General features: G+C 44.3%; 1 long non-coding RNA gene across 2 annotated transcripts; it reads right to left on the bottom strand.

Annotated features, from left to right (window-relative positions):
• Positions 1–28589: 28589 nt before the first annotated feature.
• On the bottom strand, positions 28590–38953 carry LOC308466303. 2 transcript variants are annotated; one of them, XR_013980695.1, is made up of 4 exons: positions 38732–38953; positions 35155–35773; positions 31938–33042; positions 28590–31104 (listed from the first exon to the last, which is right to left on the bottom strand). It is a non-coding gene; the product is annotated as an uncharacterized lncRNA (long non-coding RNA). The 2 variants fall into 2 exon arrangements; XR_013980696.1 differs by having other exon boundaries at positions 35155–35670; positions 38732–38950.
• Between the last annotated feature and the right edge of the window lie 33136 nt (positions 38954–72089).

Below are 72089 nucleotides of genomic sequence, written 5' to 3'. Positions count from 1 at the left end.
CTCTCTGAAGACTGAGGGAAACAAAGAACAAAAATGCTTTCTGTCCTAAAGACACATTATGCTCGAAAATGTAACCTATTTTCCAGGTGCACTGTGCTAGCTGCTAGCATGCATCAGAGGTCCAAATACAGTTTAGACAGCTGGACACCTTTAGGACTGCAAAGAAAGACAAGTCCGAGCATGTTGTTTTTATGGAACCAGGTTTGTTTTGAAGGCTTATCTGATAAACAAGGGAGAATTTGTTAACCAAAATGTAATCAAAGTGCAATGCCCTCTCCCTCTCTCCCTCTTTCCCCACTGCCATCACAGCTGATTGCTGGGGAATAAATAGAAACAGCATCTTTTTTTCTAATCAGCCTGCAAGTCTTGGCTGATTTTTCACTGATTCTTGGAGAAATCACAATCAATCACTTTTCATTGTGATGTCAGAAATGCTTCACTGTGGTGGCAGGAAGAGGAAGAGGATGCCTGAGGATGCAAACAGTATTAACTTCAGCAGAGAAACTTTTAATAGGTCATCTGGCTGCTCACAGACGGAAGAGGAGCAGGAACGTCAATTTAAGGAAGGCAGGAGGATGAGTTCATTGAACCACCATCGCCATGTTTTAGAGCTCATGTGATTTGTCTTCTTCTTTAAGAGCACCAGAAACTTTAAGCCATTTCAGCGGATTAAAGCACCACAACAAATCCACCTTTTAAATAAATAAATTGACTTTTTGCAGTTAGGAGAGCAAAGGAGGAAATTCACTGAAAAGCATGGGCTGAACAAACGAATAACAAGAAGACATATAAAACACCCCGCAAGTAAATCGGGACAAATTTTCATTGCTGTATAACTGCCCAACAAGCATATCAGAACAAATGTTCGAAGACGACCTGGAGGTCACAAAAATGCCATACATTTAAATCCTGAAAGCTGTGTCTCGCTGCTTACAGTGCTACACTTCCCAACACCCTTAAAAAACTACAGTTCCCACAATGCTTTGGGGGGGAAGAATGTGCTTTATTGTAACTCACTCTACGCAGGGCTGCCCTTGAAGTTGTCCCAGAAACTCCAGTGGATGCAGAATGCCGCGGTGAGACTCCTTACGGGGTCCTTGCCGTGGGATCACATTCATCCAGTGCTATACCAGCTGCACTGGCTCCCAGTGGAGTACAGGGTCAGATTTAATGTGCTGGTTTTGACCTTCAAAGCCCTTCACGGCCCAGGACCCTCGTACCTATGGGACCACCTCTTCTGGTATGCCCCACGGAGGACCTTAAGGTCCATAAATAACAACACTTTGGAGGTCCCAAGCCTCAAGGAGGTTAGATTGGTTTCAACAAGGGCCAGGGCTTTTTCAGGCCTGGTCCCAACATGATGGAACGCTTTGTCACAAGAGGCTAGGGCCCTGCGGGATTTGACATATTTCCGCAGGGCCTGCAAGACGGAGCTGTTCCGCCTGGCCTTCGGCTTAGATTCACTCTGACTCCTGATATGAGTTTGGGTAAATAAATTTTCCCTTGGCTTTTTTGCTGGCCCATGTAGGACCAGCATGGATAGCTGGCTCAGGTGAATATCTGATGTTTCTTCCCTTTATGGTCTTGATTTATGGGCTAATACTAAAATGAGGCTGCATTTTAAGCTGTATTTTAATTACCTAACTGTTGGTTGGTTAGTTGGTTGGTTGGTTGGTGTTGCTGTTTCTATTATGTTTTATTGTAATTCATATTTGGTGTTAGCTGTCCTGAGCCCAGCCCTGGGCAGGGAGGGTGGGGTATAAATATATTATTATTATTATTATTATTATTAAATGTGCTTTCAGATGTTTGGAGTTGAGAGGATCAGAATCTAACCTCCATGTAGACTATCTGCAAGCAAATCAGGATGAATACTCAATAGACCAGGCATAGGCAAACTTGGCCCTCCAGATGTTTTGGGACTACAACTCCCATCATCCCTAGCTAACAGGACCAGTGGTCAGGGATGATGAGAGTTGTAGTCCCAAAACATCTGGAGGGCCGAGTTGAGCCCCTATGAAAAGCACATTATTATGTGATCCTTGGTTGATGCTTTCACCTTTTTCATAGAATCGTAAAATCACAGAATTGTAGAGTTGGAAGGGACCGCAAGGGTCATCTAGTCCAGCTCCCAGCAATGCAGGAATATTTTGCCCAACGTTAATGCCCTAATGCTTAGAATCAAAACATACAAAAGTCAAAACACAATATATAAAAATCACATACTTATATAACATGCATTTATTTTAGGTAGCATTTTAGCCTTTGGACAGGCTTTAGCCATTCAAATTGATCACAGCCAAGTGGCAGGTGGTTATTTAGGCACCCCACTTGTTTATTTCATTTATTTATTACATGTATATGCCACCTTTTTTCTGCTGAGACACTCAAGGTGGTGTACATCGTTTTCCTCCTCCCCATTTCATTCTCACATTAAGCCTGTGAGGTAGGTTAGGCTAAGAGGTGCTGACTGACCCAAGGTCAGGGAGCTTCATGGCTGAGTCGGGGATTCAAACCCTGGTCTCCCAGGTCCTGGTCCAACATGCTAACCATTGCACCACCCTTGCTGGGCTCATTTTGTCCTCTTTCCTTCATTTGAGAAGGTAGGGGTAATACAGTGGTACCTCGGGTTAAGAACTTAATTCGTTCTGGAGGTCCATTCTTAACCTGAAACTGTTCTTAATTTGAGGTACCACTTTAGCTAATGGGGCCTCCTGCTGCTGCCACGCCTCCGCTGTGCAATTTCTGTTCTCCAGTGGCGTAGCGTGGGTTGTCAGCACCCGGGGCAAGGCAAGTAATTTGCACCCCCTAACCCGTGGATTTGCGCCCCCTAACCCGTGGATTTGCGCCCCCTAACCCCCAGATGTTGTGCCCGGTGCGGCCGGCCCCCCTGCACCCCCCACGCTACGCCACTGCTGTTCTCATCCTGAAACAAAGTTCTTTTTCTGGGTTGTGTGGCAAGTCCCCCTCCCCCCTTGGGAAATAAAGACACAGGACACGGTATTTAAGGTTAATGAGTGGAAAAGGCCACAACTTTATTGATTGCAGGAATTGAGCGGTATTGGCTTAGGCATTGGTCCTATCGACTAACCGGCTTCAGCCTGATTGCATGAAAGCCGGTAAGGGTTAACCACCAGTGGGGGGAGTCCTGCTGATGTACATCAACTAGGAGTACCCCCGGGGTCACCGCTCGGGGGCGTGCCTTAGGCCCACACCTCCACAGGCTTCGGACAGGGCAACGCCCCCTGAATCCTTTACTGGACTACCCTTTGCTTTGGGGGAAGGTGATGGCGCTTCCTTCCCCCCTCATTTGCATAACAATACCCCTACCAATGCCTAACCGCCAATGCCGAGAAGTTGTGACAATTTGCTATGAGGTAGACGAAAAACCAAATGGCTGGTGCCAATTTGCCAAGTGGAAAAAATTCCTACCAGGCCCCTTGACGGCCACCAACCGAAGTCCATAGCAAGGTCAGAGCAGTAAACTAAGTGGGGGGGTGGGGTGGGAAGCTGGATCAGCTGGAACGGCAAAGAGAGGGCGGTCCTCGTCCGCGCCGGCCCTAAATATCCCAGGCCATGCCTCCCTGGCCAGCCGATTGGCTGGACAGGGAGATGACGCGCCCGAGGATTCCCTCATTCTTGCGGGGGCTGTGAGTCAGCCCCCGCGTGCGTGGGGAGGGCGTGAGCCCGTAACCCCACCTCCTCTCCAGCTTGGAAGTGGCTTTAGGTCTGTAACCTGAAGCATCTGTAGCCGGAGGTACCACTGTAATGTAAAATGGCAGCCTGTTAGATTTTCACCTACATGTCAGGTGCTAAATGCTGCTAATCACAGCAGGCGTCTTGACAAGGCTGGGGGTGCCCACAGCAATCAGAGTGTGTCTTTCTTTACAGCGTTGAGATGCTCTCAAGTGCTGGCCAAGGCACCCCGGTCCCTATCCCCATCAGCCGAGTGCCACATTATTATCCACTGCACATCCCAGCTCACTGAATAGTCTAATGAAGGACTTCAGAAATATGAAGTGCCCAATCACACAAATGTCCTTTCAGAATCTCATTCACTCAGAATGACCGCTCCCCGCTTAAAACGGGGGGCGCCCTTTGCGTGGACGCGCGCAGCCCTGGATCTGGAGCGGCCCCTTCAGCATAGGCTTGGCTTTGCCTTCCCTCAGGTGGGATACCTGGAGGTCCCTGCCTACCTCAGTCAGTTGTCCAATCCCACCGGGGGGGAAGCGTTGCCAAGGAGACCAGGCCAGGTAGGGGGAAGGATTACCTGCCCACACAATAAAGGGAGGATCTTACCTGGGAATCCTCACTTGGCTCCAGAGCTTCTCCCACCCTACCCACCCTCAGTTAATGTCTTCCTTTGCAGGTTAACTTTTCTTCACAGGTATGCGGGCGCTGCTACGATAAGGTCGCTGTTAAAGGGCCGGAAAGGAATTTCCCTGCATTGGCAGGTTTCGCCTTTCCTGTAGCAAAACGTCACAACTTTGGCGGTATCAGGCCTTGGGCGGAATCCTTTAGTCCATCTTCCTCTTTGCGGTGGCGATACCAGGGTTCCCCATTAAAGGGGTTTCTGAAGGGAGGCTTTGACCGTACGCCGAAAGGTCATCATTGCTCTCCCCTGTGGCGGCGGCGTAATGGGGGCGGCTATCTCTGCTTGAACATATGTTCTCCAGAGCCGGCCCATCCCCCCCACACACACACTGGATAACCCTGATGCTCCCTAGGTCCCCGGCTGGGGACTGGGGAGGGAGAACGCCCAATGCCTGAGCCAAGGTCTACCCACATTTGAAATTTAATAAAGTTGTGGCCAATTTAATCCCATAGCACGTTGTCTTGAGTCGTTATTCCACATGACGGGGGGGGGGACCGCTCGGGATCTGGGGACTCCGCCTGTCCACACAATGCTTCTACCTAGTCAGCTGGTGAATAGAGATGAAATAAATGTGGGAAATATGGGAAAGCACATTTCTGTTGTTGTGGGAAAGTTTTCTGAACATAGCATTAGGTTTCTGAAAAGTTAACTGCACAGATGGAGGAGAAATCCACAGAGCAGACTCACCTGATTTGGTCCAGGTGGAGCATGACCTGGAGCAGATAATGAGCCCGTTTTAGATTTTGCTGTCCTGTGTCTCTCATTAAGAGGTGATCTGAGGGCTGCAGGGCTGCCCATTCTTTTTTCAATAAAAGTTTTCCTTTTATAGTACTCCAGAGGAAGTCACCCAGGTGCTCACAGCCGGGGCAGCTAGGGTACGGTCTCCTTGCTGCCGTGTGCTTTGAATAGAATAGGGCGTGTGCCTCTAAGTGTGATGAGACTTGATGACATTATGTCCTGCTCAAAGGAAACTGCAGGGATGACTGTTGAAGTAAGGGAAGCAAAATCACAGCTAGGAAGCTCAAATCATATCAATGACTGATACCCTTATTGGGAATTAAACCAATGTCCAGACATTAACATTCAAAAACTTTACTTGCAGAAACTTATACAGTGGTACCTCGGGTTATAGACGCTTCAGGTTACAGACTCCGCTAACCCAGAAATAGTACCTCTGGTTAAGAACTTTGCTTCAGGCTGGGAACAGAAATCGTATGGTGGTGGCGCAGTGGCAGCGGGAGGCCCCATTAGCTAAAGTGGTACCTCAAATTAAGAACAGTCAGGTTAAGAACGGACCTCCAGAACAAATTAAGTTCTTAACCTGAGGTACCACTGTAGTTACAGATGAATAATATTAACAGTTACATGATTCTCCAAGCATGGACCTACTGTCTCTTCTTCCAACTTCCAAACAACTATATTTTCCTCCCTTTCTAGAGCTGAGCATTCATCCTTCTGTATCTCAGTTAGGGCATGCCTTGCAGCTCCTATGAGAGATTTCCACTTTTACCTTCTCCTGCAACTTTGCTCTCTTTCTTTCAAGCAGAGAAGAAGCACTCCCAACACTCTATTCAACTTAACAGTGTTCACAGTGGATTCTAAAACACGGTCATCTAGCCTCATGTAAAATGGAGTCTCTTCTTCACTAGATACCTCCCATGTGACCAATGTTAGCCAATCACGATTTCACCCTGGTTTACCTCTTCATTTGCCCCACACATAGTGCCAATGCACACCACTGGTAAATACATCCTTATAGAAAAGACAGCACAACTGGTGATCTTCCCTAAGCCAAATAGTGCTCAGATACCATCTATGGTAACCCACTGGGGACAAATCATTTGAGTACCTGACAGCCTGACATATACATATGCCTGGTGGTCTGCATTTGACTTGGTGGGTCACCACTTTTAGAGGCTTGTTATAGCAGGAAGAGCAGAAATCTAAGGACCATTGTGCGATCTCTGGATTTGTGGATCTGGACAAGTTATCTCATAAATCCATTCATTCTGTCCCTGGAATTCTGTCCCATCATAGTTATTGGTTCTTTCTATGTGATAGCCTGATCTTCAGGGACAGGAGAGCATCATTGGCTACAACGTCATCTTTTTATGCAGTCAGATAAAAAACAAAATTCTTTGTTTTGACTATGAAACATCTCTAAAACTCAGAACAGAACATCAAAAAACAAACATGTGCTCCTCTACTAAAAATAAGAGCAGGAGAGAATTCAAGCATGTAAAATAAAAAAATGAGATTAAGATTTAATAATAAAAACTTTTATTGTGGTGTATTATAAAATGCATGTCAAGCATAACCAGGCTGATTGCTATTTTTGCATTCCAATAATCTTAACTAAATTGGCAGACGTAGCCACTTGGTAAACAATTTTTGGTGTTCATCGCTCAGAAATGGGATTAAAGGGATCGTTTTTAAAAAGAGGATGGAGAGATTTACTAGTGTCAGTATCTGACATATTCAGCTTAAGGATCATAGATGCTGTGGGATTAATTTTGTAGGTTGCTTCCCTTTGAACATTTTTATTCCACCCTTCCTCCATAGAGATCAGAACATCACTGTAGGCTCAAAACAACCCTGAGAGGTAGATTTGACTCAGGGAATTGTGGAAGTCTACCAAACAAACTTGACATCAATATCACAGACAATGCTATAGTGCCACAGTTCAGTGGCAGAGCAGATATTTGCCACAGAGTCTTGAACTTTAAATATTTGGAAGGGATTAAACTAACTAGTCCTGGTAGCAGAAGCCTGTGCAAGGACTTGTGCTTGTGCAATGGGGCCCAGAACAGCAAATGGGAGGTGGAAAAGGGTACCGGTAACTGTTTATTCTGGCAAGCTGAGAAGTGTTTTCTGATAGAATGATTGCCATAGCAATATGTTGAATTCCTCCCTTCATATTCCGTTTAAAAAATATAATCAAAATAGCTCTCAGGGCAGGGGAAGCAAAAAGAGCAATATGTGCAGAAATAGTTCCAGGAGACAAAAGATCTCAGATAGGAGCTCAGGAAAAGACGTTGGCATTAGTCACACACACCCCAGGCAGCCACTTCCAGTCGGGGCACACAATATTACACTAGATTAAGGGAAGTCTGGGACACAGGTGGCACTGTGGGTTAAACCACAGAGCCTAGGACTTGCCGATCAGAAGGTCGGGGGTTCGAATCCCTGCGACGGGGTGAGCTCCCGTTGCTCGGTCCCTGCTCCTGCCAACCTAGCAGTTCGAAAGCACGTCAAAGTGCAAGTAGATAAATAGGTACCACTCCGGAGGGAAGGTAAACGGTGTTTCCATGCGCTGCTCTGGTTCGCCAGAAGTGGCTTATTCATGCTGGCCACATGACCCGGAAGCTGTACGCTGGCTCCCTTGGCCAATAAAGCAAGATGAGCGCCGCAACCCCAGAGTCGGTCACGACTGGACCTAATGGTCAGGGGTCCCTTTACCTTTACCTTTAGGGAAGTCAACATGACACCCTCCAGATGTTGTTGGACTCCAACTCCCAAGAGCCCCAGCCAACAGGGCCAATGGTCAGGGGATGATGAGAGCTGTAGTTTGGCAACATCTGGGGGGTCACACTCCTACACTAGATGATGCATGCCCAAGATGCTGTCTTCCAGATGTTAGGGACTACAACTCCCAGCATCCTTGACCATTGACCATGTTGGCTGAGGCTGATGGGAGTTGTAGTCCAAAATATCCAGAGGGTACCACATTGCTAGGTACTAGATAGGCTAATGGTGTGTTTCAGTATAAGGCAGCTTCATGTGCTCAGTGTACTACCTCGGATTGGGACTTGCCCAGGGCTGCTTCAGTGCAGACCAAGGACTTTGGGACAGCAGTCCAGGGTCCAATTCAGAAGAATGAGCAAGAGGAGTCCACTAAAGCAGCAGGGATCCTGACTTACCACATTTTGAAGTAAGTGAAGTAATGCTCATTGCCATCTAACAAGATCACTACCCCCCAAAGACCATTAAGTCTAGAGTCTAAAAATTATTGAAAGGCACCACCAAAGCCATGGGGCAGTCAAACTTAAAGTTCATTACTGAGTGTGAGCCTTCAACTTCTGAAGCATCAATACCCCCTTGGTGACAATGATACTTATGAGTTCCTGAGCCTCATGCACCAGGTCTCATGAAGACAAAGAAGCCACTGTGTTGTTCATCTTCTCTTGTAATTTCCTCTCATTAATCATTTCTAGATGATCCGACTTTCAGTGCCTGGTGCAATGAATAGAAGTGTGGGCGACTGAGAAAATGTGAGCATGAAGTAGAGAAGATATTTGAGTGGGTTGGAGAACAAGCAGATGGAAAAGCAGGAGGATAAGGCCTCTGGCAGTGGAGGAAGGCTGATAAGTTCACAAAACAACCTTCCAATCAAAGCAAAGCAGCAAATACTGAAATGTGAGGCATTTGGCTACCAAGGGGGACATTGGTCATGAGTAACGCTATGTAATCAAGATCTTGGAAGTAGCATCTAGAAAAGAGAGAGAAAGAAAGAACTAAATCTAGCTGTAGCTTGAGAAAGTGGCAGATCACGTGGTGGTCTACAGACAGCTTACCATCTTCCCCAGCTGACCACCACTGCGTGTGGGAGAAAGACCTGACTTCCTTGCTGAAGGATATTGTGAGGCATTGGAGGAGATAAAAGAGGAATGGGAATCAGTGATGGGCATTGACCTAAAACAGGAATAGATATTGTGGTATCCTCCAAATGATTAACTACAACTCCTGTCAATCAAGTCTTATAACATCAATCATGCTGCTTGGAGCTCGTAGGACTTGTGGTCCAGCAAGTTCTAAAGTGTCAAGTACATTGAAGTGACGATATAAATACCCCTTGATAATCTCAAGGTGGTATGTCTTTGAATGGACATCCAGCATGCCTAGCTGGAGTGGGCAGTCGAGAAGACAGAGTAGGAGAGGATTTGTAAGCTGAGCACATGTCCATGCACACACTGGGGAGGCAGAAACCAAGAGGAAACTGAAGTTTGGGGCTTTGGAGAAGTGCATTCTTTGGTCCATGTCTTTAAATCTGAAATTTCCACTCAAAAATCATGATGACACCAAAGGGGAGCTGAGCCCACCTTCCAGTTCCCAGTGGCTGGGAATTGGAAGTGGGGAAAATGCCGTTGTTCTCAGGTCCTGCTTGCAGGCTTTCCATGGGCCTCTGGTTGGCCACCACTCTTTGAATGCAGAGCCGTTGATAAACTCTGAAACCAACCCACAGGATGCTATATTAGATTAATCCAACAGGGCCCTTCTTCTGCTCCTGCTGAAAGGATTCCAAAAGGAGAGAGAATTGGGTTCCAGGGTCAAGGCAGGCAACACATCTGTGCTGGTCCCATGGGTTACTCGAGAGGCGAGGTCCAAGTCCGGTCCGTGGTCAAAGGTGCAACGTGGAGGCAGTCCGTAGTAGCTGAAGCTGGGTGCAGGGCAGGGAGTCGGGTGAAGTCAGGAACAGGCATGCAAGCAGGGAGCCAGGGCGGGTCAGGAGCTCAGGCAGGAACTAGCAACCAACAATGTTGCTCCCACAATTTGGGACTGGGGCTGGCCGGCATTTATCTGCCCCAAGGCATAGGGCAGCCCCGATCCTCTGGTGACTCGCCTCTCCTGGCCTGGAGGCAAGCACTCCTCCTGCGGGAACTTAGTTCCCTCCGCCTTTCTGCCCTGAGCCTCTGCAGCTCAGGAGAGGCTGGAGGGTTACCGGACCCAGAAGCAACCTAAGCTTCCTCTGACGGGGCTGAGAGTAGAGCACCTGCAGGCAATGGGTCCTCCATCACCTCAGGGGCCAGAGCAGACTCAGCTGGTGCCTACACCTGAGGAACCAGCACAGGTGAGGACCCTTCAGGCTCATGCCCCGGCTCAGCTGGTTCTGGAGGCAGGGAATCCTGTGCAGGCTGGGATCCCTCAGGTTCAGCATCCGAGTCTGAATCCCAGGCCATCACACCATCCTTAAAGCCTCATTCCATCACTCACTAAGGAATAAAGATGCAGAGCTCCTGAACCTTTCAATGCAGCAGTTCCCAGAGTGTGTGGTCCCATGCCCTAAGGGGCAGGGGAATTACAGTGTGGGATGTATCATCAATGAAGCAGTCAAGTACAACATTTTCCTGTTGCCTAGTGTGGACACACAAGGGAATGTGGCTCCAGACAGGGAGGACGTCCTGTCATACCTGTTCTGGAGCCTCCTCCCCTTGTGTGTGACCACGTCAATGGACGTGACCCTAGCAGACCCTGTAAAAGGGCTAGCCATGCAGCCATCTTCCCTTTTTCCATTTTCTCCTTTTGGATTTCTCTCTTGGACCTCCTCTTCTGGCTCCTAGCCAGCACATGGCTCATCCTTACAAAGGATGGAAGCCACAAAATCGAAAGTCTGAGGCCTAGCTCAGACTTCTTTTCTCTACAAATGTAACTGTTAACCACAAGATAAATCCTGCCTTCAGATTACTGCTGTGAACTGAATGAAAGTAAAACTTGACTCTTACTTTTAAAGAATGTGTGATTATTTTAAGAGGGAAATAAAAGGGGAAACTTACCAGGAACAATGTAGACTGGACAAGCCAGACTGGATTGCTTAATTTAAAGGATTCTAATGAATCATCAGCGGTTCGAATCCCCACAAAGGGGTGAGCTTCCGTTGCTCAGTCCCAGCTCCTGCCAACCTAGCAGTTCAAAAGCACGTACAAGTGCAAGTAGATAAATAGGTACCGCTCCGGCAGGAAGGTAAATGGCGCTTCCATGCACTGCTCTGATTTGCCAGAAGTGGCTTAGTCAGGCTGGCCACATGACCAGGAAGCTGTCTGTGGACAAACACTGGCTCCCTCGGCCAGTAAAACCAGATGAGTGCCGCAACCCCAGAGTCGGCCACGACTGGACCTAATGGTCAGGGGTCCCTTTACCTTTTTTAATGGATCCTCAACTTGCTTCCAGCAATCTGCAATGGAATGTGCTCTGCTGCTTGCTCACTAGCGTAAGTGAGGAGGGATTATATTTAATCAATATCCTTCCTTCCTCAACATTCCTACACATAGGGGGACACAAAGAGGCAAGGGGGTGGCAGGGGGATGCTGAAGGTGTACATGACTATATGAAAACCTGATATCACTGGGTCAAATTAATCAATTTTGCTGTATTAAACCAACTAAATAGTTTTAATTGAATTTTTGAATAAATGTTCAATTTATCATTACTGTTTTGAATTTTATTGTGCTATTTTCTTCCTTACTGGGTCATGCAAACTATTCTGAATAATGCTTTTGGGTAGGGTAGAGGGCACTGTGGGTGAGTTTTGTCAGAATATGAGATCATCGCAGCTGCAGACAGCCAGCTTGTTGACACCACATGATGGGGCTGACTGTGGGAAACAATGTTACAGTCAGTTCACAGGGCAGTTCACCGGAATTTGCTCAGAGTGTAATTTGAAACCTTCCTCTTGCGTATGTACAGGAAGTCTTTACTACTTGTTTGCCGAAGTTTGAAGTGTACGGACATGTTTTCTGTAGTGCTGAAAAGTCAGAAATAAAACAATGTAAATAAACGTTTCTGACTATCTCCTTTCCCTGCCAGGGGAGCAGGAGGGAGGGGATGTGCATCTCCCACGCTGGGAGGTGTCGCCTATTGAGACCTAGCCTGGATCCTGCGGGACTTGCAGCCAGGGAGGTCATCGTAGACCAAGCCGGGAGCCTGGGAGAGTTGCCAGCTTCTCCCAAGGGGGCTTGATTTACAACAAGTTTATGGAACCAAGCAAAGATATCCGCCAAAAGTTTGAGAACCACTATTTTAATGACTTAATACTCATAATACTTCAAACATCTCAAGAAATGAAACTCAGGGTGGAGCTATGCAGAGAGGAACAGGGGCCAGCTAAGGGAGAAAATAGATGAAGTCCCAGCCTCAGTAGAATGTAGTCCCAAGTTTTACTCCCCGCCCTGTAAATGAGAGGTGCCTTGTATTCCTATAGGGCAGTGATGGCCAAACTTGGCCCTCCCGCTGTTTTGGGACTACAACTCCCATCATCCTTAGCTAACATGACCAGTGGTCAGGGATGGTGGGAACTGTAGTCCCAAAACAGCTGGAGGTCCAAGTTTGGCTATCACTGCTATAGAGCAATGAAACCCCCTACACTCTTCCCAAAGTAGGTGATCCACTCACCTTGACATGGATTCTGTCCTTCAGGGGAGATCATCCCTATGCGCAGTGGTCTCTAGGGTCTTTGGACTATATTGCCCTTACACACCCATGAGACATTTTGTGAGGATGCTCAATTTGCAAAGGTGACTGTAGCACTGATTGGAAAGGAACAGACAGGAGAGCATTCCATCTCTTTGCCCAATCAAAAGATTGCGAGGAGCCAGCAAAGACCTTGTAGCTCCCCTGAAGGATGCTGACCTCACATTCTGAGAACTGTGGTCTCATTTGCCCTGCGCTTCAAGGTCTGTCATTTCCCATTTCTGTGAATGCTATAAAAAGGAATGCTTTCTTCACGCTTATTAATTGGCTTTATCCTACCACGTGAGAATTAAGGCAGTATTTATAACTGGCCGGTGGCGATTCTGAAGTCATTGGGAACATGAGTCATGTGTGATCCAAAGCGAGTTTTTAGCGTTTCTAATTTCATCTTCATTTAGTCCCTTGAAAATACAATTTGTCTTGCAATATGCTGTTTCAATAAAGCCAATTAGCGCGTCTGTGGTGCATCTGATTATCAAGAACCGTCCCTAACCTTTGGGAAATTGGAAGGACTTTGCGTGCCCCTTATGTGTGCCTTGCGATGCAATTATCTCATTACAAGCATATCCTCTGTCATTAGTGTCATTTATTAGTATTTTGCAGAATGCAGGAGAGGAAAATCCACAGAGGAGGGGGGGCAGGAAAGTAGAATCTACATGCATAAATCAATTTAAGAAGAGGCAGGGAACTAGATTCCATTCCTTCTCTTGGGTCCAGGCTGGGACTATAAGCAGTCATACGTGGTATTGCATGCTCTGTGCTAGATACAGAGTACAAGCTATGAATGCAGAAGGTTCCAGGTTCCATTTTGTCATCTCCAAGCAGGGCTGGGAGAGATTGCTGTCTGCAACCTAAAGCACATGACTTCCTCAAAGATTCTTGGGAACTGCTGTTTACCCCCTCGCAGAGCTACAATTCACATCATCCTAAACAAACTACAGTGGTACCTCAGTTGTCAAATTTAGTCCGTTCCAAAACCAAGGCGCGCTTTCCCATAGAAAGTAATGCAAAATGGCTGAACTGGATTCCACACAGTCACGAAAACGAAACAAACAAGATCTGCAAAAACGCAAAAAAGATAGCAAAAACAGACAGCGTAACACTCAAAACGGAGGGGCGGCTCTCAAAATGGAAGTGTGTCACTCAAATCGGAAGCGTAACTCTCAAAATGGAACACATTTGGCTTCTGAAAAAAGTTCGCAAACTGGAACACTTATGGTACTTCCAGGTTTGCAGTGTTTGGGTTCCAAGTTGTTTGAGTACCAAGGTGTTTGAGAACCAAGGTACCACTGTACATATCCCAGGAGTCTTTGGGAGAAGCCATGTGGTGTGTCTACAATCTCATTTGAATTTCTCTCGCTTTTTCTCTCACCCTAACACCCCCGCCCCTCAAAAAAAAAAATCCCTAAAAACAAATGGAGTAACAATCCATGATACAAAATGTCTCATTTATTTTACTTAGCCGAGGTGTCGGGATCCTCACAGCCTATCTGAGGCTGAGATGAAGCCGTGGATGTTATCTCTCTGTGTGTTCAGGCCCCAGGGAGCCCTCTTCAGGCATGGACAGGAATCTGAATGTGCAACATCAATCTTTGCGATTGACAGAGAGCAGAACATCTCTAGATTAGAGATGACAACCAGCTGGAAAAATCAGCCTTGCTGGTTTGCAGGGTTTTTGCAACCCCAACCGTTCCATTCCTGCTGTCAAGGCGGGGGGAAAGGCAAAATCAACTTCCTCATCTATTTTTCTGATGTTTCTGGACATATGTACAAAACAAATGCATATTGGGTCAGGAGAGGAAGTGGCGTGTGGATGTTTTGCTATTTTAGGGGCGAGAAACCCTTTTCAGCCTCAGGGATACATTCGCTTTGGGCAACTTTACAGAGGCCAGAATGGAAACTGAGCGACACATGTAAATGTTCATCTTTGTACAGTAGCCTAGCTTCTGCACACATCCACACACTTCTCTCTGTCCTCCTTCCAGACAAACAAGAGGTGTGGCCTGGAAAAAAGGGGTGTGGCCTTGTTGAAGATATTCAATCAATCATTTGTTGTGTTTGACTAAAAGCCATTAAGTTTTTAATGCTTGAAGTTTTATTCTGTTTTTAATGTTCTGTTGAAAGCCACCCAGAGTGGCTGGGGGTCCACATTTGGCCCCTGGGTCAGATGTTCCCTACACTTGCTCTATATAAAATGGGGGCTTTATGAGAAAGGGTATTTTCTGTCTTGTTCATTGTAGAGATGCTTGGAGGACTTCATATTGCAGTCTTCTGCTCCTTATGTCAGTGCAAGCAATTCTACTTGCCAGGTAAAATTATTCCTCTCCCATCTCCTTCCTCCACGTGCTTTTCTGGGGACTCTCATGACCCCCTAGAGCAGAAATGTGGGGATGATAGGAGGAGGAGGAGGAGAGGGAGGAAGCCCTACTAGGCTAACTGGAGTGCTTGCTCTGGTTTTTGTTAGTGCACCAGGTTACTTGGATCCAGGCTGTAACTTCTAGACATGCTGGAGGCCGTGCAATTCTTCTAGAAAAGGAGGTGCCGTAACTCACCATAAATGCCTCCCTTGTTCTCCTATAATGACAATGGCACCCAACAGAGAGGTGCCACAACTGAGTTCTGGTGAGTTCCAGCTGGGGGGGAAAACTGGCTGGAGATGGGGTGTTCTGAAGTATTTATGTGCACATTTCCAACATTCCCCTACATCCTAGCTGTCAAGTGCTGGTGTGGTTGCTCAAGAGCAAACAGGCAAGACTCCAACCTGTCTTTTCCAAGATTTATTATCTGTACAAACTATTTACAGTGCAGAGTGTCGCAAGTCTATGTCTGCTCAGCCGCTAGCAGAATCTGGGAGTGGGCGGTCCTTATACCTCCCCCAGCATAACAGTCGTGTGACCCCCATCCTTCTCCTCCCCTCTCTGTGCCCAAACCTACTGCGCAGAGTGGGCGCTGGCAAAGGGGGACTTGCCTCCCCTCCGCTTTGCTCAGGCTGGGTGTTGAGGCTCTCCACTTGTCCCTGCACCCCCTCCTCACTGGAGGTGGGGCTTTCTTCCTCGCCAGGGGAGGAACTGCTTCGCAAGATCTTCGGAGGCTCCCTGTAACACTACTGCCCTTCCACCTCTCGCCTCTGAGCTGATGGCAGTTCCCTGACACTACCCCTTAAAAAAAAATCTCCAGACCCTGGCTAGGAGTACAATGGAAACATTTCATTGCAACCAAATCATTATTTCGATTACAATTGTTTATATGCTCCTAAGCCCCTTTAAAAAAAAGTAAGGGACTGGATAATAACTAGTTTGTAGGCTGACCCAGATTCCACTCGTATAAATTCATTAAGACCCTCGTCACTCCTATTTGTCCTGGGGCTTTGCATCAGCAAGTGCTATCATTTCCTTTCATCTTTCACATTCTCTCTCCGTTTTTGTGTCCCCGGAGATTGCAAATCCTTGGCGCTTTTAGTAGCACCATTAATCCGATTTTTGTTTCTCGCCATTAGAAGTCAGCCAGTTTTGCCCTCCTTGAGATCCTTTCTGTGCTCAAGCTTTCTCCTGACATGCAGTGCCATTTTCTAGGTTGCATGCCAATGATTTATATTTTCCCCTCTTCAGGTATGTTTTTCTAAGGGTGTGGCAATGCCACAAGATGAGAAGAATTATTTCATTAGTTATTTAGTTAGATTTATATATAAGAAAACATAGAATCATAGAATTGGAGCATTGGACGAGACCACAAGGGTCATCTAGTCCAACCCCCTGCAATGCAGGAATATTTTTTCCCCCAACTGGGGTTCAGACCCATGACCTCGGTATTAAGAGTCTCATGCTCTACCAACTGAACTATAAAGTACAATAAGGTAAAGGTAAATGGACCCGTGACCGTTAGGTCCAGTCGTGACCAACTCTGGGGTTGTGGCACTCATCTCACTTTATTGGCCGAGGGAGCCGGCGTACAGCTTCCGGGTCATGTGGCCAGCATGACTAAGCCGCTTCTGGTGAACCAGAGCAGCACATGGAAACACTGTTTACCTTCCCGCCAGAGTGGTACCTATTTATCTACTGGCACTTTGACGTGCTTTCGAACTGCTAGGTGGGCAGGAGCAGGGACCGAGTAATGGGAGCTCACCCCTTTGCGGGGATTCGAACCACCGACCTTCTGATTGGCAAGTCCTAGGCTCTGTGGTTTAACCCACAGCACCACCCATGTCCCTTATAAAGTACAATAACAGGTGCCAAATAAAATACAGCAAAAGTAGAAGGGAATATCTAGAATGGAAATTTGGTATGGAAATTTGTTCCTATATATTTGGTTCAAGAACAGCTACGTATTTAAAAGGGGGCATGAGACCAATGGGTTTCTGCTGCACCAAAATTCTGCAATGGATTGCAGCCATCTGGAATGCATCCAACAATCTGCTCCAGGCAAATCTCGACTAGATCTTTCTACTTGTTCTCTGAAGCTTCCAATAGTCCAAAGGCTTGAGGATTCTTATTTCTTTTTATCAGAGCGCTGTGCTGCATTTATTATGGATGGTTTAGTGCTTTATATTATAGCATTTTAATTGTTATTTCGTTGATCATTAGCAGTCTCATAGCCGGCATTCCTCATGAATTCTAAGAAACCTAGAAAGCATGAGAGAGATGGAAAATTGCTCAGACCTTTTCTTTCTAGGCACAGTACAAGTGGAAGTGTCCATGAGCCAATATAGCTTGCTCTATCAGAATAAATGGCTAACAATATGACAATGGCACCAGTAAAGGTAAAGGTAAAGGACACGGTTAAGTCCAATCAAATTTGACAATGGGGTGCAGTGCTCACCCCTGTTTTCAGGCCAAGGGGGCCAGCGTTTGTCTGCAGACAGTTTTTCCGGGTCATGTGGCCAGCATGACTAAACCACTTCTGTTGCACGGAACACCATGATGAGTGCCAGAGCGCACGGAAACGCCATTTACCTTCCTGCCGCAGTGGTACCTATTTATCTACTTGCACTGGTATGCTGTCAAACTGCTAGGTTGGCAGGAGCTGGGACAAAGTGACAGGAGCTCAACCCATTACGTGGATTCAACTGCTGACCTTACAATCAGCAGACCCAAGAGGCTCAGTGGTTTAGACCACAGCATCACCCAAGTCCAATGGCATCAGTATTATGGCTTTCACTCATAGACTTACTTTTATATTGCTGGATATTTCATGCATGGACTTCCTCAAACAACTCAGAGGTTGCAACAACGGATGATAGACAGACAGCAAGCAGCAGCAGTTATACCTCCCTTGTGGCCACGACACTGTCTTCTTGCTGATTGATCCAGTTTCACTTTCTTAAGATGTCGGAAGTCACAAAGGGTGGCTATATACATGCTCACCACTTGAAGTCTGAAGCATCACAATGGTGATGTGCGTTTGCATAAGATCAAAGACCTAAAACTGCCAGTGAGATTGTTGTACCACTTCATGCAATCCCAAATACAGTAGTTCACTGCAGTGGTACACACATTCAGCTGTCACAGCCACATCAACTGATGTATATGCATATGTGAATTGGCCCATACTTTCAGAAAAATGTAAATGAGTGCCATTCAGGAGCCTTCACAGTGGGGGTGGGGCACCTGCCCCCACAATAAACTATGATCCCCAGATTCCTAACTTTTTATTTTTATTTTTAAGAGTAAGTTTCTGGCATTTGTAGAACCTGAGATGTGGGGCAAAATGTGCAGACACTGTTTGCCTGTCTGCTTGCTTGCTTGCTTGCTTGCTTGCTTGCTTGCTTGCATAAATAATTTTGTCTTCCCCCATAAAAAAATTCATGTGGATGCCCATGGTGCCAACTTGCCTTGAAAGGATTCCTCTAGCAGGCAGATGTTATGCATTATTTTACCAATATTCCTCACAGTCATTTGTTGTTGTTGTTGTTGTTTAGTCGTTTAGTTGTGTCCGACTCTTCGTGACCACATGGACCAGAGCACACCAGGCACTTCTGTCTTCCACTGTCTCCCGCAGTTTGGTCAGACTCATGTTTGTAGCTTCGAGAACACTGTCCAACCATCTCGTCCTCTGTCGTCCCCTTCTCCTTGTGCCCTCCATCTTTCCCAACATCAGGGTCTTTTCCAGGGAGTCTTCTCTTATCATGAGGTGGCCAAAGTATTGGAGCCTCAGCTTCACAATCTGTCCTTTCAGTGAGCACTCAGGGCTAATTTCCTTAAGAATGGATGTGTTTGATCTTCTTGCAGTCCATGGGACTCTCAAGAGTCTCCTCCAGCACCAGAATTCAAAAGCATCAATTCTTCAGCGATCAGCCTTCTTTATGGTCCAGCTCTCACTTCCATACATCACTACTGGGAAAACCATGGCTTTAACTATACGGACCTTTGTTGGCAAGGTGATGTCTCTGCTTTTTAAGATGCTGTCTATGTTTGCCATCGCCTTTCTCCCAAGGAGCAGGCGTCTTTTAATTTTGTGACTGCTGTCACCATCTGCAGTGATCATGGAGCCCAAGAAGGTAAAATCTCTCACTGCCTCCATTTCTTCCCCTTCTATTTGCCAGGAGGTGATGGGACCAGTGGCCATGATCTTCGTTTTTTTGATGTTGAGCTTCAGACCATATTTTGCGCTCTCCTCTTTCACCCTCATTAAAAGGTTCTTTAATTCCTCCTCACTTTCTGCCATCAAGGTTGTGTCATCTGCATATCTGAGGTTGTTGATATTTCTTCCGGCAATCTTAATTCCGGCTTGGGATTCATCCAGCCCAGCCTTTCGCATGATGAATTCTGCATATAAGTTAAATAAGCAGGGAGACAATATACAGCCTTGCCGTACTCTTTCCCAATTTTGAACCAATCAGTTGTTCCATATCCAGTTCTAACTGTAGCTTCTTGCACAGTCATTTAGAAGGTAATTAATACAGATAATCAGGAAGTGTCTACTTTATACTAATACATGCAACTTGCTTTGTACTGAAGTGTCTAAAGCGTCTACTTTATTCTGACTTTATACTAATACATTCATCTTGCTTTTGCTTTGAAGTTTAGCAATGCAATTTTTGACATCCATTGGCCAATCAATACCAGGCAGGGTGTAAGGTCTGACTGAAATATACCACAATTCTAACCAGTTGCCTTTTTTTTTTTTAGTCCATTTTCCCCTGAAAGCCTTTTGTTGACGGAGCATTTGTATAATAGCCTAGCTTTTTAAGACCTTGCTGAGGGAAGCACAATTGCTTTCAAGCTGCTTCCAGTGACCCTGCAGTAAATAGTAGCAGGTTGTAAAAGGCAGAAGGCAAGGAAGCTTTTCATTGCTCCGGGGAGCTGTGGCAAATGAAAGGCTTAGAGCAGTGAAATCTCTTCCACAGGATCTGAAGAGAGCTGGCTTCTCAGTCACATGTTTACGCCATCTATGTGGCAGCATCTGCCTATCTTATGATGCAACCTTTAGAAAGCTCATGGTAACAAGGTCTGCCTTGTATATACTCAGAATAAGGCAGCTCCCTATGGTCCTATGCATGTCTCAGACATCTGTGAAATAAGTCATAACCCTCACATAAATTGTGAAATAACATAAATTGTCTACCAGCTTCATCTGGTACACTGGCTGAGACCCTGAATGGGGTAACTGTGCCCCTGAAGGACCAGGTGCGCAGCCTGGGAGTCATTTTGGATTCACAGCTGTCCATGAAGGTGCAGGTCAATTCTGTGTCCAGGGCAGCTGTCTCCCAGCTCCATCTGGTATGCAGGCTGAGACCCTACCTACCCGTTGACTGTCTTGCCAAAGTGGTGCATGCTCTGGTTATCTCCTGCTTGGACTACTGCAATGCGCTCTACGTGGGGCCACTTTGAAGGTGACCCAGAAACGACAACTAATACAGAATGCAGCAGCTGAGAAACAACTATTTGACTTTTAGAAGACATTTGAAGGCAGCCCTGTTTAGGGAAATTTTTAATGTTTGATATTCTACGGTGTTTAATGTTTTAATTTGTTGGAAGTCGCCCTGAGTGGCTGGGGAACCCAGTTAGATGGGTGGCAAATAAATAATAAATAATTATTATGACTATTCAATAAAACATTTTTAAGATCTGCATTCCTTTCTGGGCATTGTGACTCAACACAGATGTGGGCAACATGGAATTGATTCAGTGGGAAGTGACAAAAGTAGTTTAGGAAGGCAAGTTATCGCTAAGTGCCAGAACCCCCTTGCCTGCGGTAGCATCTTTCTTGACGTGAAAGAAGCATTGTAAGTGCTGCATGAGCTACACTGCTCCAAGCAAGAACATGACTAAAAGCAAAAAAGAAAAGAAAAGTAGTGGGACAAAGTGTTAGGACTGAGGTTTCTCCGAGTTAAAATGTGGCTAAAATTGATGGGAATTTTTCTGACGTTATGGGAGAGCCAAGCCATTTGCTCCCTCATTTTTATACAATCAAATAAACTTCCCTCTTCTCTGTTTTGGGTGTGTCTTCCAACATGTGATGAGAGCCAATGTGATGCATCCTGGCATGTAAAGAAAAGAAAAAGGAGGCTGTTAAGTTGTGGGTGAACATATCAGATGACACAGCGATTCTTCAAACAGCTCTTGTTTATTCACAGGCCAGAACAGAACTGAACTGAAGGGTTCAGCCAGCTTGCTTATATAGAGCTCCACTACAACGCAACTGTAACACTTTCTGTAAGTGTCCAATCACTGAACGTCACTTTCAATCCCTTATTTGCATATGTGGACCTGAGTGAAAACTATCTAAAGTATCGCCCTGCAGGCCCAGGGTGAGAACTTCAGTACATAACAGAGGCATTCTATTAAAGGAGGGTTTTTATTTTTATTATGTTTTATAATTTGAGAAAAGAAAAGGCTTTGCCCTCAAGATGCCATTTGTTCCTTGAAAGTTAAATCACGATGACGTCCCAAGTCAGATCACTGAATAGCTGACGTGTGGCTCAGGCTGCAGACACAGTGTACATTTAAAGGATATTTGAGGTGCATGGCTTTCCCCCCCAAGAATCCTGGATTTGATGCTCCTGCTGCAGCTTCTGCACCGCACAAGCCACCCCGCTGCCTCATCCTTCTCAGTAACCAGCAGGGATCTTCAAGGGTTGGGAAACCAGGTGAGCAATGCAGCCCAACCTGTCCCACCGCTGCTGCTCTGGCTCCGACACCAGTCATATCTTTGACTTTCACTCTACCCCCCACATTGTTTCCCCAAAGTCCTCTAAAACCATGTTGTCGTGTTGGAATCACAAGGAGTTTCCTGCGACAGCAGAACTGATCACCTCATTACTGTTGCTAACTTTCACCACCCATCGGTTTCCATCGTCCCCACAAAGTGATTTCTATTTCTGTCAAATGGTTTTTATTTCTCTAATGAAGCTGAGGAACTAAAAGCAAATAGATTGGCCCGTTTAAAAAAAACAAAGCAACCTAATGAGTAAAATGGCTGTTAATTAGATGCTAAGTTTAGCTTTCTTGCCATAGATTTGAGCAGGAGAGGCAGATTTCTGTATTCTCAGACGCTGCTCTGTTTTTCAGAGAGTGGTACAAGGGGTGCAAGTGAGGGGTCCCATCATAAAGTTCATGCCGTTTAGCAGCAATAACATTCTGTTTTTTATTATTTCATTTATATCTCGACCTTCCAGTAAAGAAACATCACTCAGGCAGCATACAACATATGATATTATTGTCATGGGCTGGTTGGACACAGAGGAATGGTGCGATGAACCAGCTGGAGAACCACCAAGGGAAGAAGGCTCAGAGCCCAGAGATTGCTGGGGGGGGGGTGACAGTGAGTGGTCAGAGGGAGAAGAGGCAGAAAACTGGGAGGAGGAGGTGTTGAAAGCTGAAGAGGTAACTGGGCTTAGTGAGCTGGGAGATTCAGTGTCAGAGTGGAGTCCAGAATCAGAGGCAGAAGCTGAAGTAGGTGCGAGGAAGGAAGGAAGTCAAGAGGCAGAGATGAGTCAGGCTGGTGAAGAGTCACGAGTGTCGATGATACCTTGGGGAAGAGGTTTTCGTTATAATATACAATTGTCAGCATGGGAAAAGTTATGGAAAGAGGATTTGAAGTTTACTGCCTGCTGTTCATTGAGAGAAAATTGTACGAAAATGATGTATTGTTGGTACCTGACTCCGAGTAAAATTGCGAAAATGTAAAAGTAAAGAAGGTACCTTTTATCATAGGTTGTGGTCTTGTGGAGTAGTAAAAGCTTTCTGGGAAAGAATGTATAATGAATTATTATTATTATTATTATTATTATTATTATTATTATTATTATTTTACTATTGATACCCCCCCATCTGACTGGGTTGCCCCAGCTACTCTGGGAGGCTTCCAACATATTCAGATGTCTTATAAAGGTTGTATAGTTACTTATCTCCAACATTTCTCCGATGATTCCAGTTACAGATGGGTAGCCGTGTTGGTCTGCCATAGTCGAAATAGAAAAATTCCTTCCTGTAGCACCTTAAAGACCAACTAAGTTAGTTCTTGGTATAAGCTTTCGTGTGCAAGCACACTGTGTATCTGAAGAAGTGTGCTTGCACACGAAAGCTTATACCAAGAACTAACTTAGTTGGTCTTTAAGGTGCTACAGGAAGGAATTTTTCTATTTCTCCGATGAATATAGGTATGTCCTAAGGGAAAGCCGGACATTCCAGGATCAGATCAGAAACTGGGATGGCTTCTGTGGGTCTGCGACTGTCCCTGGAAAATAGGGACACTTGGAGGGTCTGTGAGGATAATGTGGAAGTCAGAGTGGAAATCTGGGTTGATATAAATCCTGTTTGCAGTACACACCTACATTATGAGGGCATTCCACCCACACCATACATTGAAAGCACACCCAGTGTACATTTAAAGCACGTGACTCCCCACCCCCAGAAAATAATCCTGAGATCTGTCATTTACCCCTCAGAGAGCAGCAATTCCCAGCACGCTGGACAAACTACATTTCCCAGGATTCTTTTTGTGGGGGCGTGTACTTTAAATTCACATTGGATGTGCTTTCAGTGTGTGGTGTGGATCTCCTAGTGTCAGTCGGTTTACCTAAGGACTTGCAAGCAGGATACACAAGCACACCGTTCCGTGCACTCCTGGGGGGGGGGAGCTGTTTTTCCAGCAAGTTGGCCTAAGTAGATCTTTAATTAATACAAATCCTTGGAAGGGAGTTAATTAAAGAAAGTTAATAACGGCTGCCTGACAAATTGATCTATTTAGCTGAAGAGGAAAGTAGCACTAGTTTACTATGTGGCTGGTTGGCTTTGTTTTGTTTTTTCTTCCCCCCAAGCCACAAACAATTTTGTCACTTAACAGCCCTGTGTCATTTGCTACTTGTGATCCCATGGGAAACGAGAGCAAACTACCCTGTTTCTCAGACCAGGAAGCTTTGACATCCTCCTCCCAGCTCTTGGCAGCATGTAAGAACCGGGGGAAAGATCAGAAATTGGTCTGTTCTGCTGCCAGTAACAAATGACAGAGACAGGGAAGGCCAGCTCATATCTTCCTATTAATAAATTGTTCGAAGTGATCTATTTCTAGCTTGTGTGTCCAGCTTAGTTTTAATTTCCCTAGTGACAAAGCCATCAGTTCCCTGGGTGACTATTAGACCTAGTATACACGTTTGTCATGACCATGTTACAGTGAAGCCAATGGCACAGTGGTATCTCGGATTTCGAATGTAATCCGTTCCAGAAGACCGTTCAAGTTCTAAAACCTTCAAAAACAGAGGCGCAGTTTCCCAGCTGACAGGACTCAACAACCAACAGGATCTTGCACTCGGTGGAAGCTGCCTCAGAAGTTCGACTTCCGAGACGCGTTCGAAAACTGAAGCATTTACTTCTGGGTTTGCGGTGTTCAACAACCCAAACGTTCGTCAACGGAGACGCTCAAAAACCAGGGTACCACTGTATTTGTGGTTAGCGCTGAATCAAGCTACACATTTCACAGCCCCAACGTTTAGCTGATTCAGCAAGCCTGCAGGTGGTTCAGAGCCTTCATTTGACTTTGCAAACAATTACAAGACAAAAAAAAAAAAAAATTATTCATGGTGTGGCCAGGCAAAATGATCCCACTAAATGATTAAAAAGAGCATGGCATCAAATCTGTGAAACAAGAAGGGCCTGAAGCTGTGGTTGAAACCATTATGTAACTGTGGTGTTTCAAAAGCAAAATAGCATACCTGGAGGCCAAGAGCTCAATCAATTTTTTTAAGGAGGGGTAAATCCCATGCAGTATATTATTATTATTATTATTATTATTATTATTATTATTATTATGCATAAAAGGAACCTGCAAAAAATGTTGCAGCACAGTGTGCTGCTGTTACCCCAGTCCCTCCACCAGTCTATCCCACTTCCCAGTTTTTTTTGTTACTCTCCCTTTCCAAGTCAGGCTATGTAGACATTAAAAGGGACAAGGGAGGCGCTGTGGTCCAAACCACTGAGCCTCTTGGGCTTTGAGATTGGAAGGTTGGAGGTTCAAATCCCCACAACAGGGTGAGCTCCTGTTGCTCTGTCCCAGCTCCTGCCAACCTAGCAGTTCAAAAGCACACCAGTGCAAGTAGATAAACAGGTACCGCTGCGGCAGGAAGGTAAATGGTGTTTCCATGTGCTGTAGTTTCAGTCACAGTGTCCTGTTGTGCCAGAAGCTGTTTAGTCATGCTGGTCACGACCCAGAAAGCTGTCTGTGAACAAATGCCGGCTCCCTCGGCCTAAAGCGAGATAAGCGCCACGACCCCATAGTCGCCTTAAACTGGATCCTTAACCTCTTTTACCTTTTTATGTAGACATTAGCAGCTTGAGATACAGCAAGGTTGTTTTGCCCCGCTTATTTTTCAAGTTGCATTCTTATGCTGCAGTAATTCCCATAGAGGGGACGGACTGCCTTCTCCCAATGAACATTACCCAATTTGTTTCCCTGTGCCCAGAGGCACCAAGTTCCACCTGACATGGGGAGGGGGACTCATCGCTTGTGCATGACATCACATGTGCGACACACACGTGTGACATCATGTGCATTGGGAGGAGGCTATAAGCCCTGATGAGGCCCGATGCCAAGGGAAGGCTCGGCTGCACCTGGCCCCTCAAGACTGAGGTGGGGGCCCAGCCCCACTACTTTGTGGGGGCGCTGAGTAGAGTTGGCGCCTGCACCAGACCCCAATTAACTGAAACTGTCATCTGCACATGCATTGGCTTCTACACACATGCAATGTCTACCAGAACTGTATACACCTCAACTTAATCAAAGCTTCCATTTTTTAATATGATGGAAACTGGTTTGAAGGAAAGCACATCAAATTGGGGTACTTCTCAAGAAGCTGAGCTTCAAACACCAGGGGTGAGAGTGTGCTGGAGCCAGGGTAGACAGTAATATATACACAGCCTCGGTCAGTCACTGAACATAGAACACATTGGGCTACTCTGACGGTTTGCCCCTTAGGGCTTTCCCCACAGATTTCTGTACTTCTGCAAAGCTCCACAATCTCCAGAACCTGCTGCTACCTCCATCTTACTCATGCCTGGTGCCGTTTTGCGTACATGAACAGAGGGAATGATAAAACCAGGCTGTTCTGTCACATTGCAGTACAGTGCGAGATGCATCATCATGAAACATGCACAAGCAAATGGAGCAGAGACAAATGCAGCCTATTGGATAGCTGGAAAAGAAATCTGGTTTTTCTTAGTCCCAGGAGGAATACGTCTCTACTTTTTGTTAAACATTGAGGAGCTGTAATCAGTGGTATTTGACATCCTGGAAAATCAGTAAAATCTATAAAAGAGGAGGTGGTAAGTGACAATTTTGGCACTCTGATAGAGGAGGTTTCCATCGTATGTGGTGAGAAATAGTAGTGTCAGGGGTTCAGGGACAGAGGCACAGGGTAGGCAGGAGATGGAGAGCGATGGGGATGAATTGGTGGGACTATCAACCAGAAGTGGGGTGGCGAAGGGGGCCTTGGCAAGCAGCATCGCCTGAAGTAACAGGGGGAGGGAAGGGTTTGGATGTGTTGGGGGAGGACCCCGGTTTCGAGCACGCATACACTGAACTGGAAGCAGAGGAGATCGACGTCGATGAACTGTATCCAGCGTCTACCCCCGCTACAACGGAGCTCCCGGAACCTGCGCCCGAGCAGCGGGAGGGGGGAAGGGGGGGCTTCGAGGGGGGGATGGATGTCAGGGGTTCAGGGACAGAGGCACAGGGTAGGCAGGAGATGGAGAGCGATGGGGATGAATCCCAGGACAGCGAGGAAGAGGATGACAATGACTCTAGAGATTCCATGAGTCTTTCCAGCGAATCAGAGGATTCCCAGAAGGGGGCGCCGGTGGTCAAGGCCAGGGGAGCCCCAGGGGGGACTTGTCAGGAGCAGGGGGCCAGCGGGGGATCCCAAAGTGGCAGCTGGGCGTCAGGACCAGCCTCCCTGCCAGAGTGCAGCGAAGGGGGTGGAGGTTCCAGTGTATCAGGGGAGGCGGCTCCGGCAGTAGAGAAAGGAGGGAGGTCGGAGCAAGCCACCCTCCCGGAAGGGGAGGGGAGTAGTGAAGGGAGTAGCGTAGCTGTCAAAAGGAAAGTTAGAGGTTGGGGGCGCGCGCCAAGTTCAAATGTAGAGGCGCGCGGAAGTACAGGGAGCCCGGAGGAGGGGCCAGGTCCCAAAGCCCGCAGGAGGGGGCAAGAGCAGTCTGATTCCGCGTCGGAGGAATCCAGGAGGGGCGAAACCCCAGCGGGCAGAAAGACCCTGCGGAAAAGGAAAGAGAGAAAGAGGTGGAGCAGCGCAAGCCTCTTAAACTGGTGCAGGGGAGGGACAGATTCAGAAGGGACTTCAGCGGTCTAAGCCTAGCAGACGTAGGGCTGCGCGCCTCGGATCTGAAGCAAAGAATGAACTGCAATAAACACTTTTGTATATAAGAAAAGAAAGGCGTTGGTCTTTTGTGAGCTGAGACTTGAGGCAGCCCTGACAAGTAGTAAACACTCTTGGCAAAATATTTTGTTCGGAGTCACTCCTCTATATTTTGGATGTTGCTAAAAGCAGCTAGAGTAACATTACCCAAGGCACTGGAAGGTTGAAAAGAAAAGAAAACTGACTTGCTTAACAAAGTTTGGCAAAGGTAAGGAGAAAGTCTGTTAAAACTGAGTTAACAATTATCAAATAACCTGTAAATGTAGAGGTCCCTTTTGCAATATATTTTATGAGACTTTCAGAATGGTTTCCAATGCAGACAATGGACATATGAATTTGGTGTGATTATGTTCCAATATGATATGGTTTATTATAATTTATGTTACTGACTGTTCTTCATTTGTAAAGTTTGCATTCTGATAACACCAATGTGATCTGCAACACAATTGTTGCAGTATATCTTCCCATCCCAAGAGACTGCCTGTTTGCCTCCTGTCATCAGCAAACATCCAGAACAACAGTGGCTAGATCTAAACACATCAAAAAAACATTTCAGGAAAACGTGTTCTAAACCTCATAATGGAAAATCTCGTGCCGAAAGATGGAACTCTACAGCGCCATCTGGTGTCACAGTTTTATAACACATTTAAAACCCTTTTTTTCTGATGTAGCCGAGTCCAAAGTGAGGCTCAAGCAATTATGAGGGCGCTGAGGGTAGGCCAGCCTTTGTATGTTCTCCTTGAGTAAGATCCACTCATCACCTGGGATTCCATAACTCACCTAATAATAATAAATTGGAAGCCCTATGAGATAAAGTTCCAAAACCATAAAAAGTAGTTTAGGTTTTGGATAAAAAGATAAATGAAAGGCTTCATAATTCACTGTGCACATGGATATGGAACAACAGCCCACCTATTGTATCAATACCAAATTACCATTCCAATTCCAGTAGCAATCAATTAAAAAGCCAATTACACATTTTAGATGGCCCCCTGTGTGCTAGATTTCAAGGTAAGATAATTTCATTTAATTCTGCTTCCAGAGTCTTATTTAATCCAATTACATTTCAATCTCTATCATAATCCCTTATACAACAGCTACAATGTTTTTAACTTTCATTCGTATTAACACATTTAATAATTTGTATTCCTGCAAGTGGAGTTCTATGTCCTTTATTGTTCCTGTGTGTGATATTTTATATTTGTGTTTATTTATTTTGCCCATATTGTTTCTTTTTGTCCTTATAAAACATTGTGTGTTCATTCTTCCTGGTTTCCATCATGCCCTGCGCAACATCGCTGTTTCCACTATCTCTGTTTCTGGAGAGTGAGGCTCTAATTACAACTGAGTCATTGTTCCACGCTTTTTCAAGTCTATGAAATGGGTAATCTGGCACCCTGCCAAAGCCTTGGAGAGTCTCCAGCTTCTCCAACTCTCAAAATAATGATCTGGCATCCCACCAAAGCCTTGGCACATCTTCAAAGTCTTCTTCGCTAAAGCAGCAATACAGTGAAAATTAACTCTGTCCAATTGTTTAAAATCCATTTCAATTTTCACACACAATTCTATTCTGCATTGCAATTCATAACTATATCCCCGTTCTCTTTTATTTTCTCTTTATTAAAACTTTTTAGCATTCCGGGGGGGGGGGGTGTCGAGTCATTTATGTAACAAACAAGATATATATAAAAAGGAAGCTGGAGTCTCCCCCCGCCCCACGTACCATCTTTTGCATTAAAGGAAGTCTTCTTTCCAGTTCAAATCTTTACACCTTTGTAGCTGTTTCAATTTGGCAGTTTTTGTTCTTGTCCCATAATTACCAGCATGCGTCTGTATATTAATCCTAATTAAACTCTTAATGAACAGAAGAACAGCTGCTTCTTAATGGCAGCATAGGTGGGTTACCGACGGGCAAAGTGCTTTTGCACTCAGTGCCTATTTCATGTCAGAGCAAAAGCCAGGTACTGAGATGATCTGTGAGTGAAGCTCTCCCCCCCCCCCACCCTCAATCATCTTTGTTTGTTCCTTCACCAACGATCTCCCGTTGTCTTGGGAGCTGCGCCATTAAGGCAACCGAAACCGGAAGCCCTATGAGATATAATCTCAGTGTGAATATCATTGCAGCCATGCGGCCCAGTGCTTACTCCAAAGTCAGTCCTGTTTTCTTCCAACAGGATTCAGTAGAATTTACTTCCAGCAAGCATGCTTCATATTGCAGCCATATAATATATATTAGTTTTCCAAATTATAACAAATCGGTCCTAATTATTAAGATTTAATACAATTTAAGAAATAATCATTAGGTTTCCCACTCCTGTTACAAACATATGTCCGTTGCTTCCTGATGATGCCACTTCATTCTTCTTCTTTAATCACCTTCTCATCCTTCTATTAATTTTAATCCATCTGCAAAGCTGATCTTTCTTGTTCCTTTGCAATCAGCACCTTTGTTGTTTCACAAATATATAAATATCCATTTCATGCATGTAGTCCTTCCAGCACTCTGTTCCCAGACCTGGAGTGTAGAGATAATTTATTGCCACCGTCCTTTGTCCATTCACATTCCACTACTTTGAAAACATTACTTCCATTGTTCAAGGACTTGCTGGGCTATAAATAACTCCCCAACAAGATGCCTGCTCCGCCATTTATCTCCGCCATTAAAATTCTGGGGGTTATTTTCCTCAGCCCGCAGATAAAAAACAAAGTCACATATATAAACTCCTGCCAGATGTAATTAGCAGTCCTTCACCATGCCAAATTCCTCTCTCCTCCACTCCTGGCCCAGTCCAAATATGATTTGAATTGCGTCCATTCAACCTCGGTCAAAAGGGGAGGGTATGGAAAATCCTTGCAGCAGCCAGAACAGAAGGGGGAGGCAAGGTAATGTTTGCTATTTCGTGATTTCCAAATGGTCTTTTTTTCCCCTTGACCTCCCCTGCAAAATGAAAGAATTGTGTGCAGTCATGATGTTATTCTGTCTGATACTGAGGAAAAGAAAGGGGAGCCACTGATTTATGCTCTACAAAGGGTTTTACAATGTTTTTTTCCAGATTGCAGCCGTAAACATCTAAAATGGGGTTTCCCAAACTTGGGTCTGCAGCTGTTTTTGGGACTACAAGCCCCATCATCCATGACCACAGGTCCTGCTAGCCAAACCATTGGAGAGCTACAGTACCTGTTGAGGTATGTTTTATTTCAGTTGGGGCAGATGAAAGTGTCTTCAGGTGCACCTTAGCATTTATTCTCCCTGCGCTCTTCCCAGTTAGCATTCCTACTCATGACCTGTCTGTCTGTCTCCAGGCACTGTGGCTGCCTACAAAGGATTCCAACGTGGCAGGGTTAATGTTGCCAGTCTTCATGTCACATTTGCAGACATCTTTATGACGCATAGTTGGTCTGCCAACAGGCCTGGTGCCTGAATACAACTCCCCGTGGAGCACGTCCTTAGGGGTTCTGCCATCTTCTATTCTGTGTACATGATCAAGCCAGAGTAGACATCACTGAGACAGGAGTGTGGACATGCTGGGAACGTGGACTTGAGAGAGCACATCTTTGTTTGAGACTCTGTCCTGCAAAGTCTTCCTTACATCCACCAGACGCAACATCTCAATGCCTTCCATATGCACTGTGTCAGAAAAGAAGAACAAAAGACCCCGAATTAAAGAGGAGTGTACCATTGTAACATAAGACAGAATAGCCACAGACCTAAATGCAATTACTAGTATTGACATTTACATATATATCAGATGGCTAAGGCTTTCCTTATGATTCTTCTAAAAAAAAATTCTTCTAAAATTCTTCTGACAGAAGGTACCATATTTTTCCGTCTATAAGATGCCCCCTTGTATAAGATGCCCTCTATTTTGGGGGATTCAAATTTAAGAAAATGGGGGGGGGGTGGAGATGCCTCAGAGTTGCTGAGCTTTTTTGAGGGGGATTGACCAGAGTTTTACAGCTTTTGGGGGGCAAATTGCCAAAAATTGCCCACTTGCCACAGCAATAGCGAATCGCAAACAGTCCCTTCCCAAGCAAAAAAATCTCTTACACAACTGAGAAAAGCTGTCTGCTGGCAATCGCGCACATCCCAGAACAGCAGCCACCAGTCATGGTAGTGACAGCCAATCCGGAGCAACCAATCACCAACCCAATTAGAGAAGCAGCAGCCAATCCAAAGCAGCCCTTCTAGCAGCCAACAATCGTTGATGACATGCTCTTGCAAAACACCCGTCCATCCCACTCACTATCCATGTATAAGATGAGGCACATTTTTGAACATAAAAACCTCATCTTACACACGGAAAAGTACGGTATATATTTTATGCTTTGGATCCAGGACATTTCCAGTAGAATTATTGCTTTCTTCATTTTCACATGCATTCTGTGCTGTAATTATTAGAAAGCAAAATTTAGTGACTGCAGCAAGGACTGCTTTGATTCATTGGAGTATTAATTTCTTACCTCTCGGCTGTTCTTGATTACTTTCAATCTAGATGAAAACACTTGGGCTGTTAAAATTCCTGTAGACAAATCTACCTCTTGGCTTCATAAGACAGTTGAATTGATTTCATGGATTGTCTTCAATATTTTAAAATATAATCTTTCCCTCTCAAGTATTCATTAGATGCAGTGGCAGCTGGTGTTGACTGGAGCTGGCAGGAAGGAGGACAGTGCAGAGATCAGTTAGTTGAAGGCAGGTGGGACCTGGACAATGGAGGAACCAGAAGTGTCACAAAGGGGGGAAACAGTGGGGCAAGAGGAAGTATGGATAAGCTCTGTAGAAAGAGAGCAAAGCTGGGGGATGATTAGTGTGGTTAATGGAGAAAAGAAAACAAGGTTCAGATAGAGGACAAATACTGGGGGCTAAGAGAAGGCTGATGATGGGTCTCAGCTGTCTAGAACATACACCAGAAGAACAAAGAAAGAGATGATTTTAGCATGGCTGATGCCATGGTAGAGATTGGGCTGTTATGAGGGATTGGCTTGCTGGGTGGTCTGTTTCATCCTTGGGCATCCCCACCAGGCTCCCCTGATAAGATGAATAGTAGCCACTGGATGAGACTGTATCTTTAAAGAATGGGCATATTACAGCTCCTTTAAAATTGGGAAATTCCTTTTCACCCTGCAAGAAGACATCGTAATGAACAAGTAACTTTAAACACTGATATTTTCAGTTATTGGTTTCAGAAGAAAACTATAGATACAAAGAAAAGGAAACAAAGTACCTGTGTTTTGGGGGGCAGGGAGACATCTTCAAGACCTACCAGAGATGCTCTTCTTTGATGCTTCATACATGACTCTTCCTGCAAGAGTGCAACTTATATTTCTTACATTATGCTAGACCTCTGGTTACAAAATTGTTTCTTGATGTTACAGATCTCTTTGTAGTTGTTTGAGTTCTCTTTTTGAAGAATGGGAAGATTACAGTTCTGTTTAATGCAGAAAATCCCCTTTCCAATCTGCAGAGAAGTTACTAAATGGTCAAACAAGTATGTACATGTCAAAGATTTCACCAGTAAGCCAGTAAGGAAAAACGACCAGTACAAGTTACCTCTCTTAGACCTACCTGCATGCTGGCAATGCCCATCTGTGGTGTTTTCTGCTTCTCTTCTTAAATCAGGGCGGGACCTTTCATTTCTTCTGTCATATATTATTAGTTTCTTTCTTCCTTGATCCTACTGAAAACAAGGCTTTTCCTTAAGCTTTTCAACTCGTTTTTTGAGAATAGACAAATTATAGATCTTTTTCAATTGGAAGATCCCTTTCAAATCAGCATAGAAATTAACAATTCCTATGAAAGTTCTCAAAGCACTTTCACAGCATAATAAAAACGCAGAGAAAAATAGTTAAAACAATCTCAAGTCCAATACAGATACCGACTAGGATTTATTTATTTTTAAGTATTATTTCCCCCTTTGTAAGCAAGCCTTGACAAAGTAATATTTAGGAAGCCAAGCAAATAAATAAACTGATACGGTGTGGCGTTTGGAGACTCAATTGCTCACCTCGAACTCTGGAGTGCTTCATCTCAGTCCCTTTCTGAATATGCCATTTCTTGCGCTAGAACTGAAAGATGTTTCTTACCTCTCCGATGGAAGTCCTGCTCTTGTTGTTCTTGAATTTAAAAAGAAGCACAATTTAATTTATTATCCCATATATTATTGAAATCATTACACCTCCACCCATTCATTGGTGGGGCATATGAGCAGTAGCGATGTTCATAGCTTGACCAGGATTCTCTCTGAGTGTCCCTAATATCAGACAAATAAACAAAAAATTGGTAGTCTTAAGCAGGTGAGCTGCAGTTTTAAGCTGTTGTATTTTACAGATTTTTGCTCCCTGGGATAATTTTCTTTTGTTTTCTTCCACTTTCTTTCTCCAAATTTTCCCTCCATTGAACTTACATGTCTTACATTATTCCACACCTCTGGTTACAAAATTGTTTCTTGATCCTCCAGATATCTTTGTGGTGGTGTCTTTGAAGAATGGGCAGATTACAGTTCTGTTTAATGCAGAAAATCCCCTTTCCAATCTGCAGAGAATTTACTAAATGGTCACATAAGTATGTACATGTCACATTGTCAGTTTCTCCGGTGATTGAACAGGTCAGCCAGCAAATAAAAGGATACGTATTTGCAATAGCTCCTTTGGACTTACCTGTGTGGCGGTAACACTTACCTGAGAAGTTTTATGCTTCTCAAGACAGGGTAACACGTTCAGTTTCTTACATCACATCAAATTATTTAAACGTAGTTTCTTTCCCGTGGTGTTGTTTTTTTTTAAGGATGACTTTTTGCTTTCCAACGCTCTTTCAAGGATAGATTACAGTTCCTTTTGTTTGGTAAGATCCCTTTCAAATCGGCATAGAAATTACCAAATGATCAAATAAATGTTCGTCAGTTTGTAGCTGTCTCCAGTGATTAGGTTGTATAGACAGAGAAAGAAAAATCAGCCAAGAAGTTGCTTTCTTTTCCATTTAGGATGTACCCCTTAAAGACTTACCATGCCAATGATGTTCACTTCTCTGTTCTTGATGCATGTTATTATATTCCTTACCTCATATCATATAATTTTGTTCATTTCTTATGGATCTGTTGCTTTCTTAAGCTTGCCATAAACTAGATTCCATAGCTTTCCAAGACAAATCCTCAAAGGTCTTTATTGCTGCCAGTTTTGCTGTAGTTTTCTACCTTATATGTATACGTATACGTTTGTAGGCCATGGTATTATCTTCCCTGGTGAATTATCAGCATCAGCATCTCTGAATCAATTCCTATGAAGGTTCTCAAAGCAATTTCACAGCATAAGAAAAGCATAGAGAAAAATAGTTTAAAAAATTGTATATAAAAACAATTTCAAATCATTACAGATACCGACTAGGATTTATTTATTTTTAAGTATTACTTCCCCCTTTGTAAGCAAACCTTGACAAAGTAATATTTAGGAAGCCAAGCAAATAAATGAACTGATACGGTGTGGCGTGCAGAGACTCATTTGATCACCTTGAACTCTGGAGTGCTTCATCTCAGTCCCTTCAGAATATGCCATTTCTTGTGCTAGAACTGAAAGATGTTTCTTACCTCTTGGATGGAAGTCCTGCTCTTGTTGTTCTTGAATTTGAAAAGAAGCCCACCTTAATTTATTATCCCATATATTACTGAAATCATTTAACCTCCACCCATTCATTGGCAATGCCCATCTGTGATGTTTTCTGCTTCTCTTCTTAAAGCAGTGCAGCACCTTTCATTTCTTCTGTCACATATTAGTTCTTATTAATTTCTTTCTTCCTTGATCCTACTGAAAACAAGGCTTTTCCTTAAGCTTTTCACCTCTTTTTTCAAGAATAGACGGATTATAGATCTTTTTCAATTGGAAGGTCCATTTCCAATCTGCAAAAAAGCCACTGGGTGATCAAATAAACATTTTCACATTGTCAGTTTCTCCGGTGATTGAACAGGTCAGCCAGCAAATAAAAGGATACGTATTTGCAATAGCTCCTTTGGACTTACCTACCTGCATGGCGGTAACACTTACCTGAGAACTTTTATGCTTCTCAAGACAGAGCAACACGTTCAGTTTCTTACATCACATCAGATTATTTAAACGTAGTTTCTTTCCTGTGGTTGTTTTTTTTAAGGATGACTTGTTGCTTTCCAACGCTCGTTCAAGGATAAATTACAGTTCCTTTTGAAATCTGCATACAAATTACCAAATCCTCAAAGGTCTGTATTGCTGCCAGTTTTCTTGTAGTTTTCTACCCTTTATGTATATGTTTGTAGGCCATGGTATTATCTTCCCTGGGGAATTATCAACATCATCATCTCTGAATCAATTCCAATGAAAGTTCTCAAAGCAATTTCACAGCATAACAAAAACATATAGAAAAACAGTTAAAACAATTGTATATAGAAAAACAATTTCAAATCCAACACAGATACCGACTAGGATTTATTTATTTTTAAGTATTATTTTTCCCTTTGTAAACCCTTGGCCGTGGCATGCGGGATGGAGGGGGGCCTTCCTGCCAGTAGACGGGACCCTTTCCTTGATCTTATTTGCTGCCTGCACAGCACTGCTAGGGGTGCCCCTCACTATACATCTACATTTGTGGGGAGGGGAGGTATCACCATGCTCAGTTGCAGGTGACCTGATGGCATAAGCAGCGTGAGGACAAGCAATTACCAGCTACTCGACAATGTAACACTGTGGCAGCAAGCTGAATTCTAAAGTTGGGTAACTACACTAAAGTCTAACAGACAAAACCAGCAACCTACTGCGCATGCGCTGCTAAAGGAGATACTGAAAAGCAAGCTATGTACGTGACACCACAGATTTTCTGAGGAAAATACAATCTTTAAATAATCTTCCCAACAATACTATACTAGCTACTATGGATGTGGAATCTCTGTATACCAACATCCCACACAACGATGGTTTACAAGCTATAAGGAACACCATTTCAGATAAAACCACAGTGGACCTTGCCACCAAACTCTGCCAATTTGTCCTTACCCACAACAACTTCAAATTCGGTGATGACCTGTTCCTTCAGATCAGCGGCACAGCAATGGGCACCCGCATGGCCCCACAGTATGCCAACATCTTCATGGCAGATTTAGAACAACGTTTCCTAAACTCCTACCCACTCAAACCTCTCTTGTATCTGTGATACATTGACGATATTTTTATCATCTGGACACATGGTCAACAGACCCTGAACACCTTTCACCAGAAATTTAATGATTTTCACCCCACAATCAACCTTACAATGAATCAATCTATGCAAGAAATACATTTTTTGGACACTACTATAAAAATACAGGATGGGTGCATGGACACCACCTTATACCGTAAACCAACTGACCGACAAACATATCTACATGCCTCTAGCTACCATCCCAAACATACCAAACAGTCCATTGTATATAGCCAGGCACTACGTTACAGCCGCATCTGTTCCAATTCTACAGACAGAGACTCTCACCTAAGAGATCTACAGCAAACCTTTTCAGAACTAAAATACCCAGCAGATGAAGTTAGACAACAGATCAACAGAGCCAGACTTATACCCAGAGAGAACTTGCTGCAAGACAGACCCAAAAAAGAAAATAACAGAACACCTCTAGTCATCACATACAGCTCCCAAGTTAAAACAGTACAACGCATCATCAGAGATCTACAACCTCTCCTGGACAATGACAGTTCTCTTTCTCAAGCTCTGGGAGGAAGACCTTTCATTGCCTACAGACAGCCACCCAATCTTAAACAACTCCTAACCCACAATAATACTACAACCAGACTTAACACGGACACTGGCACCAGAGCCTGCAATAAACCCAGATGCCAACCTTGCTGCCACATACACCCGGACAACACCATTACTGGCCCCAACAACATCACACATACCATCTCGGGACTATTCAATTGCTCATCATCTAACATTGTGTATGGCATCAAATGCCAACAGTGTCCTTCAGCTCTCTATATTGGACAAACAGGCCAAACCTTACGCCAAAGAATAAATGGACATAAATCTGACATCAAGAATCACAAAACAGAGAAACCAGTAGGAGAACACTTTAATCTCCCAGGACATTCTATACAAGATCTCAAAGTAGCTGTTTTACTACAAAGGAATTTCAGAAATAGACTGGAAAGAGAAGCTGCTGAATTGCAACTCATTACCAAACTTAAAACCATGGAGAAACCTGGTTTGAACAAAGACATTGGATTCTTATCCCATTATACATGACTAAGCCATTTCTCACCTTCTCACCCCTTGCCTTTTCCTGTAAGACCCATTACAGTCGTTAAGAGTCGTCAGCAGGCTCATCCCAGCTATCTGCCTATCTCCCATTCCCACCACCCTTCTGAGTAATACCCCTCCCCACCTTCTCACTATATAGAAGGATCTGGCAACTTCTGTTTCAGTGTATCTGAAGAAGTGTGCTTGCACACGAAAGCTCATACCAAGAACTAACTTAGTTGGTCTTAAAGGTGCTACTGGAAGGATTTTTTTTATTTTGACTATGGCAGACCAACACGGCTACCTATCTGTAACAGTCGTCAACAGGTTTACCATACCCATTGAGTCAATCACCCATCTCCTACTACCCTCCTGAGAAAAACCCCACCCCACCCTCCCACTATATATAAGGGTCTGGTGACTTCTGTTTCAGTGTATCTGAAGAAGTGTGCATGCACATGAAAGCTTATACCCAAACAAACTTAGTTGGTCTCTAAGGTGCTAATGGACATTTTTTAAAAAAAATTAATATATCCTAATAATTAAGAGACAGCAACCAGTGACCTGCTAAGTGCGTGCAAAATCAGCAGCAAGAATGCACCCCCAAGGCCAAATGGCAACAGTAGAAACCATAGGCCAAAGGCGGGAGGGAAAGGACTGTACTGGTGCTGGGAGGAGACCCCAGCAGACCCTCCAGATCCCAGAAAACCAGTCCCACAAGCAGCGCCAGTCGAGGAAGGCCTGAGTAGGCCCAGAAGTAGGCTGTAGGGCCCCAATTCCCACCTGATGCTGGGGGGGGGTGGCTGCAGGTGCAGGAGGCCTAAGAAGGCCTGAAGCCAGGGGGGGCGGAAGAAAAAGGCCACCGCATCCTCGCCACCCCAAGTGAGCCTGGGCTGAGTCACATTGGCTTCTTATGCTGACCCTCGCCCCACCCCCAGCCGGCTGCCCATAGGCCTGCTGAGATGGGGGCAGGGCGATGGCCTCCCTGGAACAAAGGTGGGGGGCTCACCTGTCGCAGGAGCCCGCACAGTGTCGCAAGGGAAGGGGTGAGCGGAAATTGTTTCCTCCCATTTGGTTTCCCCAAACTTTCCCTCCATTGGAGCAGCATCCATCTGCTCCCATGAGATCCTTCCTCATCCTCTACGTCACTGAAACTGCCCACTGAGCTTGAGCCATCACCAAGAGAACAATGAGTGCATCATAGTAGAAGTTACATCACAATCACCCACAAATGGGATTAGTGGGAGGCCAGCTGTCATCCCCTTTGACAGATGGAGCTGGCTGGCATCTCTTACAACCTTTCCATACCAGTTCAGTCTTGGGAAATGTAATTTTGTGAGGGTGGTGAAGACTAGGGCTTTTTCCCCCAGCTGGAACTCACTGGAACTGAGTTCCAGCTCCTCTTAAGTGTTGCTATAGGAACGGTGCTTGTAGCTGTGCTACAAAAAGTTCAACAACTTTGGCACTCCTAGGGTTGTCCGTCCCAAAAAGGTGAAAGTTCCTGCAACTATTTTTCTAGGGAAAAAGCACTGGTGAAGACTTGTCTCTTAAGACCATTAGGTCACACACACATCAGAACCACAGTTCCCAAGATTCCATACAGAGAGAGAACCATGTGAAGCCTATAGGATAAGGTGAGAACCTTGAGCCCACAGCCTGTGTGATGTAATCCACTGAGAGCAGTCAAGGACAACATTCCTTGTTTTCCTAGAGTGGACATGCAAGGGAATGTTTGGTCCAGCCAGTGGAAACTTCCTGTTACACCTGGCTGAAGCATCCTTCCTTGCATGTGTCTAGTGGGTGGGCATGACCTTTCCAGACCTGGTAGAAGGACAAGGCATGCTGCCATTCTCTCTCTATCTCTTTTTGACCTCCTTCGTTTGACCAGCTTTTAGCTAGGACTGCTCAGAGGCAGTGGAATTATTCCCCCATATGGGGTAGATCCACACGTACATATTTGGAACTAAGTCTGCCTTCAGGGATCCAACTGTGAACTGATGTAAGTAAACTTCTTTTATTGACTTTGAATAAGATTGTGGCGCCTTTATTCTTTTAAGAGGGATTCAAGGGAACTTACCAGGAACACACAATTCAATCTGAGACAGACTGAATTATATAATAGTGAGACACTCACGCGAGCTTGCAACCAGCTATCTGCTGTGCATGTAAAAGGGGAATGTAAACTCTGCTAAGTAAAGAAACTTGCTAACGCAAGTTAGGAAGGATATTAATAAACAATATATCCTCTCCTGCCACCCTGAACATTCCCACACAGCCTGCCAGACCTCCCCATTTGGACCAAGCCACACTCCCCTGCCAATCACCTAACATCATATACGTTGGGTGCCTGTATTTTCATGTGCCTGGTAATCAATATTATTCCACCACTATCAAATCACTGGCTGTATCCCCCTTGCCTAGCCTCTTTAACCAACACAGCATGCCTCCAGGCTTGCAGCATTTTATGGGAGGGATTCACGCACACATACTGGGAAATTTAGGTTTGTGCAATCCAAGTGCTCTTCCTGCACAACAAATCCATTTAAAGAAAAGAAAGCACGGTTAGAAAAATGGGTGTGATGGCCTGGGATTCGGATTCAGAGGCTGAACCTGAGGAATCCCAGCCTGCACAGGAGTCCCCGCCTCCAGGGCCGGCTGAGCCAGGGCAGGGGCTTGAACCTGAAGGGCCCTCACCTGTGCCAGATCCTCAGGAGCAGACACCAGCTGAATCCGCTCTGGCTCCGGAGGTGATCGAGGACCCATTGCCTGCAGGTGCACCTCTCCCAGCCCTGTCAGGGGAAGGTGAGGTTGCCTCTGGGTCCAGTAACCCTCCAGCCTCTCCTGAGCTGCAGAGGCTCAGAGCAGAGAGGCGGAGGGAACTAAGTTCCCTCAGGAGGAGTGCTTGCCTCCAGGCCAGGAGAGGCGAGTCACCTGTGGATCAGGGCCACCCTATGCCTCAGAGGAGATAAAGGCCAGCCCACCCAGTCCCAGGTTGCGAAGCAACATCGTTGGTTACCTGTTCCTGGTGGCACCCTGTTCTGCTTTCTGCCAGAGTTCCTGACAACGCCCGACTCCCTGCCTTGGACCCCGCTTCAGCCTCGGACCGGACACGGACCATGCCGCACGGTAACCCCCCCCCCCCAGGACCAGCACAATGGGTGGGAAATGTACTGAAAAGTGTAGGGTGAAGAAGAAAAAAAGATTAATGAAAAGATGTTCAAACACCACACGGGCAAATCAGGATGAATTCAGGATGAATGTTCATTGTCCTGTAACTTCTCTGCAAGCACATCAGGGTGAATGCTCAACAAACAGGTCGCCTGGAGGAGCCTACTGTTACTTCCTGCCTCCATTTCTGGTGGTCTTTATCTTGGTCATTTTTGCTGTTGCCTGACCTCTCCTTCCAATTTGTGTGCCATTCAAGAAATTCCACTTTCTGCCTCGTAACTCCAATTTCAACATTACCAAAGCACAAGTCTTTTTTTCCCCAGCGGATTTTTATCAGCCTGAAATATTTTCTGGTCAGCAGTAGTGGAATCTAGCTGCTTTTGAAGTCTATGTCTAGTCCCCAAACCCAGTTCTGCAACACCACTTGCATCATTTTCCTCCAGCCATTATAGATTTCCACTTTTCTGCCTTACACAGCAATCTGGTTGCACCTATTATCTTTCTCTTCGTAGAAACTCTGTCATGCCAAAGATCTAATTGAGCCATAAACTGTTTCCAGTTGACAGAAGCATGGCAGGTTTCTTGTGTTGCTCTTCCTCCGCTGAATTTAATTAGGAGCTGCGTGTATATTGCACTCAAAAAATTTGAACACATTTAACAATGGAACAAAATGCTCTGGTGTTCTCTCTTTGGGCATGTCTATTGTGCTCTTCAGCAGTGCTTTACAGTGGTACCTCGGGTTACATACGCTTCAGGTTACACACTCCGCTAACCCAGAAATAGTGCTTCAGGTTAAGAACTTTGCTTCAGGATAAGAACAGATACCATGCTCCAGCGGCGTGGCAGCAGCAGGAGGCTGCAGTCAAGTACAACATTCCTACAGTGGACATGTTAGGGTTGTTTTTTTTAATTCATTTTTATTAAATTTTCCACTTTAACAATCCAATCCAATCACATTAAATATTCCAAATTATACATATACATATCAAATAATCTGAATATTCTGCCAAATTATAAATGTTTAATAGGACTTCCCATGCTTCAAATTCGGAGGGTTCTGATCATCTCATACTTCAACTGCTTTTCACAGTCACTTCCGATGGTTCCTCTAATTCTTTCTGTTGTTAACCTTCCTTCTTTCACAACCTCTGAGTTGTTCCCACAAGCAAGTTAAAACAAGCAATGATGTGTTTCTGTGTGGATTTTATGGCTATGATTCCCCTCTATAAGTTCGCAGCATCTCCTCACACGCTGGTGTTTGTGCCGAATCAATCCAAAGGTCTATTCGCTGCTTGCAGCCGCCATCTTCACTCAGTTCCAATGAATTCAAGTCAAAGCGTCTGCTCAGTGATTTTCCCAGACCGGTTGCATCAAACATCAGCCTTTCCAGAAGAGATTTACCAAATCAAACTGGAAATACAAATATACAGTGGTACCTCGGGTTACAGACGCTTCAGGTTACAGACTCCGCTAACCCAGAAATAGTACCTCGGGTTAAGAACTTTGCTTCAGGATGAGAACAGAAATCGTGCAGCAGCAGCAGCAGGAGGCTCCATTAGCTAAAGTGGTGCTTCAGGTTAAGAACAGTTTCAGGTTAAGTACGGACCCCCGGAACGAATTAAGTACTTAACCGGAGGTACCACTGTAATAACATATTAAAGGCTTACCTAGGGGATGTTTTGTACAAACTCAGGAGAAGACTTCCTGTTTCCTCCTGAGCTGGGACAGACTTGAAGAGGGTCTGGTCTGTTGTACTAGCATGGAGGAGCACACGGCCTCCATGTTCTGATCAGTGTGTCTTCTCCATTTTGTATGTTGCTGTGTGTTTGGAGAAGTGACTGCTTAGTCGCAGTCACTTGGGACTAACTTCTTTATCGAATAGTTCTAGCTGTTATGTAACCTAAGCCTGCCTTCAGGGATATGTCTGTGAACCTGAATGAATCGGTGACTAAACTACTTTTATATTAACGTTAATCAGATTCTTGTGTTTATTCTTTTTCAGAGGGATTAGAAGGGATGACACCAGGAAGGAACCTTTAATAAAAAGACTCAGATGAGTCAGCAACAAGCTGATCGCTGCATAATTTAAAAGGGTGTGTGTGTTTAGAACTCTGCTAGAATATGGAACTTGCCAATGCAAGTTAGGAAGGATGTCATTAAATAATATATCCTCTCCTGCCTCCCTAATCATCCCCACAAGTATTTCCAGTTTCCTATCGAGAAAATGCTTTTAATTGTCAATAAGGAAGAGCCAGTGGGTCAAACACCTTCAATGCTGTACAATAAAATTCCTATTTACCTCAGTCAGAGATTATCAAACTATGGCCCATGGACTACCTATAGTCCATGAGCTTCATTCAGATGGTCTGTGGAAAGCTTGCAGAATAGTCAAGAAAATATGTACATGGCCCTGAAGTTGATTTCCCACCCTAATGACTGAGACTGAGGCTGTTTCGACCAGGGCAAGATTAACAAACAGACAAACAGAGTTTTGACTTGGGCCTGTGATTTTCATAATACAGTGCTAATGCAAGTCTAAAAATGTATTTGTCAAACAAATCTTTCTAAGCAGCCTGGGCCTAGGACCCTTGATATTCATGGTACAGCAATCGTTTTTATGAGGACTGATGCTTATTATTTCTCTCCATCCATTGCATTAGAAAGGAAAGCCTACTGTGATTAAAATACAAATCAAGTATCTGCTTTGGTTTGTAAAACAGCAACAAAATTAAGTGGTGCTTCAACATCTCCAGCCATTTTCAAGTGGTCTGCTGGGGAGAAAGCCTGAGAACCACAAATTTAGATGATGTCTTCAAAATATGTAAAAGAAAAGTACAATTCAGATGTTTGAGCTGTGGGTGCAAGAACTCTGTCGTTTATTTATCGACTTATAGTCTAATCTCAATTCGATTATTTTGCCAGGATGCCGTCAACCACATACAAGGAGGATAACCCCAAGGTTTGTAAAATAAAATGAAAACTTTCATAGAGAAAAGCCGAAGAGGAGAAACACCCCAAAAACAGCCAAATGAAGCCTGAGCATGCTTAATGGCCACAGAATGCAGACACTGTTACTTAAGAGAACACATCTTTGTTTGAGACTGTCTGTTATGTACTGAAGTTCTCACCCTGGGCCATCAGGGGGATACTGTAGATAGTTATGCAAATGAAGGATCAAAAGTGACGTTCAGTGATTGGATAGTTTTAGAAAGTTGCTACAGTAACGTTGTACTGGAGCTCTATATAAGCAGGCTGGCTGTGTTGGCTATTTGCAGTATGGTAGCGCTGCAGAGAGCTTGCTGGGGAGACCATGCATGAAAAAGGGACTCAAAAATAGCTTAAACAAGGTTTTAATTACAAAAACAAAAACTCCTTATACACTAAATACATCAACAACAAACCAGACCCAACCACCAACCCATCCCCCAGGGTAATGGGAGAGCTAGGAGCTGCTCCTTATATACTACACCCAATTGCTGACGCAGCTTAATCAGTACAACTCAGCAGCACCTGCTATGTTTCACAGCTCTAAAGCTGGGTCTCATTATTTTGCTCTGGCCCTTGCTCTGGCCCCTTAAAGATATACACATCAGGTGGAACAGTGATGAACCTTTACATTTAAAGAAACCATTCAACAGGCTGAACCCTCCAGTGAATAAACAAGAGCTGTTTGAAGAATCAACACTGTTTGAAGAATCTTAACACTGTCCTGCCATGTGATGCCCAAAATCTTCCTGACAAAGCACATTTGGAAGTTGCATTGCTTTTGGCAGTTGTATGTTGCCCACGACTCATTTCAATAAATCAGCATGCTCATTGTGCAACCCTGGGACACAGTCAGGAGAGTAGGGTAGGAGCCTATTATATATTAATCAGGGTAAAGAGGCGAGTTTTCACCAAACTCAGGGTTTGTCTACTTGAGAGTAAGCTACGCTGAACTCAGTAGAACTTACTTTCAAGTGAACACAACTAGGAGTGTCATGATGTGCGCAAGTGTGTGATCCAGAACCATTGTGAAGGTTAAATGGAATTAATAGAACATCTGCGGAGGGAATCTAATTAAAGACCTCATGTTCCTGTGATTTCTGTTGTGAGTCTCCTTCAACACCTTTATGGTACAATAATGGCTGGCAACATCTACCCAGAGAGCTCCTTCTCAGTTCAATAAGAGTGTTTTCAAAGCCACAGTGGCTCTTGTGAGCAAGGGAAGTAATGGGACAAAATAGAAAGAGATAAAAAGAAACCCTTTTTTGTCGCTTTCCTCCTGCTTTTCTTTAGCAGGGATAATTAGAAAAGTGAATTTCATCGAATACAGGGCTCATGCATGCAGGAGGGGGGCTGGAAAGAAGAAAAAGAAACAATCCAATTCTCGGTAGGCCATTATAAAAAGAAATGGCACAGCACTCTAGTCTGAAGAACGATCTCTTGACTGAACATTTTCTTCCTTCTAATTTCCCCTTAAGTGGCAAAGAAGGAATTCTGAATCCACCACTGGCTTCACAGGCAGACAGATGAGTTAGTAAAATGCTGCAGTCTTCAAAGTTTTTGTTTCCCTCAAGGAAGGAAGTGAAATTAGTGGGATGGAAGACGTAGGTAGGCCGTTCCACAGTACATGCTAGATTCTATATGAAATCCTACTAGGACAATTTGCTGCTTTTACCACTGAATACTCCACTTTTGATTCTGTGTCAACTATGTGTTTCAATGGGATGGAAATATGCCCCCTTCCCCACACAAAAAACCAATAGTTGGACTGTGCAAATATTCACATTTTAAAATTTCATTTTGAGTGTTATATATTTGTCCTAGCAGCTGCCCATTAGAAAGCACACTGGTGAGAAACCAGAGGCATGTAGTTGTTGTACCTTCTCGAAAAGAGAATACTGGGCTAGATTAGCCTTTAGCCAGATAAAGCACAACAATTCATTTCATATCGACATATATGAGACAGAGAGTTACTTATAGATCTGGGATGGGGAACCTTTTTCAGCTCAAGGGACACACTGGGGAGTGTTCAATGTCACACTACTAAGGTAATAATAATGATAATGATAATTTATTATTTATACCCCCGCCCAGCCACTCTGGGCAGCTTCCAACAAAATATTAAAATACAGTAATGCATCAAACATGAAAAGCTTCCCTAAACAGGGTTGCCTTCAGATGTCTTCTAAAAGTCTGGTAGTTGTTCTCTTTGACATCTGGTGGGAGGGCGTTTCACAGGGTGGGTGCCACCACCGAGAAGGCCCTCTGCCTGGTTCCCTGAAACTTGGCTTCTCGCAGTGAGGGAACCGCTAGAAAGCCCTTGGTGCTGTACCACAGTGTCTGGGTAGAACGATGGGGGTGGAGACGCTCCTTCAGATATTCTTCTGTTAGGGCAAGTGTTTTGGCTTGCCAGAAGAGACAATCCCCCCCTCTCCTCAGCTCTCCCATCACCCTACCCCATATGTAGTGAAGTGTAGGTGCTAGCGGGTAGTATATTTATTAGATATTATCCTTTGTTCTTCATGTTTGTGAGTTCAGCAGAGTGCATCCCTTTGCAGGCTAAAAGGGAAGCATGGATAGGCTAGTTTTAGCCTTTGAGTTTAAGCAATCCATGGTGCTTTAAGGCAGATTGGATTCTCCTTGCATCCCCCCCCCCCCATTTCGCCCCCTTAAAACAATAATTGCACAGTCTTGTAAAAGGGGGAAATTGCATTTGCTCACTCAGAATACTTGTTGAAGAGTAACGGATACGGCAGCCTTGTTCAGGCAGGCTTAAAATGGCAATCCAGTTACAAATACATACTTTAGTCCAGTTTAAAATGAATTCTGAGCAGTGGCTCAGACTTAGCTTATGTTCTTACATTGTTGGAATGAAGTGAAAGAGCAAAGAGGGAATGCCCAGCCAGGTGAGGAGATTATATGTGGCTATGCCATACCGCTGTCAAGACACAGAGGGAATGTCTCTCAGAGTTCTCTCTAGCAAATTTACAAGAAAACTGAGCTTCAGCTCCTATCATGAGCCTATCCAGCAAACATGCATTGTTGGTTTGACTGCATTGTAAAAAGACACAACACAACACAACCCCCTATCTCAATTTCTTATGAGGCGATTGCCATCTAACCAAGCTGCTTCTCATGCCTCTCACCTCCACACACAACCAACTCTCTTTCTTTGGTCAGAGGAATCTGGGGTGATTTTTGTGACCCATCCTGGGTCTGTTCCCCCAGCGGAGGGCAGTTTTGCCACCTCCTAGGTTGTTGTTTAGTCGTTTAGTCGTGTACCGCTCTTCGTGACCCCATGGACCAGAGCACACCAGGTACTCCTGTCTTCCACTGCCTCCCGCAGTTCGGTCAAACTCATGTTGTAGCTTCAAGAACACTGTCCAACCATCTCGTCCTCTGTCGTCCCCTTCTCCTTGTGCCCTCCATCTTTCCCAATATCAGGGTCTTTTCCAGGGAGTCTTCTCTTCTCATGAGGTGGCCAAAGTCTTGGAGCCTCAGCTTCAGGATCTGTCCTTCCAGTGAGCACTCAGGGCTGATTTCCTTAAGAATAGATAGGTTTGATCTTCTTGCAGTCCATGGGACTCTCAAGAGTCTCCTCCAGCACCATAATTCAAAAGCATCAATTCTTCGGCGATCAGCCTTCTTTATGGTCCAGCTGTCACTTCCATACATCCATACCTTCATACATACCTCCTAGGTACGCCCCTGCAAATAGGCAGAAACACCTGAGGTGCATAGCAGGGCCAGCAAGAAGAAACAACCCCAGAGTGAGGTCCAGGGGCTAGACAGAGAGACCTAGAAAGACACATTTTGTCCCCTGAGCCTACCCACCCCTCGCTGGCATTCCTGCAGAGTTCATCCCAAATCCAACTCTTGCGACTCCATCTTATCCTGGTTTGGAGATCAGAGCAAGTGGGTCCGCCAGTAACTGGCAGCGGCAGAGCTGGAAGAGATGAGTGGGAGCACCGAAGCACAGAGGCAGTGAAATGGAAACATGCTCATTTCAATTGCATAGGAGGCTTGAAGAAAATCTCCCTAGAAAACCAATAGCCTGTAATTATTTTAATGAATGTCTCTGCAATTCCCATTACTTCAATTTACTCTCTACCTGGCAAAAAAAGATTTGGCCTAGCTCTGGGATTTGGTTTACCAGGGAGTGAAAATATCCTTTGGTACAAGGCATTTTCTAATGATACTGCTTTGAGAGGGAGGGAGGGAGACTGAAAATGTGCTTCCTTAACCTCAAATTTCCCTCCCACAGCAGCCTCCTAATGGAATTATTCAAAGCAAGGCTAATCACACATACTATGTGCTCACTGTATGCAACTGGTTCCATCTAGCTGTCTGAAAGCCCCTCCTGTGGATGCTACAGCTCTTGTTAGCTGCTGGAAGGTTTCTCAGCCCACCTGCAAAAGTCAGTTTCCTTCCTCCCATAGCTTGTGGGGGGAAATTAGGGAACTGGCTTCTGCCATTCATTGCCAGGTAGCATCTCACTGGATTACAGCAGCACCATCTACATGCAGCTGCCCTTAGAGATGGTTTGAAATCTTGGAACTAGTACAAAAGGCAGAAACCTGGTAGCTCTCTGGTACCAGTTTTCCCTTTTTGTAATATCTTCACCGTACTGTTTCTGGGCTCAAATCAAAGCGCTGGCATGGACTTTCTTTTTGTTGGATGGTTTTAGATGAGTGGCAGATATTTTGTTAATTAATTATCCTTCTTCTTCTTACTTGTGTAAGAATGTGAATACCTATTTCAGCAGAGTTAAAAATCCGCCGTCTGTGCACAGCTTATCCTTAGAAGCTTTGGAGGCAAGGTTGTGTAACCTTCTACTCGAACATTTTATGATATCCAGCAATGCTTAGGCAGACTTGGGTTATCTTCCTTCTTGGATCATCTTCCTTCTGCGTTTACCTCTTAACAAAGAAATCACGCTCAGACTGTTTAAGTCCAAAAGAAAATATAAGGTTTACTCACATAAAAGACTTGGCAGGATTCAGACAGATACAGTGATGAAAATCAGATAGGCTATCATCCTTAAAAGTTACAAAAGTCCATATCCCAGCTCAAAATGGTGTGCTGCTCCCTTGAAGAGAGCTCACAGCCACCTTTCACATTGTAGGTAAGAAAAAGAGTGTGCAGCGACAGGAAAAAGAAAATAAAGTTTTCTACTGTTCCCCCTTCCGCCACAAAAGTTTAGAGGATGTGACAACATACGGTCCCCTGTTTGTGACTCTCTAGCAATGATGCATTTGGGATTTGGCTGCAGATTCTTCCACACTTTCTGTGTGTGTGTTGGTCCCAGGGGGTTACCGTGCGGCGTGGTCCGAGTCCAGTCTGAGGTCGAGGGTGTGGTATGGGGGCTGTCCATCAAGGCTGAAGCAGGGTCCAAGGCAGGGAGTTGGGTGAGGTCAAGAATTCTGGCAGAAGAGCAGGTCAGGGTGCAGGCAGGAACAGGTTACCAACAATGTTGCTCCTACAACCTGGGACTGGGGCTGGCTGGCTTTTATCTGCCCCGAGGCATAGGGCGGCCCCGGTCCACAGGTGACTCGCTTCTCCTGGCCTGGAGGCGAGCACTCCTCCTGCGGGAACTTAGTTCCCTCCACCTCTCTGCCCTGAGCCTCTGCAGCTCAGGAGAGGCTGGAGGGTTACCGGACCCAGAGGCAACCTCCTCTTCCCCTGACGGTGCTGAGAGTGGAGCACCTGCAGACAATGGGTCCTCCATCTCTTCAGGAGCCAGAGCAGATTCAGCTGGTGTCTGCTCCTGAGGATCCAGCACAGGTGAGGACCCTTCAGGTTCAAGCCCCAGCCCTGGCTCAGCCGGTCCTGGAGGCGGGGACTCCTGTGCAGGCTGGGATTCCTCAGGTTCAGCCTCTGAATCCGATTCCCAGGCCATCACAGTGTGGATGGAAGAAAGCTGACATCAAAAATGGGGAGCCTCAGTTCTGGGAGCCAAATGTGGCCTCTACCTGGCCCTCAGGGCTCTTCCAGGCTCTTCTTCCCTCCCTAGTCACATCCCCTTTCTCTCCAGGCCACAGCTTTACTTCGTACTCTCACCGGGTGTTTTGTTTTTTGCCCAGCTGGAATATGTCTCTGAACTCTGAGGATGCCTTTTGCTTGTCAAGATGGAAGACAGATAGGTGTATGCAAGACTGTGTGTGGAAACTAGTCCCCTATGCAAAGGGAAAGCTTGCATTTGTGCCTCTGCCTGGGGCCCTTGGACAGCTGCATAGAGACTGCTCCCTCCAGAGCCAAAACATGTCAAGTATAATTGATTTTATTCAAACAGAAATGAAAGGTGAATGTGTATTAATGGAGGTTTAAAATGGAAAATGGCAAAATGTGTATTTGCTAACATTTGGGTTTTTCCACAGTTGTTTTCTAAAGGGCTCCTTAATGAATAATTGCTGATTGTTTCTGTTACTCTAACTGTTGTAACCTTAGATCAAGTGACAAAGGTATTGAGTTCCAAATTTGCCATTTTGAATGGGTGGTGGCTGGTAGTCTTTCTCTGAGCATGTCAGAGAACAGAAGGATGTAAATGAAGCTCTCCTGAAGGGACAGCAAACAATTTACCGTATTTTTCGCTCTATAGGACGCACTTTTTCCCCTTCAAAAATGAAGGGGAAATGTGTGTGCGTCCTATGGAGCGAAGACGCCATAGCCCCGTGACCCTCTCCCGGCTGGAGAGGTGACACGCGGCTATGGCAGGAGCCTCTACAGCCGCGCGTCACCTCTCCAGCCAGGAGAGAGAGCGCGGGGCTAAAGAAGCACCCCGCGACCCTCTCCCGGCTGGAGAGGTGACGCGCGGCTATGGCAGGAGCCTCTCCACTGCGCCTTTCCGCTGCTCCCTGACCTGCTCTTTGGGGCTGGTGGTGGGCTTCCCCCCACCAGCCCCAAAGAGCAGGTCGAAAGGAACCTGAAGCCTGGAGAGCGAGAGGGGTCAGTGCACACCGACCCCTCTCGCTCTCCAGGCTTCCAAGGTAGCCGCCTGAACGCACCTTAAACGGCACCTTGTTTTAGAGTGGGAAAACAAGAGGGGGAATGTTCTCCCCCTCTCTGCGCAGCGCCTCCTGCCGCTTCGCTGAAGGGGCACTGGGCAGAGAGGGGGAGAATTTTTTTTTCTTGTTCTCCCCCCTCTAAAACAAAGTGCGTCCTATTGTCCGGTGCGTCCTATGGTGCGAAAAATACGGTATATAAGAATGTATGGAAATATATAACATTGCATTTTTGTATACTGTTTTGTTTCTTATGCATCTTTGTTCCTTTCCCCCTTCACTTCCCACCTTTCTTTCTCTGTATCACTTTATTTCTTTATAATTGATTTTTTTTCAACAAAATATTAATACAGTGGTGCCCCGCAAGACGAATGCCTCGCAAGACGGAAAACCCGCTAGACGAAAGGGTTTTCCGTTTTCAATGCGCTTCGCAGGACGAATTTCCCTATGGGCTTGCTTCGCAAGACGAAAATGTCTTGCGAGTCTTGAGATTATTTTTTTTCGCTCCCCCCCCCCTTTTTCTAAGCCGCTAAGCCTTTAATAGCCTTTTAGCAGCTAATCCGCTAAGCCTTTAATAGCCGCTAAACCGCTAATAGCGCTAATCCGCTAAGCCACTAATAGGGTTGCTTCGCAAGACGAAATAACCGCTAGACGAAGATACTCGCGGAACGGATTAATTTCGTCTTTCGAGGCACCACTGTACTTTTAAAAAAAATTGTATACCGCCCTTCATCCACAGACCTCAGTACTGTGTAGACAGTACTGCGCTGGATTCAGTACAGCGGTACCTCAGGTTAAGAAATTAATTCGTTCTGGAGGCCCGTTCTTAACCTGAAACTGTTCTTAACCTGAGGTACCACTTTAGCTAACGGGGCCTCCCGCTGCCGCCATGCCACCGGAGCACAATTTCTGTTCTCATCCTGAAGCAAAGTTCTTAACCCAAGGTACTATTTCTGTGATAGTGAAGTCTGTAACCTGAAGCGTCTGTAACCTGAAGTGTCTGTAACCCGAGGTACCACTGTATAAGACAGCTTCCTATGTTTCCATGTCTATTTTTACCAGTTCTGTTTAAAATAAGGGTCAACAACTGCAGGGAGGCTAGCTCTCCTCCCCACCCCCCTTTAATCAATTACACAGGAATGGGGGATCAGATAGGGGAGGGGTTTTTTTCCCTTTCATCCCTAGCAATTCCACTCCACCCACAAGCAAATATGATGCTCAGGACAAAAGTTCCCACTGGCAGTCCTGATCAGAATCAGGACCCCCGGTGTCTGAAATTAATTATAAGATGGGGGCAGCAGTGATGTAGCAGAACACAGAACATTTAGCCAGCTCTGTAGTTGGGCTGCAAGCCATAAACGCTCCCATGGCTTTGTGTAGCATTTTAGTTCTTATGCGGCCCAGCATTATGTATATTTGTTCAGAAGGATGTCCCTCTGAGTTCAGTGATACTTGCTATCAAGCAACTTGGCACTGGATAGAACTCGTGGTGATCACAGAGCACAAAAGAAACGCACACGCACACACTTTGCTTCAGGGTTTTGGCATCGTTTCCAAGACCAGTGCTTTTTTATCAACCTTTGCTGCCTCCAAATGTTAGTTTCTTGGAAGTTTTCCATGGAACATGGTGAGCTTTAAATACACTTATTTTAATTTTCTCTCTCTTTTTAAAACTGTGCTTTTTCACAGCAGCCTCCTGTTGTTTGCTTAGCAACCATTACAGTCACGTTGTCGGAGAAGGAAGGGGGCACACAGAATAATTAGTCAGGTTTTATCTGCTCTGCAGCAGAATTTTAAAAATACAAAAGGTGACGACTGTCACTCTGAACTGCTCCCTCCTGATTCTGAGCAAGAGTTTCTTCAAACTTTGAAGTTAAAGGTAACGTGAGCGGAATCAAAGTGAACTGGAGGCACCTCCTTAGCACCAAGCCATCTGGCACAAGAGCTGATTTATCTCAAAGGACATCTGCTGAAAACTTGTCGCAGAACCCTCAACTGCTCTATGTCCTACAAGTTCAGTGCAAATGTGGAGGCCTATCTGTGTCTACTCAGAAGTAAGCCCAAATGAGTCCTGTGGTACTTACACACACACACCCGTGTGTGTTTGCATGCAACTTCAGTCTTCTCTGAATTCATTATTCTTGGTTTAATGACGGGGTTCCAACCTGAACATCTGTTGACTCTGCAGTCTGGACCTCAGGACCAAAAGCTGGAAGCCATGAAAATGAGCTGTTCTCAACCTCCTGGTGTGGCTATGGGGGGAACTACCACCTGTGGGGCGGGCAGCGTGCTCTTCATTCATATTGGATGGGTTCATCTAAGGGAGACTCAGATACTGGTGACAAGAGAGAGGGCCTTTTCAGTTTGTGGCTCCCCATCCGTGAAATGCTCTCTCCATTGAGGTCTGCTGGGCTCCTTCACTTACATCTTTTCAGCACCAGATAAAGACTTACTCTTTTCTCTTTTTCTGTTGGACTGAGATAGTTTTGTTTCCAGACCCTTGATCATGTTGGTTGCCCTCCTCAGCACACGTTCTAGCTTGTCAACATCCTTCTTAAATTGTGGTGCCCAGAACTGGGCACAGTATTCCAGTCTGACATTCTTGTTAAACCATTGGAATTAAAAAAATAAATGGAATTGTTCCTTTTCACTCCGATGGGAATATGGTACTATAAAATCCAAACAGAGGTGCTTCAGTGGTTTGTGGATTAAGCCTTTGTTTCAATCCCATTAGAGGCAAGGGAAATTGACTAGCACCCACAAATTCAATGCCCACCATTCTCCTAAAGAGGAGAAGCCTAGCATGGGAGACTTGTGTATGGTACGCAGATCTGAAAGGGCCACAAACCACCCAAAAGGTATGCTGAAGAGTTTGCTAAAACAGTCATAGCAGATACAGCTGTTGTTAGTAACTCAGAGAAGGTTTGGAACCTTCAAGCTTCCAAGAGGTCCAGAGTTTATCCTCAGAGGATGCTGAGCCATAGTTAAACACCATGAAGGTTGAAATTGATTCCTTAGAGAGGAACAAGACATGGGAACTAGTTCCAGGCCTACCCAGGCCACAAAAGGTTTAAAAAGTTCAGTTATTGCAAAAGTTTTCCAGTGTTCATTTTATGCATTTTTTTAAATCACCATGGTATTTAACAATAATATCTTATGTCCTTTAGAGGAGAAATTGTGAATGGTAGAATTTTAAATACCCATCATCATCTTTAGCTTCACTCAGTTTTGTTCATAACACTCTTCCATTTCCTTCTAGTTGTGAGGGTGGGGGATGGGGAGGGGCCTCACAAGTGGAGTAGCCTAGGGCCTCTCTTCATCTAAATCCAGCCCTGATGAAATCTATATTACTGTGTTATTGTCCATTTGTATGGGCAAATACATTTGGATGGACAAATCACCCAGCTCAAAATGAGAAAGAAATTTCCGCATCAAATCACCCTAAACTGTTTTGGAGAATAGAAGCCTCCCAATGATCTGGCTTAATCAAGTGAGTTCTTCAATGCTTTGATAATTACCTTTTGCATCAGCTTTGCGGGTATCAAGATTTGTGTGTTTGTGGCAACCCATACTATGCCCCTGCGCCTGCCACTGGCTCTGACCAAAGACCTTCCCAAGTGTGTCATGAGGCACAATAAATAGTGCCACAAATGAACTCACTACAGCTGAAGGATAACCAAGTACCACTTGAGCTGGAGAAGAAAAATGGCACACTTATACACTTGGTTTGTTATGTATATATGTCTATGATTTATATCCCTCCCTTCGTGTTATTATGTTACCTGAAAGAAATTTCACCATTGAGAAACAGCCCTTAGTGCAAACAGACATGCAATCTTTTAGTAATTGAGGTAAGGTTAATATAAGTAAGATAAATATTTTGCCTCAGATAATATACATGCTATGAGGTATTTTGTTATGTATTCATCAACTGTATTTTCAAAAGATCAGTGTTATGCATCTGAAGTTTATTTGGAGCAAATCTCCACCTCACCTATCACTTAAGAGAATGCAGCTACCAGTATCGGAAGAAAGTTTTGATTTAGTTTATACATGATGCATAGATTAGGATTAGCTTGTTTCTTCTTCTGTGAATACCCCAACATGGGTAATTTTAGGGTCAAAACATAACAAAGACTAATACCACCTACTATCTTAGCAACTAGAGTGAAGTGCCATATATTGTCTAATCAGTTACAAATTGACCCATAGGCTCCTGCCAAATTAACATTTTTAGGGTAATCTAGATTTGAAGACAGTTATGGACCACAGGTATGAAATTTACGGCATGTAATGCCTTAAGAGAGAATATTATGAAAATGATATACAGGTGGTACATAACCCTAGTCAAGCTTGCGAAAATCTATCACTTGCCCGATAATAAATGTTGGAAATGTAAAGAAACTGAAGGTACATTTTTTCACCTTTGGTGGACGTGCCCAAAGATTAAGGCTTTCTGGGAAATGATATATAATGAATTAAAAAAGGTATTTAAGTATACCTTCCCTAAGAAACCAGAGACCTTTCTCCTGGGCATAGTCGGCCAAATGGTGTTAAAAAAGGATAGAACTTTCTTTATGTATGCAACAACAGCAGCAAGAATACTCATCGCAAAGTATTGGAAGACACAAGAACTTCCCATGCTGGAGGAATGGCAGATGAAACTTATGGACTATATGGAATTGGCGGAAATGACTGGTAGAATCCGTGACCAGGGAGAAGAGTCGATGGAGGAAGACTGGAAGAAATTCAAAGACTATCTTCAGAAACACTGCAAAATTAAGGAATGTTAGAGTGATGTTGGACTGAAAACAAGTGGTTTCCAGCTGTACAGGTTAAAGTTAAGGATAGATTAAGATTAAAGATCAAGATTAAAGATGTTTAAAGAAATGGAAATTTGATAATAAAAGGGAAAAATTTAAAGTTGTATGACATTAAGATTAAGGATTAGGTTTAAAAAAGTTGAAGTTATATATCTTAACGTGTTATTAAATTAAAGATTGGGATTAAAAAAGTGGAAAAGAAACTGCTGGACAAACAATGTAGATTGGAATACAAAAGAGGGAGGTATGAGGAAGTCCAGAAAATAAGTAATTTAAAATTGGAAATGGAAAAGAGAGTTTGTTTTTAATTGTTATGTTTTGTGTTTTTATTGTTAAGTTTTGTATTGTTTTTTGTGTGTGTTGTTTTTCTTTTTTTGTTTGTTTAAAATTTTAATAAAAAATTATTTTTAAAAAAATAGATTTGAAGATAAAGAGGCCGTCTTTTGTGAAAGAAATGGGTTGATTGTGGGATTTATACACTGAATCATCTGATAGGTTCAGATGGAGAATTTTTGGTATTTTCTATATTGCGGTATAAAAATGATTTCCTCAAGAGTAGCAGTAACTTCAGTTACACCTGTTGGCATCTAAGAACTACTTGCTTTGAGTTCTTTGGCATCTTCTAAATTGTTGGAAAGAGTAATTGGATCTTCTCAGAAAACCAAAACCACAATTACCATTTATAAATGCTTTTCTGAGCTTTGTAAAGTAGATGTTCAGCAATGTAGAGAGTTGTTGAATAGGGGATTATAATGTGTTATACAACCAAAGCAAGGGGAAATTGTTTTAGAGTCTGTAGTTTTTAGTTTCTGTAGATTTGAAATTGAGAGTTATCAAGCAGGAATTGCTGTTTCAGGTATACTAGACTCCACAACCTTTGTAGAGGAAAGAACTGTATAATAAAGATAGATGCTGAAGATGTTATGTGACATCACAACATTGGGCCCCCAAATTGTTCTCATAAGCTGGTACCTCTGCCAGTCAGCCTAAAGGGGAAGAGATCTTACAAGATGAGCTAGTCAGACTGGGGTTGACAAACTTTATTCAATCTGCTAAGAAACATGAATCCCTCAAAAGCAATCAACAAATTACAAAAACAAAAAAGTGTGAGTAAGAGATATCACTTTTGAAGGATTTGTGCTTGTTAGAAGATTGAATAAAGGCTGCGACCAATTGAAATGAGAGAATGTTCAGACATTCCCCATCTGCCCACCTTTGGTTCCTAAAACACTATGGAGTGCTGTTGAACCACTGGCAGGGAATGCAATGTTGTTGCTACTGTCCCCTGAAATCCAAAATGATATAAACAGGGAAACAATTTTCCAGATCACTTGCATCAAATAGTTGGTGCTAGAATGTGAAGATAAGATGGAGCCATGATGCAGCTCAGCAGAATAGATCTGCTCAGGCAGAGCAAACATGCCTGCCTTCTTCCATAAGCACAGCCTAATATCCCAAGGACAAAAGAGAAAAATACAGCAGTATTCCTGGTGAAGCTGTGCACCACGTCATTCAAAGTCTCATCTAGTTTTCATCCCCCCCCCCCATTTTCTTGCTTTTTTTTTTTTTTTTGCTTTTGAGAATACATTGCTTCTGCAATTTAATTGCTACTGTTATCCATGTTATCACACTAAAGAGAAGTTCTCTTTCTGCACATAACTGCGGCATTATGGGAAGTCTTGCTATGAGAACTATTGCTTCTTTTCTCTGGCATTCTGGGAAGTCTCGCTTATAATCTTTTCTCTGCTTCTGCACACACTGTACAAACCTGTTCCAAATACCAAGACATTCCTTCATTCCTCAGTCCATCTTAAGTTCATGAACAAACAATATGACCTGCTCTTAATGCACAGCTGACCACATCTACGGAACTCGATTATTATATTCTTTCATGTTATGATCAATCATTAGTAATTGTTTTAGTCATGCTATATCAATCTTTAGTTATAATTTAATTAGGAGGTTTTATGCCTGTCTAGTTCCAGCTCCGTTTCCCAGCCTTTAATCTATCGGTGATTAATGTTCATATGTAATTCCCGCCTTGTACCTATGTTAACCAATCAGCAACAAGTTGCTTTGTGTTTGTATCAACCAATCAGCCACAAGCACACCTGTGGCAATGTTTGTAATATTCAATAAAAGAGAGTTCCCGGGGCTTGCCCCGGCAGACGCCTCTCATATGACACCTGCCACTCGTCTGTCGTGGATTCATTCCAACATCACACCATCATTGTTAAAGACAATCAAAAGAGAGAGAAAATTTTCACATATATCTTATATAAACAGATGTAAAAATTCTAACACCACTATCTAAAGCAGGGTTTCCAAAACTTGGGTCTCCAGTTGTTTTTGGACTACAACTCCCATCATCCCTGACCATTGGTCCTGCTACCCAAGTTTTTGAGTAAGTTTTTCCAGTTGGGCTACTTGCCACAGTTTAGGATACCACTGATCTAAGTTTGCTCCTCCTAAGTCCTCCAAGAGTGAACCAATATTATTCTCACAGTCACCAAGTCTATCAAGGTTTTAAATAACAGATCCTCATTTTCTTCCACAAAAAGATTTAACAATGTCAGTTGTTGTATTTTAACAATATTTGTTTCCTATTATTTTGCTAAATATGTTGTTGTTGTTTAGTCGTTTAGTTGTGACCCCATGGACCAGAGCACGCCAGGCAGTCCTGCCTTCCACTGCCTCCCGCAGTTTGGTCAAACTCATGCTGGTAGCTTCGAGAACACTATCCAACCACCTTGTCCTCTGTCGTCCCCTTCTCCTTGTGCCCTCCATCTTTCCCAACATCAGGTTCTTTTCCAGGGAGTCTTCTCTTCTCATGAAGTGGCCAAAGTATTGGAGTCTCAGCTTCAGGATCTGTCCTTCCTGTGAGCACTGAGGGCTGATTTCCTTAAGAAGGGATAGGTTGGATCTTCTTGCAGTCCATGGGACTCTCAAGAGTCTCCTCCAGCACCAGAATTCAAAAGCATCAATTCTTCGGCAATCAGCCTTCTTTATGGTCCAGCTCTCACTTCCATACATCACTACTGGGAAAACCATAGCTTTAACTATACGGACCTTTGTTGGTAAATATAGCACCCCACAATTTGGTACGCTGCCACCACATATACATGTATGATCCTGTAGTGTCATAGCCTCTCTGCAGGATCCCTGAATAGGTGTTATTGATGTGTGCCAATTTCGAGTAAGTCATGTACCACCTGCCATCGATTTTCCTGTTTTAGTTTCTTATACTGTTTTAACGTTAGTATTATCTCTCAAATCCATTTGGGTCACTTTGTGAATGAAGCTACTAGAAATGCATATGATAGTATCATCGTGCAACCATGATTCATATCTGTATTGAATCATCTGAACACCAGCTTTTGCAAGCAAATAGTGCCGGCATGAAAGAAAGCAGGAAAATATATTGCTGAAACAAAGGGGGGGTGCACTTCCTGACAAATAGCCCCCGTCTTCAGAAAGGCTCTTCCTTGCTTACACGGGAACATTTCGGCCATTTCTGGAAACATGTTGTTTTTCTACTTGTGCTGGGCACCCAAATGATTCTAAACAAAATTTAGACATACCTTTGAATGAAAAGGTAAAGGGACCACTGACCATTAGGTCCAGTCGTGGACGACTCTGGGGTTGCGGCGCTCATCTTGCTTTATTGGCCGAGGGAGCCGGCGTACAGCTTCTGGGTCATGTGGCCAGCATGACTAAGCCGCTTCTGGCGAACCAGAGCAGCACACGGAAACACCATTTACCTTCCCGCCGGAGCGGTACCTATTTATCTACTTGCACTTTGACATGCTTTCGAACTGCTAGGTTGGCAGGAGCAGGGACCGAGCAACGGGAGCTCACTCCATTGCAGGAATTTGAACCGCCGACCTTCTGATCAGCAAGTCCTAGGCCTTGTGGTTTAACCCACAGTGCCACCCACGTCCCCTATACCTTAGAATAGTTTTGCAAAATTAACAAGATATGCAAAGGTTTTGCTCTACACACTGGCAGCCCGAGTCTTTGCAAAGTACGTTGCAAAATCCATTTAATAACCTGTTGACTTTTATCTGAGTCAAATTATACCTCTTCATATTTCCCTCAGGTGAACGTTCATTCTGACTGATGTTACATAGTGTCCCAATCCCTCCCCCCACCCCTAATATTTGTTGGGCCTGCGGCTCTTTGATTACTTTGAATGGGCCTGTTGCTACAGTTTTGCATAACTTGTTACCTGGTGGTATAGCAGGGATTTGACAAAAGAACCTTAATGTTCCTTTAATGGATGCAGATGTTTCCTGATCGGGTAATTCACCTGCAGGGGTGGAATTGCAGACTAGTGTTCTGCTGGGTAGAAGGGACAGAGGGAGAAAGGAAGAGGCAGCTTGCACTTTAAAAGAGTGAGAGATGAGCTGAGAGCAGCTAGCTGAAACCTGGGATGTAGTTTTCCCCAGGGCTAATGATCTGCTTCCTGCTGTAAGAGTGTCTGTTTGCCTCCATATTTGCTCTGCTTGTGCACTTATCAATAAAGCAAGTGTGTGGTGTTAGCTGCCACATGTTTGCTTCATTGACAAATGCACAAGCAGAGCATATACGAAGGCAAACAGTTCAGAAATGGGCAGGAGAGGTTGCAAGTGTCTCGATATATTTTGTTGCTGTACATGGCCTTGATAGTGCAGTATATAAATGGCAGTGTGTTAATTTTTTATAAATAGAATAAATAAAATTACCAGGATGGAGCTTGTAGCCCAAATGAAGGTGATGCAATGGTTCTTAAGATTTGGGGAAAATGACAGGGAAGGCTGCTAAGACAATAGACAGGCCCAAGGAAACATTGTAGACGTGCAGGGGAGGTAGTTCAGTGTGTTCTCTCAGCAACAAGATGGAGAGTGCAGCAGACTTTGGACTTAGATCTATCAGGCAGTAGCATTGGATTGGCCCTTCAGAATCACTTGACCGGCCGTGTGGAATGCCTTCCCATCAGATGTCAAAGAGATAAACAATTATACGCTTTCCAAAGACGTCTGAAGGCAGCCCTGTATCAGGAAGTTTTTTTGTGTTTGGTGTTTTTCTGTGTTTTTTATATTATCTTGGAAGCTGACCAGAGTGGCTGGGGCAACCCAGTCAGATGGGTGCTGTGTAAGTATTAGTATTAGTATTAGTATTAGTATTAGTATTAGTATTAGTATTAATTCCAGGATGGAGACTGTTCTGGTCCAAAGTATTTGTATCCTGCATTTGTGCTTGCATAGCCAGTGAAGCAGGAAGCCAGGAATCGGTGCCTAATCTGAGGAGAGGCAGGAAAGATAGGGTAGAAATAAAAAAGGAGTTGTGGTGAGGCCAAGCTGTTGCACCAGCTCTAAGAACTCATGAACAGATGGCCCTGAATCGTCCTGGAACTGCCCAGCATCAGGATCCAGAGCATGCATGAAAATTGCCTCCTCCCCGCACCCAATGGATGAGAGTCCTTGGGCTGCTAAGCAGGTCCAAACTGTCAGGCCATCCCATCAACCTGAGCTCACTCCCACTGCTACTGCTGAGGTCTTGGGAGTGCTGAAGATGGTTGCAGCATCTTTTACAGCTGGGCATCAGGGCCCATTGGGAGCTGTCCAGGGTCCTACTTAGCCTAGCTGTGATTGGAAAAGGTGCTCTTAGTTGCTTCCACTTCCTCCATGAGTTCCAAAACCCAACAGAAGACTGGAGTGGTCTCTATCATTGGCGATCCCTCAGACAGGGTGTCATCTGGGGAAGAGGTCACTGGCTGTGCTTTGGAATGTGCAGAGAGTCTCCAGGTTTGCTATCTGGGCTGGCAGCTCCCAGAGGGTTGTGCTTCCCCTAGTCTTTGGTGAAAGTCTTGTTGGGTCTGAAGTTTGAGTACTGGCACGTCCTGAAAGCATAGGCTTAGAGGACCCCTTTTATTATATATAAAAAATCAATTGATTTCAACATGACAGCTTAGAGTTTATGTGTTGGAAGACAGAATGTGAACAGGATGGCAGCCAACGAATGTGCAAAGAGAGGAGAATGTTGCTGGATGTTGACAGAGGCCAGCGTTTCATCCCCTTCTCCCAACACTTGGAAATCATACCCGCTTTGTCTAATGCCTACTAATTGTGTCCTAGGAGAAAAATAATGTATTCCTTGCATGCTGGAGCAGATGACTTAATTGAAATAAATTGAAATTGGCTGCTCCTCTTAATAAAGTGGCTTCAAGGGATGGTGCAAGGATCTTAGCTCACATTTATCTTGTTCCAGTGGTTCTTTGAGGAAGAGCCTCAGGAGAGCCCTGATCAAAGCAGAGAAAAAGCATGACATGCAAACCTGAATTCACAGGGCTGGATTAATCTGTATTGATCTCACTGACGGCATTGTGTTGAACATTAGGTGGCTGCTACTCAGCAGTTCTTATGTGCCTGTGTTTTTTGTGTTTTTTATTCTGATGTTTTTATAATGAGAAATGGCCATAGCTTAGAGGTAGAGATCTACTATGCATGCAAAAGGTCTCAAGTTTGATCTCCAGCATTTCCAAGTAGAACTGGGAATGTTCCTTGCCTGAAACCCTGAAGAGCTGCTGCCAATCTGGGTAGATCAGAGTTTCCTTAATTTGGGTCTCCAGCTGTTTTTGGACTACAGTTCCCATCATCCCTGAACACTGGTCCTGCTAGCTAGGGATGATAGGAGTTATAGTCCAGCAACAGCTGAAGACCCACATTTGGGAAACTCTAGTGTCAATCATACTGAGCTGGTCTGACCAATAATAATTCACAGTGAAATTCATCATGCGAAAGGCGGGGCTGGATAAATCCCTAGCCGGAATTAAGATTGCCGGAAGAAATATCAACAACCTCAGATATGCAGATGACACAACATTGATGGCAGAAAGTGAGGAGGAATTAAAGGACCCTTTAATGAGGGTGAAAGAGGAGAGCGCAAAATATGGTCTGAAACTCAACATCAAAAAAACGAAGATCATGGCCACTGGTCCCATCACCTCCTGGAAAATAGAAGGGGAAGAAATGGAGACAGTGAGAGATTTTACTTTCTTGGGCTCCATGATCACTGCAGATGGTGACAGAAGCCACGAAATTAAAAGACGCCTGCTTCTTGGGAGAAAAGCAATGACAAACCTAGACAACATCATAAAAAGCAGAGACATCACCTTGCCAACAAAGGTCCGTATAGTTAAAGCCATGGTTTTCCCGGTAGTGATGTATGGAAGTGAGAGCTGGACCATAAAGAAGGCTGATCACCGAATAATTGATGCTTTTGAATTGTGGTGCTGGAGGAGACTCTTGAGAGTCCCATGGACTGCAAGAAGATCAAACCTATCCATTCTGAAGGAAATCAGCCCTGAGTGCTCACTGGAAGGACAGATCGTGAAGCTGAGGCTCCAATACTTTGGCCACCTCATGACAAGAGAAGACTCCCTGGAAAAGAACCTGATGTTGGGAAAGATGGAGGGCACAAGGAGAAGGGGATGACAGAGGGCGAGATGGTTGGATAGTGTTCTCGAAGCTACCAGCATGAGTTTGACCAAACTGCGGGAGGCAGTGGAAGATAGGAGTGCCTGGCGTGCTTTGGTCCATGGGGTCACGAAGAGTCAGATACAACTAAACGACTAAACAACAGTTCACAGTGATGTCAGTACCAAGAGGTCAGGTACGTCCTGTGGTGGTCTTGTAGTAAGGTGAAGGCTTACTGGGAAATGATATACAATGAAATGAAAAGGATGTTTAAAATAACATTTGTTAAAAAAACAACCAGAAGCCTTTCTCTTGGGAATTATAGGGATAGGACCACCTAAATTGTATAGAAATTTATTCATGTATGCAACCTCAGCAGCAAGAATGTTACTTGCCCAAAAATGGAAAGAAGAAGAAGCCCCAGCAAAGGATACAAAAACTTAAGGAATATGCAGAAATGGCGAAACTTACCAGAAGAATAAGAAATCAAGGTAACAAACTTTTTATAAAAGAATGGAAATGTTTTATTGAATTTTTACAGATAAATTGTAAACAGATAAAAACCTGGTAGGATTATTGTAATAACCTGCAGCTACATAAGAGTATATATATAAAGAAGATAAATGAGTAAGTTAAGGTAATTTGGATATGCAGAAGATATTAAAAATAAATTTAAGGAACCGCAGGAAGAGGGCAAAGGAAGTCAAGTTTTAAAATGTCAAAATGATTGTAAAATCAGTGAAATGAATATATTTGAAAAGTATAAATAATTTTTTTAAAAAAAGAGGTCAGGTGGTTAGGAAAGTCCTGCTGACCTACCCCACCAGCTGCCACTGGATATGATCACTTCACACGTTATATACCTGGAAATGTAAAACATTACTGCAGTGAGCATGCTTTTGAAAAGATGTGCATCATGTGACTGATATACTGCTCTGATTGCCTTCAATGCTCCAAACAGTCCATATATATGGTAAACCCAGATTTGCCTCGGTAATGTGTGAAATGACCTAGAGACATCACAAGTTAATTGCCTCCCGTTTAAATACTGTAAATACTATGCATACTGCAATTAAATTACAATGGCAGTTTTTCACACCCTCCATTGTTTTGCATCCTTATCCTAGTATATGTTAATGCCAATGAAACTTGTCTCCATACAGTTATATTTCAGATTCTGGCCTAAAGAAGGATTTTGATTAAGGCCAGTTAGCTCTATGCTTTCAAAATTCCATGTTCTATTGTTTCCTTAAAGAAAACCTTCACAAATCTTTATGGGCTTGAAAAAAGTTTTGCAAAGTTTTGCCGTTTACCCCATGTAAAATCAATTATTAAAGTAAGTAATATTGTAGGCATAGATCAGATCCTGTGGCTCACTGCAACATTGCTGGGGGTGCGTGTGTGTTTTCCCATTCAATATTCCAAAGGGTTGCATATACATATTTAATCAGAGGCATTAACATTAATTATTACCTCACAATGGTTCTCTACCCAGGGTGACTCGTCTTTTTTGTATATACTGGAATGTGTAATGACTTCGTTGCAGGATTTTGCTGTCCCAGCTGCTGCTTGCTTTGCTACAGTTGCTTCTACTGTATATTCTCAGGCAGAAAGAGGCATCTGTGCAAATATGTTGTGCTGCAGGGCGAACTACTGAAGATCTGGAGTTGGCTTGCACTGTGCTCTGACCATTAATTATTTGGAGGCAATCTTCGCTTGGCCAAGTCTTTTCTGCACACAGAGGGTTTGCTGTTAGTATCATTCAAAGTCTAAGAATGGCCTCCACCAACAGCATTGCACTGTGGCTGAACTGTGTCTGTGGTGCAATACTTCACAATGGAGGTGGGAGGTGTTCTTGAATGCTCCCCGCAGAGTGAAGAAACATCCTTCAGTGCTGCCATCCCATTGGTAAAACAACATCAAACCTAGCATTACGTAAAATACATCCAACAAACACAAAATGTGACCAGCTGTGCATTGGCATAAACAATGGTTAAGAACAGTGGACTCGTAATGTGGTGAACCGGGTTCACTTCCCCGCTCCTCCACCTGCAGCTGCTGGGTGACCTTGGGCTAGTCACTCTTCTCTGAAGTCTCTCAGCCTCACTCACCTCACATAGTGTTTGTTGTGGGGGAGGAAGGGAAAGGAGAATGTTAGCCGCTTTGAGACTCCTTCGGGTAGTGATAAAGTGGGATATCAAATCCAAACTCCTCCTACTCTTCTTCTTCTTCTTCTTCTTCTTCTTCTTCTTCTTCTTCTTCTGTATTTTTATCACAGTATCAAATACTTCTCTAGCACATAATCAACACATAAAGTACAACAATGTAAACAGGAGTCCCAATAGATCAGTTCATTCATTCATTCATAGAGTTCAAATGTCTGCTAGTTTCTGTTCCACGTATCTCTTTGTTCATAAAATCCAAATGGGAGCTTACTACAGTTCCACAGAATCTTGACAAGGATTTCCAGAATAATGCCTTGTTTCGCCCTCATGGGCCTCATCAGTTGTACATGTTCTAAATAATATAAATGAATATAGTATCATATTGCAACATAAGAAGACAGTGGTACCTCGGGTTAAGTACTTAATTCGTTCCGGAGGTCCGTTCTTAACTTGAAACTGTTCTCAACCTGAAGCACCACTTTAGCTAATGGGGCCTCCTGCTGCCGCCACACCGCCGGAGCACGATTTCTGTTCTCATCCTGAAGCAAAGTTCTTTTTTTTAATTTTATTTTTTATTCAAAATTATAACAAGACATATTATCCAAAAACATATCATCCTTGTTCCCCCCCCCATTTTTCCTCCCTCCCCCCTCCCACAAAACCCACCCACCCCCCGACTTCCCTCAGTTCCAGTCTTTGGTTTCTCTAAGAATGCTGTTTTCTGCATGTTACAAAGTTGTATATACAGCAGCAAGAATCTTAATTGCAAAGTACTGGAAGACACAAGATCTACCCACACTGGAAGAGTGGCAGACGCAATTGATGGACTATATGGAATTGGCAGAAATGACTGGCAGAATCCATGATCTGGGAGAAGAAACAATGGAAGAGGACTGGAAAAAATTTAAGGATTATTTGCAAAAACATTATAAGCTGTATGAATGTTAAGAACGTGCATGATTTGGAAATTATAGCTTCAGCAACTAGATTTGATGAATTGGAAATTAAGTTATAAGAAAGACAAGGTAGAAACGTGAAGTAACTTTATTATGTTTATTTTAAGGTATAGGTAATTGGGAAATAGCATTTTGAACTTAGAAACATAATATCTGAAAGATACAGTAAGGTATGAAACAAGGTAACAAATTGCTGATGTTTTTATTGTAAAGAACGCAGGGTCTGGAAGATGTGGGGAAGTCCGATTAGATTGGCAAAAATGGTTTGGAAAGTTGGTTCTTTTTATATTTCTTTTTTTTTTTTCCTCTTTCTTTATTCTCTCTTTTTTGTATTACACTATTGACTTTGTATAAGAAAATCTAATAAAATATTTATAAAAAACAAAACAAAACAAAGTTGTATAGATCCTCAAACTATTTAGCTGATTATTATCAATAAAAAGTTTGTGAATGTTTATTCAAAACTGAAGCAAAGTTCTTAACCTGAAGCACTATTTCTGGGTTAGTGGAGTCTGTAACCTGAAGCGTATGTAACCTGAAGCATATGTAACCCAAGGTACCACTGTAATATAAACAATTGTACCGTAGGTGTACATACCATGTATAGTATATCAAGATAATGGAACTTATGACATGGTGGTTTCTGCAGTGAAAAACAACTGTTACAATGTAAGGTTATATAGACAGGTGCAACCATCCCATTGGTTGAAATGTAGATCTCTTAGCACTGTTGTGAAATGCATCAGTAAGGGGCACCACTCACCACCCATGTTGCAGCAAACTGCAACCTCCAGCCATAAGGGAGGTCCCACATAGAGAGCATTATAATAGTCTAAACTTGAGGTTTCCAATGCATTTATCACAGTGGCCAATAATTCCTTGTCCCGGAAAAGGATGCCGTTGATGCACTAAAGTGATGCTGGTGATAGGCTCTCCTCACCATGGAGGCTACCTTGGACCTCCACAGAAAGAGAGGGCTGAGAAAGTCAAGTAAGTCTGCATTTAATGATGTGATGGCCTGGGAGTCTGATTCAGAGGCTGAACCAGAGGAATCCCAGCCTGCACAGGAGTCCCCGCCTCCAGGGCCGGCTGAGCCAGGGCAGGGCCTTGAATCTGAAGCGCCTGCACCTGTGCCGAATCCTCAGGAGCAGACACCCGATGAATCCACTCTGGCTCCGGAGGTGATTGAGGACCCATTGCCTACAGGTGCGCCTCTCCCAGCCCTGTCAGGGGAAGGTGAAGCTGCTCCTGGGTCCAGTAACCCTCCAGCCTCTCCTGAGCTGCTGAGGCTCAGGGCAGAGAGGCGGAGGGAACTGGGTTCTATCAGGAGGAGTGCTCGCCTTAAGGCCAGGAGAGGCGGGTCACCTGTGGGCCGGGATCGCCCCTGGCCTCAGAGAAGATAAAGGCCAGTCAGCCCGGTCCCAGGTTGCGGAAGCAACGTCATTGGAAACCTGTTTCTGCCAGCACCCAGACCTGTTCTTCCGGAGTTCCTGACCACGCCCGTCTTCCTGCTTTGGACCCCGCTTCGCCCTTGATGAACAGTCTCCAGACCCTCGACCCAGGACCGGACTCTGACCACGCCTCTCGGTAACCCCCCCCCCCGGGTCCAGCACAAATGGTGAACAAATTCCGAAAACAATTTGAGAGCCAAAACACAGCCCAAACTTCTCTGGATTTTGCAACGTAGTTCTGCATCCAAGTAATGCGTACAAAAGTGTACATGCTAGGGTAACGTCTGCCTAGAAATGCATATATTAGTGAAGATAACATGCAAATGCATTACTTTGAATAAATAAATACATACTTTATTCCTTATACCCTGCTCATCTGACTGGGTTGCCGCAGGCACTCTGGGCAACTTGCAACATAATAAAAACACAAAACATAAAACATTAAAAACCTCTTGATACGGGGCTGCCTCAGATGTCTTCAGAAAGTTGTGCAGTTGTTTGTACTATATACATTAAATGAAATTTCATTAAAATGCTATTATAAGATGAAATTCACACTGAAATGCTGACGGATTTTCCGGAAGACATCTTAAAAATAAAAATCCAGTGGCTTCAAAAATGTGAAGAACTGGATTTAAGATTCAAAAAATGAGAAACAGAGAGAACCAAAATTAGCAGATCCTGACAGATTCATTCATCCCTATCTATGGACAGAGATGGTCCCAAGCGCATCCCTGAACCATGTAATAAGGTTTATGTGCACCCAACTTCCTCTACCTTGGTCCCCCTAAGCTGATAGTTTGCCCTTTTTCCAAAGCAGGATCAATGGATCACCAGAGAAACCTTCATTTTTCATTGGGGCCTCGTGGTCTCACAACCCAATGTCTGTGCAGCTGCACTTGTTCATTTCTGGGTCACTCTCAAACTGCCATTTTTCATAGCTAGCAGGCTCTCTTATCAAAATTAATTAAATACCTGACATTAATCCTCTAAATGGTTTTGCTTCTGCTTAAGGTATTAATTAAATGTTCTTGGTTATGTAATATGAACCAACAAAACTTAATTAAGTTTCCTAGAAATACTTACTTTATTATGGAAGGCAGTGGTCATATAATAAATGAGTCCTTAGCTACTCTCTTGAGAAGCATGATTAGGGCGCAATCTTTTCTGTAATTGCAAGCAAACATAGTACATTGGTTTGGGTGGAACCCCAGTGGAGTATTTGAATAGGTTCTATGCCAAAATTTTCACTTGCCTTTTTTCTCTCCCTCTCTCTGTCTCCCTGTCTTTCTCTTTCTCCTATTTGCCATCCATTTATGATAAAAGAAATGGCATTTGAAAAATTACGGAAACCTTGATGGACAGACTCCAGACCCTCGACCCAGGACCGGACTCTGACCGCGCCTCACGGTAACCCCCCCCCCCCCAGGACCAGCACAAGGGACCCCTGACCATTAGGTCCAGTCGTGGCCGACTCTGGGGTTGCGGCGCTCATCTCGCTTTATTGGCTGAGGGAGCCGGCGTACAGCTTCCGGGTCATGTGCCCAGCATGACTAAGCCGCTTCTGGTGAACCAGAGCAGCGCACAGAAATGCCGTTTACCTTCCCGCTGGAGCGGTACCTATTTATCTACTTGCACCTTGACGTGCTTTCGAACTGCTAGGTTGGCAGAAGCAGGGACTGAGCAATGGGAGCTCACCCCATCACAGGGATTCGAACAGCCAACCTTCTGATCGGCAAGTCCTAGGCTCTGTGGTTTAACCCACAGCACCACCCGAGTACCAGGCTGCTTTTTAGCAGAGTATCACCCAGCCTCCAAGCCTGTAGGAGTTCCAATTCTAGCACGTAATGCAGAAATAAATCACAGGAAACAATCGAGCACAGTCAGGAATCTTTGCTGTCGGTCTGAAGTGTAAGGGTTGCAAATTATACAAGATACAGTCATCTTTTGGATCCCTGATAGAGGTTCAGCTCAAACACTCTGGGCCTAGCCCTAAAAGCTGCCAGACCCTCTCTCACATCTTAACAGTACGAGAGCAGATTTTAGACTAAATATCATTCTTTTGTCCAGGCCAGAAGCTGCGCGTGCTTGGAACATTCTTCAGAGTGAGTGACCTTGCATCTGTTTTAAACAACCAGTTTTGTGCAGCTTCTGGAAACTCACACAGTGTTGTTTCTGGGAATGAATGATTCTCACCCCAACAATTTTTCCCCAATCCAGAAAGGGAGTTCAGTGGTCAGAAGCATGCTTCCACATCCGCTGCCAATGCAGTTGCAGACATCTTCCTATCCTCACTGCAGTAAACTTCTAAGCTCTTTGAACTGGCTAAAGGCGCCTTCTGATGTGCATGGTGGATCTACCAGCTGCATTGTGCAAGGAATTGCTTGAATTTGAATTTTGCTTTCAAACCTAGCTGTGAGAAGATACCGAAACAGTCACTGTTTGGGTAGGAATCATAGTAAAGAAACAACAAAAAAAAGTAATAATGAAATAATCTAAATGTTGCATTGTTGCCCAGCATGCATCCTTATCTATGGTGGAAACAATGGTGATGCGCACTGCACTTCCTGTTGAAAAACACTTGCACTTTCATGCTTCAGGGGTTTTTTGCGTGTGCTTTTCGTCCTGGCTTCTCTCTCCTATTGTTTTCTGTACAGACAGGCGGATGGTTCCAACGCTCTTCCGCCGCTGCTCTTTTATCCCAGTAAATCAGTTCTTTCTATCTGAGACTGTAATAACTCCTCAAAACGTGCCACCTGTAATTACTGAAATTGCAGAACTTTTCTGTAATTGCTATAATTATGTGCATTGTAAGCTCCCCCCCACCCACCGCCCGATGTTCTATTTCCAAGCAGGTTGATTGACATGGAGACTTTGTCACTGAGTGAGCACTTGCAAGTCCTCCAGCTCAAATCTGTTAGTTTCTCTGAAACTGGCCACAGATGACAACAGCAATAGCTTAACCTCATGGGCAGCTTCTTGTACACTGTATTTTAGCTAGAACAAAAAAAAATTTAATTCTTTAGTGGTGTTTTTATTTACATGGAGATAAAAGAGTGTACTGACTGTGTGAGATGACCTTTCAGCTGGGCTGCCCTAAAGTCAAGCAAGAGGACTCGGGTTAAGTTCAAGTACCTTCTTTATTCCATAGCAATACACATACAGGAGCCTGGGTCACGCAAATAATAGACCAGGGTTAGGCAACCTAAGGCCCGTGGGTCAGATGTGGCCCATTCGCCTTCACAATCCGGCCCCCGGACGGTCCAGGAATCAGCGTGTTTTTACATGAGTAGAATGTGTGCTTTTATTTAAAATGCATCTCTGGGTTATTTGTGGGGCATAAGAATTTGTTTGTATATTTTTTCAAAATATAGTCCGGCCCACCACATGGTCTGAGGGACGGTGGACCGGCTCACGGCTGGAAAAGGTTGCTGACCCCTGTAATAGACTAACACATTCTAACTCAGCGGTGGAGAACTTGCAGCTCTCTGGATGCTGTTGCACTACAACTCCCATCATCCCTCAGAACTCACCATGCTGACTGGGCCTGATGGGAGTTGGAGTCCAACAGGATCCAGAGAGCAGTTAGTTCTCAACCTCTGACCTAAGCAGCTCTGGCCAAATTAAAGACTCTTTGTGACCCCATGGATCAGAGCATGCCAGGCACTCCTGTCTTCTACTGCCTCCCGCAGTTTGGTCAAACTCATGCTGGTAGCTTCGAGAACACTGTCCAACCATCTCGTCCTCTGTCATCCCCTTCTCCTTGCGCCCTCCATCTTTCCCAACATCAGGGTCTTTTCCAGGGAGTCTTCTCTTCTCATGAGGTGGCCAAAGTATTGGAGCCTCAGCTTCAGCTTCAGCTCCAGACAATAGAACAACTCTTTTTTGCTTATCTCTGTGCCTGCGATCTCCTGGGTGATGCAAACGCTGTTAGGCAGTTGAATGTACATGCGTACTCTGTCTGTTTCCCTCCCTCCCCACACTACTCCATGTGGCCCCAGGCACTGGCAACCTACGCTACGCCACTGGTCCGGATATTAGGAACTCAAAACAGCCCTGATGTTAGATATATGACCATCAGTTATACTTGTATCACACTAGGGGGTGTTGTGTGGCACTGGGGTTTAAGTCTCTGGCAGTGATTGGCTGAGTCACTCTCATGTCACAGAGCAGCAGTGGCTCATGGATCAGGTGGCAGCAGTGTGCTCTCACCAGAAGAATTGTGCCCATCAGGACAGGGCAAGGCAGCAGTGGCGAGATCAGGGAGCTTTGCAGCCATGGCCCCATGGATGTATACAAACCTGTGGGGCCACCACTGCCAACCTGAAGTTCCCTCAACCTTGCTACTACTTCACCCCATG

Source organism: Podarcis pityusensis, assembly GCF_964106645.2.
Source record: "Podarcis pityusensis genome assembly, chromosome: 17".
Classification (NCBI taxonomy): domain Eukaryota; kingdom Metazoa; phylum Chordata; class Lepidosauria; order Squamata; family Lacertidae; genus Podarcis; species Podarcis pityusensis.
Note: the sequence above shows the minus strand (reverse complement) of the source record. Positions and strands in the feature narration are given on the sequence as shown.